Consider the following 72,089-nt stretch of genomic DNA (forward strand, 5'->3'; position numbering starts at 1 on the left):
CACCCCCCACCCCTCCCAGCACTGAGGGGCACCCTCCACCAGGCCCCCACTCATGTCTCCCACCCCCCAGCACTAAGGGGCACCCTCCACCAGGCTCCCACTCATGTCTCCCACCCACCCCACCCCCCAGCACTGAGGGGTACCCTCCATCAGGCCCCCACTCATGTCTCCCACCCACCCCACCCCCAGCACTGTGGGGCACCCTCCACCAGGCCCCCACTCATGTCCCCCTGCACCCCCACCCCCCAGCACTGAGGGGCACCCTCCACCAGGCCCCCACTCATGTCCCCCAGCACCCCCACCCCCCAGCACTGAGGGGCACCCTCCACCAGGCCCCCAGTCATGTCTCCCACCCCCTACCCCCACCCCCGCACTGAGGGGCACCCTCCACCAGGCCCCCACTCATGTCTCCCACCCCCCATCCCCCCCAGCACTGAGGGGCACCCTCCACCAGGCCCCCACTCATGTCTCCCACCCACCCCACCCCCAAGCACTGTGGGGCACCCTCCACCAGGCCCCCACTCATGTCCCCCTGCACCCCCACCCCCCAGCACTGAGGGGCACCCCCCACCAGGCCCCCACTCATGTCCCCCAGCACCCCACCCCCCAGCACTGAGGGGCACCCTCCACCAGGACCCCACTCATGTCTCCCACCCCCCACCCCCCCAGCACTGAGGGGCACCCTCCACCAGGCCCCCACCATGTCCCCCAGCACTGAGGGGCACCCTCCACCAGGCCCCCACTCATGTCCCCCAGCACCCCCACCCCCCAGCACTGAGGGGCACCCTCCACCAGGCCCCCACTCATGTCCCCCAGCACTGAGGGGCACCTTCCACCAGGCCCCCACTCATGTCCCCCAGCACCCCCACCCCCCAGCACTGATTGGCACCCTCCACCAGGCCCCCACTCATGTCTCCCATCCCCCACAACCCCCAGCACTGAGCAGCACCCTCCACCAGGCCCCCACTCATGTCTCCCACCCCCCAGCACTGAGGGGCACCCTCCACCAGGCCCCCACTCATGTCTCCCACTCACCCCACCCCCCAGCACTGAGGGGCACCCCCCACCAGGCCCCCACTCATGTCTCCCACCCACCCCACCCCCCAGCACTGTGGGGCACCCTCCACGAGGCCCCCACTCATGTCCCCCTGCACCCCCACCCCCCAGCACGGAGGGGCACCCTCCACCAGACCCCCACTCATGTCCCCCAGCACCCCCACCCCCCAGCACTGAGGGGCACCCTCCACCAGGCCCCCACTCATGTCTCCCACCCCCCACCCCCCCAGCACTGAGGGGCATCCTCCACCAGGCCCCCACTCATGTCCCCCAGCACCCCCACCCCCCAGCACTGAGGGGCACCATCCACCAGGCCCCCACTCATGTCCCCCAGCACCCCCACCCCCCAGCACTGATTGGCACCCTCCACCAGGCCCCCACTCATGTCCCCCAGCACCCCCACCCCCCAGCACTGATTGGCACCCTCCACCAGGCCCCCACTCATGTCTCCCACCCCCCACACCCCCTAGCACTGAGGGGCACCCTCCACCATGCCCCCACTCAAGGCCCCCAGCACTGAGGGGCACCCTCCACCAGGCCCCCACTCATGTCCCCCAGCACTGAGGGGCACCCTCCACCAGGCCCCCACTCAAGTCCCCCAGCACCCCCACCCCCCAGCACTGAGGGGCACCCTCCACCAGGCCCCCACTAATGTCCCCCAGCACTGAGGGGCACCCTCCACCAGGCCCCCACTCATGTCCCCCTCCACCAGGCCCCCACTCATGTCCCCCAGCACTGAGGGGCACCCTCCACCAGGCCCCCACTCATGTCCCCCAGCACCCCCTCCCCCCAGCACTGAGGGGCACCCTCCACCAGGCCCCCACACATGTCTACCACCCACCCCACCCCCCAGCACTGTGGGGCACCCTCCACCAGGCCCCCACTCATGTCTCCCACCCCCCAGCAATGGGGGGCACCCTCCACCAGTCCCCCACTCATGTCTCCCACCCCCCAGCATTGAGGGGCACCCTCCACCAGGCCCCCACTCATGTCTCCCACCCACCCCACCCCCCAGCACTGAGGGGCACCCTCCACCAGGCCCCCACTCATGTCTACCACCCACCCCACCCCCCAGCACTGTGGGGCACCCTCCACCAGGCCCCCACTCATGTCCTCCTGCACCCCCACACCCCAGCACTGAGGGGCACCCTCCACCAGGCCCCCACTCATGTCCCCCAGCACCCCCACCCCCCAGCACTGAGGGGCACCCTCCACCAGGCCCCCGCTCATGTCTCTCACCCCCCACCCCCCCAGCACTGAGGGGCACCCTCCACCAGGCCCCCACTCATGTCTTCCACCCCCCACCCCCCCAGCACTGAGGGGCACCCTCCACCAGGCCCCCACTCATGTCTCCCACCCCCCAGCACTGAGGGGCACCCTCCACCAGGCCCCCACTCATGTCTCCCACCCACCCCACCCCCCAGCACCGAGGGGCACCCTCCACCAGGCCCCCACTCATGTCTCCCACCCACCCCACCTCCCAGCACTGTGGGGCACCCTCCACCAGGCCCCCACTCATGTCCCCCTGCACCCCCACCCCCCAGCACTGAGGGGTACACCCCACCAGGCCCCCACTCATGTCCCCCAGCACCCCCAACCCCCAGCACTGAGGGGCACCCTCCACCAGGCCCCCATCCCCCCAGAACTGGGCCCCCACTCATGTCCCCCAGCACCGCCACCCCCCAGCACTGAGGGACACCCTCCACCAGGCCCCCACTCATGTCCCCCAGCACTGAGGGGCACCCTCCACCAGGCCCCCACTCAAGTCCCCCAGCACCCCCACCCCCCAGCACTGAGGAGCACCCTCCACCAGGCCCCCACTCATGTTTCCCCCCCAGCCCCCCCCAGCACTGAGGGGCACCCTCCACCAGGCCCCCACTCATGTCCCCCAGCACTTAGGGGCACCCTCCACCAGGCCCCTACTCATGTCCCCCAGCACCCCCACCCCCCAGCACTGAGGGGCACCATCCACCAGGCCCCCACTCATGTCTCCCACCCCCCACCCCCCCCAGCACTGAGGGGCACCCTCCACCAGGCCCCCACTCATGTCCCCCAGCACTGAGGGGCACCCTCCACCAGGCCCCCACGCATGTCCCCCAGCGCCCCCACCCCCCAGCACTGAGGGGCACCCTCCACCAGGCCCCCACTCATGTCTCCCACCCCCCACCCCCCCCCCCCAGCACTGAGGGGCACCCTCCAGCAGGCCCCCACTCATGTCCCCCAGCACCCCCACCCCCAGCACTGAAGGGCACCCTCCACCAGGCCCCCACTCATGTCTCCCACCACCTACCACCCCAGCACTGAGGGGCACCCTCCACCAGGCCCCCACTCATGTCTCCCAGCACCCCCACCCCCCAGCACTGAGGGGCACCCACCACCAGGCCCCCACTCATGTCTCCCACCCCCCACCCCTCCCAGCACTGAGGGGCACCCTCCACCAGGCCCCCACTCATGTCTCCCACCCCCCAGAAATGAGGGGCACCCTCCACCAGGCCCCCACTCATGTCTCCCACCCACCCCACCCCCCGGCACTGAGGGGCACCCTCCACCAGGCCCCCACTCATGTCTCCCACCCACCCCGCCCCCCAGCACTGTTGGGCACCCTCCACCAGGCCCCCACTCATGTCCCCCAGCGCCCCCACCCCCCAGCACTGAGGGGCACCCTCCACCAGGCCCCCACTCATGTCTCCCACCCCCCACCGCCCCAGCACTGAGGGGCACCCTCCACCAGGCCCCCACTCATGTCTCCCAGCACCCCCACCCCCCAGCACTGAGGGGCACCCACCACCAGGCCCCCACTCATGTCTCCCACCCCCCACCCCTCCCAGCACTGAGGGGCACCCTCCACCAGGCCCCCACTCATGTCTCCCAACCCCCAGCACTGAGGGGCACCCTCCACCAGGCCCCCACTCATGTCTCCCACCCACCCCACCCCCAGCACTGAGGGGCACCCTCCACCAGGCCCCCACTCATGTCTCCCACCCACCCCACCCCCAGCACTGTGGGGCACCCTCCACCAGGCCCCCACTCATGTCCCCCTGCACCCCCACCCCCCAGCACTGAGGGGCACCCTCCACCAGGCCCCCACTCATGTCCCCCAGCACCCCCACCCCCCAGCACTGAGGGGCACCCTCCACCAGGCCCCCAGTCATGTCTCCCACCCCCCACCCCCCCCGCACTGAGGGGCACCCTCCACCAGGCCCCCACTCATGTCTCCCACCCCCCATCCCCCCCAGCACTGAGGGGCACCCTCCACCAGGCCCCCACTCATGTCTCCCACCCACCCCACCCCCAAGCTCTGAGGGGCACCCTCCACCAGGCCCCCACTCATGTCTCCCACCCACCCCACCCCCCAGCACTGTGGGGCACCCTCCACCAGGCCCCCACTCATGTCCCCCTGCACCCCCACCCCCCAGCACTGAGGGGCACTGTAAGAGGATTCAATTCAACACTACAGCTAAGTCAACGCCTGGTCTATAATACTGAATGAAAACCCTTATTGATATATCTTTATGTCCAGTTCATGCGTTCTGGATGACTACCCCTATATAACACCCCTCTCTTGGAATCCCCTTGACCCCACTGAGCCAAGAAGTAGTTCTGTTTTGCAAGTTAAAAGGTTTATTTGATAATTCAAACAATAGATATATATCACCCTTTATAGTAAATTAATAATTGAATATCACACTTAATCTGATATGATAAATATTAACAACGGAGAATCTGGCACTAACACGCTTCTCTATAATCAATAAGGAGTTGACATGAAATGGATAAGGTAGCACACTGGTAAATAGGTACAGAAGTATAATGTGGTAGAGAATGCTTTATAAGGTTCAAGGAAATGCAAGGTTGAATGAATGAAATGCAGTATAGAAAACAACTTGATATGATTTCAGCAAAACAATGTAATCACTTTTCTCTGGCAATCCCCTCCCCCCTTTTATGCAATGCAAGGCAATGGAAGGAAAACACACAGTTCTCAGAAATGCAATCAAATGTGATTCAGTTCACCCCAGCAAGCTTAGACAACAGAAGTTTAAAAACACAGGCCCAAATTGCTTTGATATGTGCTGGCAATGAATTGAAAAATATGCTAAAATACTTTCAATTCCCTTTCAGAGGTTCAGGGTGAGTGGTATCTACTCTCTATAAATTCAGGATCACCTTGACAATGCTTTAGTAGTAACTAGCAGGTAAACGAAGTTTTTGGCAAGGAAAAGCAAAACTGCTGTCTTTTTACACGTGAAGAAATTTGCAAATCGCGGCAAAATTCGCGGATGCGCCGAGCGCTATTACAGAGGAACCACAAGGACTATCTCGATCGTTTTGGGGTCCTAGGAAAGCCTAGGATCTCAGCTTCAAAATGAAAGTTACTGCAAGTCTCTAGCACAAACGGTTGCGGAGATATGAACGATTGAATAAAGGTCGTTTTTCAGATTTGAAATTTTAAACGCACACTTTTTCAGCTTTAAAAATGATGGCAGGATAACACAATTGCTAAGCTGCAGTTCTACTTAGGTTAAAATGGATTGAATTATATTATTTTAACTAAGAGATGGGTTCTACACAGTTTTACTATGTACTCACACTATATTCTTGAGTGAAATGGGCCTCGCCATGGATCTGGTCAGGTTTTAAACTCGCCTCTGGTCTCTGCACTTCACAGTGATCTGGGTCAGCTCTCTCTGGTTCTCTGGTCTGGGTCTCTAGTTCTGGATAGATTGAAGTCTCTAGTTTGGCTCTCTGGTGGTTTGATGGAGGTAAAGTATGGATTTTTCCGGCAGAGCGTCCCGCTGCAGATGGAATTGAAAAAGTCCCTATCTGTCCTGTCTGTCTGCTTTTATGTGTTTAGAATGTGGGTGTGTTCTAGCATCACTGACCCTACCTCTCTCTCAGCTTCTAATTGGTCAAACTTCCATTTATCATTTGATTGGGGAATGAACTGTGAGTCAGAGTGATGTCATTTTACAGCCTGCAGAAAGTCCACTCCTCCGTCAGATTGCACACATTCTATATTTGATAATAAAAGACATATTTCACAGTTACACAGTTGCTTGAAATTACATATACATGGTGTGGCTGAATTTAGCCATGCCTCTGTCCAAATCTGCTGTTTCTAAGAGCTTGCATTCAGAAATGGCACATATTTCACTTTTTAACTGATTTTGCAATTTCTGACATTGACCCAACTTTACATACATGTGCGCAGGGAGTACGGACATTAACTGATGAAGTTTCAGATTTTTAACATGCATACATTTAGAGTTATCCCCACTTTTCCGCTGACACCCCCCTGAACATACCACCGGTTCTAAAAACCTCTTAAACTGTGGGCAGAAAAATCACAAGAATTATGGTATCATTTATAAAATTTTCACATGTCCGCTCTATGAGTTATTCATCTTTTTAAAGTTATGTTCTGGCTCCAAAGGGGTGTGGTTTACTCTCAGCACAAGGTAGAAATACTGGTTTGTCCAGTTCTGCCAAGCCAGCTTGCTCTCACAGGCAGTGCCCCTCCCAGCTCCTGCCAAGAGGAAGCTACATTTTACGACTGCGGTAATAAAACCTTTGCCTGAGTGAAGAGGGCTTTGTTCACTCTCCTGCAGAGCACAGGTAATTCAATTATCAGATAGATGGCATATCCTTAGTGTGGGCAGCAAAAGGAAGATTGCCTGGGAACACAGTTGTGACTCAAGTTTCACTCCTGATGGGGGTAGCTGTCAAGCAAAATCAAGTTCCTTAAGCCAGACCTTCAGCTAACTGGCAGGTTTTTTGTTGCTTTTTAACTTAACTTGCAATTTTACACATGCAGCTAGAATGCTGATTCTAAGTGCAAAACTATGACATTTCAACAGTTACAAAGGCATGTGACACCAAACATAGGTCACTCATTTAATCTAAACATTTTCGATTTTAGTGTCTTTAAATCCAGTGCAACTTAAACTGCTGCAATCCACAGCTCAGCCAGTCTAGTTATACATTGTTTTGTGCTCTTCATTTCCCAGATTTTGTAGGCACACAAAACTCCATTCTGCCAAATGTCTGCTGGTGTTCAGTAAATATTTTGCACATATTGCAATGTTTGAAAGTAGGCATTTTGACTTGCCTTCAGGGAAACACAGAGTGGTTTTAAAACGCCGGCTTTTGGATAGTGGTGAGTACTGGTACTGCACCCATTTTTGGGATTTAAGAAATGAATTCCCCACAATTCTAGGTTGCATTTGGCAATCAGCATTTCCATTCCCAATGGTTTCAGACTACTGTGCGGGTAGTCCAATGGTGGTTTTAAAGCGCTTTGAAGCTAACCGGCGCTACTGTTTTTCCTTTGGCAACCCATTTCCCTCATGGCAACCCGGCCTTTCATTCTCGCACTGGTGGGTGGCAAGTGAGGCAACCATTTTGGTGTGCGCACAAACTGCGCAGCTTTCCTGGATTTTGGCGCACATGTGGGTTTTCCGCCATCTTGAATTTTCTAAGCCCACAGCACCAATTGTTGTGGCATGATAGCTTAAACGTGGGTCAGGACACCCAACAAGTCCCCCCCACGTGACTGCCCCTTGACTTTGAGTCGATGGGGAGTCGCGTGCACATGGGTTTTGACCCATGCACCGGTCTGTCCGCATAATCTTCTTCCTCTTCTGTAGATGGCATAGTTCAGCATCTTCTTCTCCATCCGGTACTGATCGATCAGTTCTCCTCGCCGGTCCTGATGGGAATATTGGGCGGTCCACTGGGCCCATTGGATCTTCGTTCCCGGTCTCCGTATCATCCTCCTTGGCCCGTCTTCAGGTTTTCTTTCTCCTAGGACGACAAAGGAAGAGCGGCAATACCTACTCATAGACTTTTTCCACCACTGTTGAGATAGTGGGGCAGCATATGCATTTCATCATCACGAAACATTACATTCTTATTTTGAAAAAATAAAAACATTATAACTAAGAGACAGTTTCATGCAAATCACAATATTTTAGAGACTAGATGTGGTATGTTTTATGGTTGGAACTGAATTAGTCTGAGACAGTACCCGCTAGGATTCCAGAGGATTCCTCCAGTTGTTGCAGAGTGTGCCTGGGATGGCAACATTTCAACTGGTTTATGTGGACCCACTTGTCTTCCCCCTCTGCCGAACCGCCCTTGGGGATGTGGATTTTGTAGGCCACAGGGGAGATCTTGTCGATGATCTCAAAGGGTCCTTTCCATGTAGGCAAAAATTTGCCCTGCTTGGCCTGGTTCCTTTGGAAGTTGTATAGATAGACCCGGTCTCCCACCTGATATTCCTTCCTGGAAGTTTTCAGGTCATAATGGGTCTTCATGCTATCAGCTGATCTTTCTAGATTCCGCTGAGCATAAGCAAAGGCATGTTGGAGGTGTTTCCTTAAATTCTCTACATACTCATGAGTAGTGGAGGCATTTATCAGTGTCTGCTCTTGGGTCCTGTAGAGCAAATGCTGAGGAAGCACCATCTTGCGCCCAGTCATCAACTCAAATGGTGACATTTTGGTTGCAGATGAAGGGGTAGATCTGATGGCCATTAGGACCAGAGGTAATCGGATATCCCAACTTGGCCCAGAATCTGCCACAAACTTCTTTAATATGCTCACAATTGTCCGGTTATATCTCTCTACTGCCCCAGAAGAAGCTGGTCTATAAGCAATATGCAGCTTTCTCTTGACCCCCAATATCTCCCACATCTTTGTCATTACTTCACTGGTGAAGTGGCTACCTCTGTCTGACTCAATCCTTTGAGGTAGACCAAAACGGGAAAAGATGTGGTTAATCATCAAGGCAGCTGCAGTTTCTGCCTTGCAATTTGGGGCTGGGAGACATTCCACCCACTTGGTAAACAAGCATGTCACAGTCAACATGTACTTATTCCCCCTAGCCGAGCGAATCACAGGGCCTACAAAGTCGATTTGTAAATCTGACCATGGCAGTGTCATTCCCCTCTTTTGTAAAGGCGCCCGGTGTGTGAGGGATGTCGGCTGAAATTGTGCACACACAAGACAACCCTTCAAATATTGGTTGAGGTCCTGGCCCATGTGTGGCCAGTATGCAACCTCTCTTAAGATTTCCAATGTTGTGTGAAACCCCCTATGACCGGCGGTGGCCGCATCATGGGCGTGACTTAACATCAGGCTTCGGAATGAGGTAGGAACCACCCACTGATCGTGGCCAGCTTTGGATTTCCTTACCAGCAAACCGTCTTGGATTCGGAACATTTTTGGACATTTCATCAACACTCTTAGGTCCTCTTTCCCAATGTAATCGGTATCCGTCAGGGGAAAGTTCTCAGGGTCCTCAAGGTGCTGGTAAAATTTACCAATAATTGGATCCCCCTTCTGAGCAGTAATCAAATCAGCATCAGGGGTCTCCTTACTCCATTGTACAATTGAAAGGTCGTTGTGAGCATTTGTCTGGGACCTAGTGATGGCAGTGACCTGGATTTCCCCCAACAGGGACTCAATCTCAATTAGATCCCCTTGGATGGCCCCGGTTTTGGCCAGCTGATCAGCTAAGTCATTTCCAGTTTTGTCTGGTCCCTCTACTTTAGAATGACCCTTGATCTTTTTCCAATAGATGGTCATCTCATTCGAGGTGACCAGATCATCAATGTTTTGGATCAACTTCCCATGTTTCAAGGGTTTGTTGTTAGCACATAACATGCCTCTGGTTTTCCAATTAACCAGGTGCTCCACGAACCCGTTCCGTACATAATCCGAATCTGTGATTATGACCAGTTCGTGGAGTTGATGCTGGACAGCAGTGAGGATGGCCTGATGCACAGCCATCAATTCTGCCACCTGACTACTTCGGTGACCAATTTTGTATCCAGCGGAGGGTTTTGGGGACTCATTCACCCATGCATTCCCTACGCCAGCCACCAGTTCTTTCTCCCCGTCGTTGTCAACATGGTAAGAGCATCCATCCACATACACTGTGGGCATTCCCTCACACTTGTCCTCTTCAAAGACTTTGTGGGGGGAATTAAGGTATGCCTCCATGTTGTCCTTTATTTTTAGACTTTCGTCCTCGAGACAGTTTTCTCTGGCACAATCATGCAAGTCAGCCAGACCTTGCGCGAGTGGACTCTTCTTGTTTTGGCCATATCTGACCTCCACAGGAAAGCCTTGCATTGACAGAATCCAGGAAGTAATTCGGGAATTACTCACATTTCCGGCCCGGATTCTGTCACTTTGGAGATATTGCAGAGGCTGGTGTGGAGTCTCCACTATGATGTGTTCCCCCTGGATAAACGGGCGGTAATTCTTCAATGCCCACACCGTTGCCAGGAGTGCCTTCTCACAATCGTTGAATTTTTCCTCCACAGAGGATAAAGTTTTGCTCGCATAGGAGATTACTTTATTGACCTTGTCATGCTTTTGGTATAATACGGCCGTCAAGCACGTATTAGAGAACCCTGTCTCCAGGAAGAACTCCTTGTTTCTGACAGGGTAAGCTAGGCAAGGCGCTTGTGAGAGGCTTCTCTTGAGTTGTCTTACTGCCTCGGATTGTTCTGGACCCCATTCCCACTTGACCCCCCCCTTTAGGAGATGAATCAGGGGTCTGGTGATCTCTGCGTAGCCCTCAATGAACTTTCTGCTGTAATTAGTCAGTCCAAGGAGGCTCCTTAGTTCCCGCAGAGTTGTGGGGTCTTTCAGTTTCTGAAGTGCTTCCACTTTCTTTTCCTGGGGACAGAGACCCTGAGGAGTAATCTCATGCCCCAAGAAATTAACACGGGTTCTACACCACTGTGCTTTCTGAAAGGAAAGTTTTGCTCCGGCGGCCCTCAACTGTGTTAGAACATAACGGATCTCCGCTATGTGTTCCTCAACAGTTGAGCTTTTGATGAGGACATCATCTACATAAGCCAGGTTACCCCTTGCACCCAAGTCGGGCATGGCCTTGTGTAGAAAAATGTTGAATTCATTGCCGGAGTTGAGGTATCCGAAGGGAGTCCAGGTCCATGTGTACTGCTGGCCCCCAAAGGTAAAAGCCAGTTTGTATTGGTCCTCCCTGCTGACAGGCACAGTCCAGTATCCATTGGTCAGGTCTATTGCAGTGAATACCTGTGACCCCTGGATCTGGGCCAGCCCTTGGTCAATGTAGGGAAGAGGCCATCGGGAAGTGTGGACCCGTTTGTTGAGCTCCCTGAGGTCGGCGCAGAGTCTCCACTGGCCGTTTGGCTTCAATATCCCCAGCACCGGATTATTGAAGGTGCTGTGGACTGGACGGATTATTCCCCGGGACTCAAGGTTCTTAATTATTTCAGTAAGGGACTCCATTGATGCGAGAGGCAAGCGATATTGCTTCACAAACACAGGAGTCATGCCAGGGTCCGTGGGGATTGTTGTTGTGTGGATGTCGGTGCGACCACAGTCATATGAGTCTACCGCAAAGAGATCTTGGAAATCCAAGAAAACTTGTTTCAACTTTTGCTTTTGTTCCGGAGTCACACAGGCATCAGCTAGGTTGACTCTCTCTTCCACCATCTGCCTGAAGCCTGGAAAGACTTCTGGTTTGGCTATCTCCGCGGCCTCCTCCAGCTGGGTGGAGAAGTCCCTGGTCAGAGTGCTGATTTGGACTGGAGGCTTCAGGTGGGAAAGGCAGCCCTCATGGACCTGGAAAATCACCTCATCCCTCCTGAAGTCACAAGTCACATCTTCCTTACCATAAGGGCAGGAAGTGTACACCAGGAAGTTCCCCCCATGCCGGGTAAAAATCCTGTCTGGTGTTGTATTGTCATCACTGTCACTGTCAAAGCAGTCCTTGGGGATTGGCCCTAACAGTTCATTTCCTAAATCTATGGAAAAATGTCGGTCATCAACCGCCATTCCAATAATGGTGCCTGCGGCTAGAGTAATACTCTTTAAGTCGCTGTTATCCACCTCTATTGGAATGGTGTCATGTTCTATGTTGACTAATGGTGTTGGGTTTACCCCTAACCCTTGCTGTTGGAGAGAAGCATTTAGATGTATGTAAGCATCAGGGTTTTTCAACTCTTGTCCCCTTTTAACTTTCACTTCCAGGGAGAATTGTCGGGTCCTTTCTGGGATGGTGACTTCCTCTTTAACCTGAATTTCAACTGCATAAGGTAGCAATTGAGCTGACCTAAATGCTTTTTCTGGATCATCAAAGCCCATGGGATTATCCGCTAATCGGGACCAAGCTTTGAAGTTTATTAGGTCCAAACTAATGGCAAAGCGATTGAGAATGTCACTGCCTAAGTAAAAGGCGGCAGGGACGTCTCGCACGACCCAACAATTGTGGACTATGCTCTTTTTGCCAATGGAGATTTTGAGCATACACCTGCTTGGCAGGAGATGTTTGGAATTAGGTGCTTCCAGGTCCATTTCCCATTTGTCTATCAGTTTGAAGGTGGGAATGGCTGGATCTTTTGGGAGTTGGCGAAACATGGCTTCGCTGATGAAGCTCTTACCGTTGTTCACACACACTCGAGCGAGAACAGAGTCCTTCCCATCATTTAACTGAACAGGGATGAACAACTGCTCTCCAATTTGCTGAATATCAGCCAGGCTCTGAGCTGATTTCACATCTTTCTGGACTATAGGAGTGGGAGTTTCTGATTGTGGATTAGGATAGAATCTCAGAGTGTTTCCTTCCAGCGTGGAGTACCACTTTAGACTGGAAGGAAGGTTGATTTTCAGAAATAGAGAGGACCCCCCATCACCAGTCTGTTGTCCTACTGCTATTACTGTCACGTCTGGAATTTGGCTATTCTGGAAGTGAAATTCTACTTGGTCAGATTTTTGTTCAACCATGTGGCAGGTGCCGTTTAAACTAACATGGTTGACACTCTGTTTTAATTTTATTGGTCGGCTAGTCTGGGTCCAGAGGACCTTGTTTACGCAATCTATTAGGGGTGACAACCTTCTCAGGAGGTCATTCCCTAGTAAACAAGGGGTGCCCTCTGGGGTCACAACTCTGACCGGGTGTTTCAACTTATGTCGCCCAATTTTAATGTCCAAGTCTGCAGTCCCCTCAACGGGAATTTCCTTCCCGTCAAAGTTCTGTAGTTGTCCCGGAAGAGAGGTGAGAGGAATTTGGTAATTCTCTCCCCTTCCTGCATTCAGTTCGTCAAAGGCCCTTCTGGACAGAAGGGTAGCTTGAGATCCAGTGTCCACCAGTGCCGAGATTGTACCCTGCCCCTGTACTTGTACCGGGGCATAATATCTTCCCTCCTTCTCCTCAAGGGGGCACAGATAATGTACATTTTTGGACAACTGGTGGGCTAATTTTCTGGTTTTGGACATGGCGAGAGAAGAGATTTGGGCAGAATTCTGTGGAGAGCCTTGGGAATCTGAAAGAAAAAGTTGGCAACTGGAGATCAGAGCCATTGTGGGTTCCCCTGGTTCCGGTTCTGGGCCGCCCCCCCCTTTTTGGAGGCAGTCACCAGGATGGGTTTGAACCAGGGGGTTTTCTTGCTGTTGGTTCTGGGATGAGATGGCGGGCGGCGGTAGCTCAGTCTCCACATCTCCCCAGTCTGTATTTGCATCCCTAGGAACCCATTTTTCTTTGGGAGGAGTTCCCCCCTCTCTGAAGGAGAAGATCCTTTTCCCAGGATCCTCTGAGGATCCCTCTCCCTCAAATTGGAAGATCTGTACCTCCTCCTCAAACTGAGTCTGTTTGGGTCTTTTGTTTCTCCTACCCCCCCTCTGCTCCTTAGGAGGCAGACTTTCAGGGGCAAGAGATTTTGTTTCCGGTTCCTGGGTTTCCAGGGGCTGTTTACAAGTGAGGAAGGAAGCTTCCTCCAAGGCTTTACACCCCCCTTCCCTTTGTGCCTCCTCCCTGGGAACCGGTGAGTTATCGGGGTGCTGCCCCCGTCATTGTTCTGGAGCACCAGGTCCAGAGTTGGGTGCGTTCTGCGCCGGCACGCCCATCTGAGGGTTCTGCTGAGCCCTCAGTATGTGACCCAGGTCCCGCGCCATGTTTTGAACCTGGCGCTCTAACTGGGAAACCCGCTCAGGCTGATACGGGGCCCTGTTTTCTCCCCTGGGCTGATCCCGGGAAGGGTAGCCGTCCCTCCTCTGGTAATACCCCGGGTTGGGAAGATTTGGGTACCCCTCCACCCTTGGCCTCCCCTCTCCCGGATTCAGTGGTCTGGGCTCAGGGAATTGGGGAAAGAAGGATGGATGGTTTTGGGGCTGAAAGTCGGGTGGATATCTGGGGAAAAAGTTCTGCCCAGGGTTTGGTAAATTTCTGCCCTCCTGTGGGAAGCTTGGAGGGAAGTTCCCTGGGTTAGGTGCTTGTCTGGATCCCCCCCCTTGGGCTGGAGGAGTCCACACATAACCCAGGATGGGTCGATTTCCCTTGTAACGGGGCTTTACATAATCAGGAGAGCGAGGGACCCCATTTGTGGGGCTGCCTCCTTGGCTCCCTGTCTGTGACTGACCCGAGGACCTCCTGGGCCTAGCATTATTAGGTGCAGGCAGGTTTTTAGGCCCCCCCATCTCCAAATCCAAAACGGGGGTGACCTTTACCTCTGCCACCTTGGCAGCAGCAGGGGTGCTGTTGGCTTTGGGGTTTTTCTGGGCATTACTTTTGCTATCTATCGGTTTCTGCACCTCATAGATCCGGGTAGCCTGTTCAATGACCCAGTCTAAAGATCTTTTCTCGTGAAAATCCCTCACGAGCTGGGTCATGATATATTTGGGCAAGGCATGGAAAAACGTATTTATAAATTCTCTGCTATCTGTGCGCACCCTTCTGGTGGTCTGCGCAAAAGCACGTTTCAGTTCCTGCACAAATTCTTGTGGGGCCTGATCCTCCCCACATTGCAAATTGTAGGCTGCCTTGCGAGCCTCTTGAGGGTTTCTGTGAGCAGAAAAATGTTTCAGGATGGCCGCCTTATATGTGCACCATCTTAAATGATTTTGGTCCTCCAGCCCCGCAAAGAAACTGGAGCATTCCGGGGAGAATGTCCACTTTACATATTGAATACAGCTTTGGCTGTCCTTCAAATGGAAAGTCTCCATCATTTGTTCAAACAACTCTAAGTGCTCCCAAACAGAAAACTTAGCGTTCTTATGGTAAGGCGTGATGACGCTCCTGATCGCCTTAATCTGCTTTAAGGGGTCCTTAAGCAAGGCCCTTTTTGCCTTATTGGCCTTTTTGGTTCGGGTAACCCTTGTCCATTCTTCCTCGGACTCAGAGGCACTGCTCCCAGAGGTTCCCGTCTGTTCTTCCAGGTTTTCCCGGATTCTGCGAGCCTGGGAATGGCTGGCAGAATGTGGGGACCTGGTCTCCTGTGTCCTGCGCAGTTCAGAGGAGTCTTCAGATTCCTCCTTGCTGCCAGGATTTGATGGGTACCCCCTCCACTGACCTAACTGGGCAGAGGTTTTCAGGATGCCCTTAATGGGCCTACTCTCCTGGGGTTCCCCATTGAACTGTACTGTACTTGGGTGCCCCTACCCGGATGCCCACCCCTCCATTCCTGAGTGGTTCTGGCCTATGAGCCCCATACTCTTAGCTGGATAGTAATCTGCCATCCCTGTGGCCCTGTGCTCATGTGCGCCAGGGAACATGGGGGTGGCAGAGTCCAGGGACTGAGAGGTATGAGGGCCTCTGGTACTAGGGCTCCTGAGGTTATGCTCCGGAGTTTCCCTTTCCCAGCGAACCTCATCTCTATCCGCCCCTGCTCCCTGTTGCAATGCAAGAGCCTGCATTTGTGCCTTCAGTTCTTCAGTTAAGGCCTTACTGGACTCTATCAGTCTCTCCTGCATCGCTACCTGTTGTTGGAGCCTATCATTGTGTTCACAGAGGGCCTCGTTTTCCCTCTGTGCTTCCTGGTTGGTCCCGGAGAACTGGGCCAGTCTTTGCTGCAGGAGGGTTACCTCCTGAGCTGTGTCCCTATTGGCCTGCTCCTTTCTTGCTAGAGCATCCTCCACCCTCCTGGTGTGCTCTAACAAGTTCTGGTGTTCTTTTTGGAGATCACCCAGTCCCTGGTGGGCCAGGTGATTTTCTTCCATTTTTCTTTTTAAATGGCAGACTTCCTGGCCTAAGGCGTCTCTTTCCTGACTAAGAGCCTGCATTTGTGCCGCCAGGTCGTCCCTCTGCCTTTGAAGGGCACCAGCTTTCTGCCGTTCTTCATCAAACTCTGCCTGGGTATCCAGGTCTTTCAAACTCAGCTTGTTGCTCTCTACCTTCACTCTATCTAGATGACTTTGCAGGGTGGCTACCTGCTCCGTGCATGCCCTGTTAAAGTCTAATTGTTGCTCCAGCTTTTTCTGGCTCTGCAGTAAGGAGTCCAAACTGTCTTGGTGCTCCTTCTGCAGGGCCAGAAATCTAGTATCCTGTTCTACCTTTTCCTGTTGCAGCACATCCATATCCTTCTTTATTTTAATGATGTGCTGCCTACTATCATCTTCTGACTCCTGGCTCCTCTGCAGCCTCTGCTCAGAAGAGACCAGGTCAGATTGGGCCTTCTCTAACACCATCTGTTGCCTATTTGCCAGATTTTGGCTTTCAGCACATCTATCCTGCATGTCTCCCATATATAGGTACAGGTATGCTGCTATCCTGGCAATCTTATTGTGTTCCTCTTTGGCTTTAGGAGCCATATATAGCTCACTCAGGGCCACATGTAAGGGACCCTGATCTCTATATATATCTGACCCTGTTTCAGTGACCTGTTGTGTGATGGCCTGCAACCACGCATCCTGGCCCTGTTCGGTCCATTCACCTCTCACAAATAGCTTATGCAAGAGGTGCTCTCTGGCTATTTTCATGTCTACTAAGGTCGTCATTCTAGAGATTGGTCTCTGTCCTAACTTACAGAAGTTAGTATTTTATTTTTGCAGAACAGAACTTTTCTTGGAGTGTCCCTTTTGAGGAATGCTTTACAGCGTAATGCAGCGTGGTGATCCGACTGGATGTATGTATCCCGTCAGTTAGCACACTGTATTAAGCTGCACAAGTGGTATTCTAACCCAAACATCCCGGACGAGCCCCCAATTTGTAAGAGGATTCAATTCAACACTACAGCTAAGTCAACGCCTGGTCTATAATACTGAATGAAAACCCTTATTGATATATCTTTATGTCCAGTTCATGCGTTCTGGATGACTACCCCTATATAACACCCCTCTCTTGGAATCCCCTTGACCCCACTGAGCCAAGAAGTAGTTCTGTTTTGCAAGTTAAAAGGTTTATTTGATAATTCAAACAATAGATATATATCACCCTTTATAGTAAATTAATAATTGAATATCACACTTAATCTGATATGATAAATATTAACAACGGAGAATCTGGCACTAACACGCTTCTCTATAATCAATAAGGAGTTGACATGAAATGGATAAGGTAGCACACTGGTAAATAGGTACAGAAGTATAATGTGGTAGAGAATGCTTTATAAGGTTCAAGGAAATGCAAGGTTGAATGAATGAAATGCAGTATAGAAAACAACTTGATATGATTTCAGCAAAACAATGTAATCACTTTTCTCTGGCAATCCCCTCCCCCCTTTTATGCAATGCAAGGCAATGGAAGGAAAACACACAGTTCTCAGAAATGCAATCAAATGTGATTCAGTTCACCCCAGCAAGCTTAGACAACAGAAGTTTAAAAACACAGGCCCAAATTGCTTTGATATGTGCTGGCAATGAATTGAAAAATATGCTAAAATACTTTCAATTCCCTTTCAGAGGTTCAGGGTGAGTGGTATCTACTCTCTATAAATTCAGGATCACCTTGACAATGCTTTAGTAGTAACTAGCAGGTAAACGAAGTTTTTGGCAAGGAAAAGCAAAACTGCTGTCTTTTTACACGTGAAGAAATTTGCAAATCGCGGCAAAATTCGCGGATGCGCCGAGCGCTATTACAGAGGAACCACAAGGACTATCTCGATCGTTTTGGGGTCCTAGGAAAGCCTAGGATCTCAGCTTCAAAATGAAAGTTACTGCAAGTCTCTAGCACAAACGGTTGCGGAGATATGAACGATTGAATAAAGGTCGTTTTTCAGATTTGAAATTTTAAACGCACACTTTTTCAGCTTTAAAAATGATGGCAGGATAACACAATTGCTAAGCTGCAGTTCTACTTAGGTTAAAATGGATTGAATTATATTATTTTAACTAAGAGATGGGTTCTACACAGTTTTACTATGTACTCACACTATATTCTTGAGTGAAATGGGCCTCGCCATGGATCTGGTCAGGTTTTAAACTCGCCTCTGGTCTCTGCACTTCACAGTGATCTGGGTCAGCTCTCTCTGGTTCTCTGGTCTGGGTCTCTAGTTCTGGATAGATTGAAGTCTCTAGTTTGGCTCTCTGGTGGTTTGATGGAGGTAAAGTATGGATTTTTCCGGCAGAGCGTCCCGCTGCAGATGGAATTGAAAAAGTCCCTATCTGTCCTGTCTGTCTGCTTTTATGTGTTTAGAATGTGGGTGTGTTCTAGCATCACTGACCCTACCTCTCTCTCAGCTTCTAATTGGTCAAACTTCCATTTATCATTTGATTGGGGAATGAACTGTGAGTCAGAGTGATGTCATTTTACAGCCTGCAGAAAGTCCACTCCTCCGTCAGATTGCACACATTCTATATTTGATAATAAAAGACATATTTCACAGTTACACAGTTGCTTGAAATTACATATACATGGTGTGGCTGAATTTAGCCATGTCTCTGTCCAAATCTGCTGTTTCTAAGAGCTTGCATTCAGAAATGGCACATATTTCACTTTTTAACTGATTTTGCAATTTCTGACATTGACCCAACTTTACATACATGTGCGCAGGGAGTACGGACATTAACTGATGAAGTTTCAGATTTTTAACATGCATACATTTAGAGTTATCCCCACTTTTCCGCTGACACCCCCCTGAACATACCACCGGTTCTAAAAACCTCTTAAACTGTGGGCAGAAAAATCACAAGAATTATGGTATCATTTATAAAATTTTCACATGTCCGCTCTATGAGTTATTCATCTTTTTAAAGTTATGTTCTGGCTCCAAAGGGGTGTGGTTTACTCTCAGCACAAGGTAGAAATACTGGTTTGTCCAGTTCTGCCAAGCCAGCTTGCTCTCACAGGCAGTGCCCCTCCCAGCTCCTGCCAAGAGGAAGCTACATTTTACGACTGCGGTAATAAAACCTTTGCCTGAGTGAAGAGGGCTTTGTTCACTCTCCTGCAGAGCACAGGTAATTCAATTATCAGATAGATGGCATATCCTTAGTGTGGGCAGCAAAAGGAAGATTGCCTGGGAACACAGTTGTGACTCAAGTTTCACTCCTGATGGGGGTAGCTGTCAAGCAAAATCAAGTTCCTTAAGCCAGACCTTCAGCTAACTGGCAGGTTTTTTGTTGCTTTTTAACTTAACTTGCAATTTTACACATGCAGCTAGAATGCTGATTCTAAGTGCAAAACTATGACATTTCAACAGTTACAAAGGCATGTGACACCAAACATAGGTCACTCATTTAATCTAAAAATTTTCGATTTTAGTGTCTTTAAATCCAGTGCAACTTAAACTGCTGCAATCCACAGCTCAGCCAGTCTAGTTATACATTGTTTTGTGCTCTTCATTTCCCAGATTTTGTAGGCACACAAAACTCCATTCTGCCAAATGTCTGCTGGTGTTCAGTAAATATTTTGCACATATTGCAATGTTTGAAAGTAGGCATTTTGACTTGCCTTCAGGGAAACACAGAGTGGTTTTAAAACGCCGGCTTTTGGATAGTGGTGAGTACTGGTACTGCACCCATTTTTGGGATTTAAGAAATGAATTCCCCACAATTCTAGGTTGCATTTGGCAATCAGCATTTCCATTCCCAATGGTTTCAGACTACTGTGCGGGTAGTCCAATGGTGGTTTTAAAGCGCTTTGAAGCTAACCGGCGCTACTGTTTTTCCTTTGGCAACTCATTTCCCTCATGGCAACCCGGCCGTTCATTCTCGCACTGGTGGGTGGCAAGTGAGGCAACCATTTTGGTGTGCGCACAAACTGCGCAGCTTTCCTGGATTTTGGCGCACATGTGGGTTTTCCGCCATCTTGAATTTTCTAAGCCCACAGCACCAATTGTTGTGGCATGATAGCTTAAACGTGGGTCAGGACACCCAACAGCACCCCCCACCAGGCCCCCACTCATGTCCCCCAGCACCCCACCCCCCAGCACTGAGGGGCACCCTCCACCAGGACCCCACTCATGTCTCCCACCCCCCACCCCCCCAGCACTGAGGGGCACCCTCCACCAGGCCCCCACCATGTCCCCCAGCACTGAGGGGCACCCTCCACCAGGCCCCCACTCATGTCTCCCACCACCTACCCCCCCAGCACTGAGGGGCACCCTCCACCAGGCCCCCACTCATGTCTCCCAGCACCCCCACCCCCCAGCACTGAGGGGCACCCACCACCAGGCCCCCACTCATGTCTCCCACCCCCCACCCCTCCCAGCACTGAGGGGCACCCTCCACCAGGCCCCCACTCATGTCTCCCACCCCCCAGCACTGAGGGGCACCCTCCACCAGGCCCCCACTCATGTCTCCCACCCACCCCACCCCCCACCACTGAGGGGCACCCTCCATCAGGCCCCCACTCATGTCTCCCACCCACCCCACCCCCAGCACTGTGGGGCACCCTCCACCAGGCCCCCACTCATGTCCCCCTGCACCCCCACCCCCCAGCACTGAGGGGCACCCTCCACCAGGCCCCCACTCATGTCCCCCAGCACCCCCACCCCCCAGCACTGAGGGGCACCCTCCACCAGGCCCCCAGTCATGTCTCCCACCCCCCACCCCCCCCCGCACTGAGGGGCACCCTCCACCAGGCCCCCACTCATGTCTCCCACCCCCCATCCCCCCCCAGCACTGAGGGGCACCCTCCACCAGGCCCCCACTCATGTCTCCCACCCACCCCACCCCCAAGCACTGAGGGGCACCCTCCACCAGGCCCCCACTCATGTCTCCCACCCACCCCACCCCCCAGCACTGTGGGGCACCCTCCACCAGGCCCCCACTCATGTCCCCCTGCACCCCCACCCCCCAGCACTGAGGGGCACCCCCCACCAGGCCCCCACTCATGTCCCCCAGCACCCCACCCCCAGCACTGAGGGGCACCCTCCACCAGGACCCCACTCATGTCTCCCACCCACCCCACCCCCCAGCACTGTGGGGCACCCTCCACCATGCCCCCACTCATGTCCCCCTGCACCCCCACACCCCCAGCACTGAGAGGCACCCTCCACCAGGCCCCCACCATGTCCCCCAGCACTGAGGGGAACCCTCCACCAGGCCCCCACTCATGTCCCCCAGCACCCCCACCCCCCAGCACTGAGGGGCACCCTCCACCAGGCCCCCACTCATGTCCCCCAGCACTGAGGGGCACCTTCCACCAGCCCCCCACTCATGTCCCCCAGCACCCCCACCCCCCAGCACTGATTGGCACCCTCCACCAGGCCCCCACTCATGTCTCCCACCCCCCACAACCCCCAGCACTGAGCAGCACCCTCCACCAGGCCCCACTCATGTCTCCCACCCCCCAGCACTGAGGGGCACCCTCCACCAGGCCCCCACTCATGTCTCCCACTCACCCCACCCCCCAGCACTGAGGGGCACCCACCACCAGGCCCCCACTCATGTCTCCCACCCACCCCACCCCCAGCACTGTGGGGCACCCTCCACGAGGCCCCCACTCATGTCCCCCTGCACCCCCACCCCCCAGCACGGAGGGGCACCCTCCACCAGACCCCCACTCATGTCCCCCAGCACCCCCACCCCCAGCACTGAGGGGAACCCTCCACCAGGCCCCCACTCATGTCTCCCACCCCCCACCCCCCCAGCACTGAGGGGCATCCTCCACCAGGCCCCCACTCATGTCCCCCAGCACCCCCACCCCCCAGCACTGAGGGGCACCATCCACCAGGCCCCCACTCATGTCCCCCAGCACTGAGGGGCACCCTCCACCAGGCCCCCATTCATGTCCCCCACCCCCCAGCACTGAGGGGCACCCTCCACCAGGCCCCCACTCATGTCTCCCACTCACCCCACCCCCCAGCACTGAGGGGCACCATCCACCAGGCCCCCCCACAACCCCCAGCACTGAGCAGCACCCTCCACCAGGCCCCACTCATGTCTCCCACCCCCCAGCACTGAGGGGCACCCTCCACCAGGCCCCCACTCATGTCTCCCACTCACCCCACCCCCCAGCACTGAGGGGCACCCACCACCAGGCCCCCACTCATGCCTCCCACCCACCCCACCCCCCAGCACTGTGGGGCACCCTCCACGAGGCCCCCACTCATGTCCCCCTGCACCCCCACCCCCCAGCACTGTGGGGCACCCTCCACCAGGCCCCCACTCATGTCCCCCTGCACCCCCACCCCCCCAGCACTGAGGGGCACCCCCCACCAGGCCCCCACTCATGTCCCCCAGCACCCCACCCCCAGCACTGAGGGGCACCCTCCACCAGGACCCCACTCATGTCTCCCACCCACCCCACCCCCCAGCACTGTGGGGCACCCTCCACCATGCCCCCACTCATGTCCCCCTGCACCCCCACACCCCCAGCACTGAGAGGCACCCTCCACCAGGCCCCCACCATGTCCCCCAGCACTGAGGGGAACCCTCCACCAGGCCCCCACTCATGTCCCCCAGCACCCCCACCCCCCAGCACTGAGGGGCACCCTCCACCAGGCCCCCACTCATGTCCCCCAGCACTGAGGGGCACCTTCCACCAGGCCCCCACTCATGTCCCCCAGCACCCCCACCCCCCAGCACTGATTGGCACCCTCCACCAGGCCCCCACTCATGTCTCCCACCCCCCACAACCCCCAGCACTAGCAGCACCCTCCACCAGGCCCCACTCATGTCTCCCACCCCCCAGCACTGAGGGGCACCCTCCACCAGGCCCCCACTCATGTCTCCCACTCACCCCACCCCCCAGCACTGAGGGGCACCCACCACCAGGCCCCCACTCATGTCTCCCACCCACCCCACCCCCCAGCACTGTGGGGCACCCTCCACGAGGCCCCCACTCATGTCCCCCTGCACCCCCACCCCCCAGCACGGAGGGGCACCCTCCACCAGACCCCCACTCATGTCCCCCAGCACCCCCACCCCCAGCACTGAGGGGAACCCTCCACCAGGCCCCCACTCATGTCTCCCACCCCCCACCCCCCCAGCACTGAGGGGCATCCTCCACCAGGCCCCCACTCATGTCCCCCAGCACCCCCACCCCCCAGCACTGAGGGGCACCATCCACCAGGCCCCCACTCATGTCCCCCAGCACTGAGGGGCACCCTCCACCAGGCCCCCATTCATGTCCCCCAGCACCCCCACCCCCCAGCACTGATTGGCACCCTCCACCAGGCCCCCACTCATGTCTCCCACCCCCCACACCCCCCCAGCACTGAGGGGCACCCTCCACCATGCCCCCACTCAAGGCCCCCAGCACTGAGGGGCACCCTCCACCAGGCCCCCACTCATGTCCCCCAGCACTGAGGGGCACCCTCCACCTGGCCCCCACTCATGTCCCCCAGCACCCCCATCCCCCAGCACTGAGGGGCACCCTCCACCAGGCCTCCACTCATGTCTCCCACCCCCCACCCCCCCAGCACTGAGGGGCACCCTCCACCAGGCCCCCACTCATGTCTCCCACCCCCCAGCACTAAGGGGCACCCTCCACCAGGCCCCCACTCATGTCTCCCACCCCCCACCCCCCCAGCACTGAGGGGCACCCTCCACCAGGCCCCCACTCATGTCTCCCAGCACCCCCACCCCCCAGCACTGAGGGGCACCCTCCACCAGGCCCCCACTCATGTCTCCCACCCCCCACCCCCCAGCACTGAGGGGCACCCTCCACCAGGCCCCCACTCATGTCCCCCAGCACCCCCACCACCCAGCACTGAGGGGCACCCTCCACCAGGCCCCCAATCATGTCCCCCTGCACCCAGGTCCTCACAATCCCCAATCATGTGCGTTATGGTCAGCCTCCACAGCCAAAAAGCCCTACCAAGTAACCCATTCACCAATATGGAAAAGGAAATTACATGTTACACCCCCAATGTTCATAAAGCAAATGAACCCATGTCCGTCACACACAATGGTTGCAATTGAATAGCAAAACACCTAACATGACATGGATGAAACCAATGAGATGATACCACATAGTGAAGTATGAAAACAAAATTGTATTAAAAAAAATTGAATGCAAATGAAATGAAACAAACTACAATGGCAATAAAAAAAAGATAAGCTGCATGTCCGTCAAAAAAAATTAAAACTACAAATCACAATTCAAAAAAATGTTGTCCAAAGTCACATTAAAAATAAAATCAATCCAAGAGAGAAAAATAAATGCAAAAACCATTGCTCCATGGTGAATAAATAAAAACTAAAAAAATAAAACAATCCAATGAAGAACTATGTACAAAACATCCAAGGGTCCATGAGCCCAACTGAACAAAGGAAACCTACAAAAAACCCTAACTAAAATGCAACTATATACAAAAAGTGGAGCAGTGTCCGTCGACTCCAAATCATAAGAAGAAACAAAGGAAACCTAAAACTGAAGAACTATATACAAAGGCGGCGGGCAAGTCCAGCGGCTCACTCCGTGGTGTTGCGCACCAGGGCATCATCAAACTCCTTTCGATGTCCCGGAGGCGGTCCTGTTCCATGGCCCCGAGGGTCCGCAGGGACAACGCCATCTCCTCCTCCAACCCCCTGCGGATTGCCTCAAGGCACTCGGCCCACCTCAGGGCCCTCCGCATGGAGTTCTCCGCCCTGACCATCGTGAGCCGCGCCTCTTCCGCCCGCCGGTGCTCCGCACCTATCTGCTGGCCCAACCGCAGCCACACGGAAGACACTTCCCGTCCTGGGTCCTCCTGCCCTCTGGCCGATGCCTGCCCCTCCGTTGTTGATGGCCCCGAGCCATGATGCCTCCCACGTTGACTCTGCTGCTGCCTCCGACGCAACCGCCTCTGCCAGCACGACGGCATCCAGGCTGATGGAATCCACCGACGCCGTCGTGCATGTGCCCTGCCTGATGATGCCGGCACATCCTCCATCTGCTGGGGTACAGTTGCTGTGGTGTCCACCCCTGCTGGACCTCCGACTCCCGACTGTGGCAAGGATGGGATCCCCACCGAGCTTACTGCATTGGTCAGGGCAGGTCCACAGGGGGCCCTGGTGGCATCTGGGCCGGAAGACGGCAAGGAGAACGACCAGCGTATAGCCTCCACAGAGGAGGAGAGGGCCGCCAGATTGGCCGACACATGCAGGAAACTCCCCAACATGGAAGATCCCAATTGGGCCACGTCGGCACGGTGCTCTTCGTGATGACGTGCGTGCTCCTCCCGGGAAGTACGCACGTCATCACGAATCGCACCCGCGTGCATCGCGACCCCAATCAGGACCTTCTCCATATGGCCACGGGTCCCCTCATCTGCAGGTGGAGGGGAGTCAGGTGACATGGACATCCCCTCTACCTGCGGACGGGGCATCCCTGCTGGTGCATGGTGGTGCACTCACAGGGTCACGGACAGCGACATGCACAGGCCCCTCCACGGTGACCTGTGCTGCCTCCTGCCCCTGGACTGCACCACTTGCACCAGCAGGGATGCCCCCACCAGGCCCCATGTGCGCCTCAGTGGCGGCCTCCTCCTCCTCTGTGGAAACCACCAACCTGGATGGCTCCTCACCGTCTTCCGCCGTAGCAGGACCCTGTGGGTGCTCACCCACCCCTTCCGCTGCAGCCGTGGGGGCATCCCCGCCGCCTTGCTACACAGCGCCGTCTCCGCCCTCTTCTTCACTAGCCGCTGCGTAGAGGGAGACATAGAACACAAGCATCAGGGTACTGTACAATGGTCCCTTAGACAGGAAGCAATAGCAGATGAGTACCATTGTCAAAGTACACTTCCATCATGTCCCTCCACAACACATGGGTCAGTCCAGGCAAAACACACACAGTAACAGGCATGGTACATGCCATGGACATTTCCATACATGTCCAATGGACTCTTGAAACATACAATGATATGGAACTCACATGCATCATGGGTCATGCCTTTCACATGCACACACTTCACCTCAGTCACATCCAACTGGCCTCATACACCTAAAACACAGCGGATACAAGGATAACTAGGCTGCATCAGTGAATCTGTACATTGTCACAGACATGTGTCATGCATCCATGGCATTCAAAAGTCAAAGACACGCAGGTCAGGCACACAGACATGGCTACCATATATGTACCTGCCATCAGCACCCATCCCTCACCCCCACCCATGTCCAGGAACAGAGACTGGCATGCTCTCATGTGTACAATCTGCATAGGGCTCCCCATGTAGCATTTAAACACATGCAACAAAAATGTGGTTCACACATCACTGGTCGCACATGCATTACCATGATGTCCCTGCACACATACATGCGTACATGGCCTATGTCACACATACAGGGAAGTATCAGACAACCAGCACACCGCAACATGCCCTGTCTCACACAGCAATGCTTGGCCACTTACCGCTCAACTCCAGACGGGTCTCGCTCTCAAGGATCTGGGCGTGGAGCGCTGGGCGTACGAGTTCCAGGACCCTCATCTGGATGGAACTCATGCAGCCCCGGCCCCCCTCCACGAGGTGCCGGGCCTTCACGAGGGACCTGGACCTCAAGTCCTCCCAGCGCTTCTTGATCTTCTGGACGTTGCGGGTTGCCACCCCCTCCGCGTTGATGCCAACCACACAGTCGGCACAGATCCTCTCCCGTCCTTCCTTGCTGGCACGGGACGATCCAAAGAGGGCATCAAACTGCCCCAGGACATGCTCCGCCAGGACACCAACTTCGGTGGCAGTGAAGGTGGTGACCCTCTGCCCCTCTGGCCTGGGGTTGCCACTGGTGCCAGATGTCGAATGCCCGACATGGCAACCCCAGAGGCAGGAGTGGGTGGGCAACTGGGTCCTGGGGCTGGGCTGTGGAGCGATGTTATCCCAGTCGGGAGTCTTCTGTTCCAGCAGGGGTGGACACAGCAACTGGACCCCTGCAGATGGCTGATGTGCAGGCGCCAAATGGCAGGGCACGGTGGCAGCAGGCAGGCAGGCAGGCAGCAGCAGATGGCACGTGGGAGGCTGCTCGGGGCACTGGGGGGCAGTAATTCGGCCTTCTGGGCAGGAGCGTGGTCTTCCGTGTGTTTTCGCGTGGCTAGCTTGATACGGAGTAATTTGGCATGTGAAAATCCTGCACGTCAGCGTGAAATTCGAGGAAAGGCCCTTAGCGCGTAAGCGCCTCAGCACGCATACGCGATTCCATTGGACCAAAGGCCCTGAGCGCGTAAGCGCGTCTGTGACGTGACCCGCACGGGTGTTTCCCTCATAGCACGTGATGACGGAGCACACGTGGAAAGACTGCACGTCAGAGTGTCATCGCGTGTAATTGGACAAAAGTGCGCGTACACGCGATTGGCCTATGTACGTGTATTTCAGGGGTACGCGGGCACTTACACACGTGAGTACATCAGCGCATGTGTATTCCGGGGTGCGCAGGAATTTCCACATGCTATTGGCCTGGGTACGTGGATTTCAGGGGTGCGCGGGAAGTTTCACATGCTCGCCTACAACACGCGCAAAAAATGACATCCTAATCCGGAAACACGTTCGCCAGCAGGAAGCAGGCATACGTCGACCCGCGACGCATAAAATTGCACGCAAAAAACTAACAAGCTCAGACGCCAGGATGAATATACCGTAGCAGCAGTGGCCGTGGGCCACCAAAGGAGGAGGAGGATAGTCAGGGCCAGAATTTTCACACCCAGAACCAGCCTTTTTGGGATGCCTGATGACGAGGTGTATGGGAGGTACAGGTTTCCACCACACATAATACTGGACCTGGTGAGTGAGTGGGAGGATGACCTCACATCACCCACCCTGTGCTCCCAAGCACTCAGCACCCTGGAGAAGGTCCTCAATGTACTGCACTTCTTAGCCACTGGATCATTTCAGCGGACAAGTGCCATAGTGGGTGGGGTGTCACAGGCCACGCAGTCACGCTGCCTACACCAGGTCTTGAACATCATCACTGCACGCCCATCAGTCCGCAGGCACATATACCTGCCCAGAACACCTGCAGAAAGGCAGGCTGCCGCCCTGGATTTTTACGGTGTGGCACGATTCCCCAAAGTGCTAGGTGCCATCGACTGCACCCATGTCACTCTACGTCCCCCCAGGGTATCTGAGCACATCTATAGGAACCGCAAGCACTGGCATTCCATCAACGTGCAGGTAGTATGTAATGGCAAGGGAATCATCACCTCAGTATATGCCAACTATCCCGGGTCCACCCACGACAGCTTCATTTACCGAATGTCCACCCTAAGCCGGGACCTAGAAGCTAGGCGGCATGGCGATACATGGCTGCTTGGTGAGTATGAATGCCACTGCACATGCATGCATGTCAGATACTGAGCAAGGTCACAACTCCACTAATGATCCCCATCACCACCTCCACAGGGGACAGTGCCTACCCTCTCAGCCCCCACATGATGACGCCAATTCGGAACCCCACCACGCCACCCGAGGTAAGATATAACACAGCCCACATTGCAACCCGGGGCATAGTGGAGCGCACATTCGGAGTGCTTAAGTCACGCTTTCGCTCCCTTCACCGTTCTGGCGGGCAGCTGTTATACGCTCCCCCAGTAGTGTGCAGGATCATAGTGGCAGCATGTGTCCTGCACAACGTTGCAACACGCCGGGGCCTGGCCGTGGACATGGTGGTGCCCCCACATCCCCAACCACATGGACGCCCGCTGCGCATGGGAGGGGAAAGGGCACGGGGGGAGGCAGCCCGTACACAGCTAGTGGCTAATTACTTCACATAGAAATCACACCCCTGTGGAGTGCACACTGCCCTGGCACATACCATCTGACAATCAATGACGACTCAACCTGACAATGATCCTGAATGTCTGGAGAATCAACCGTCAAAACCATATCAGCCTGAGATTGTTCACCTGGAAGTGTTACAATGTGTGCATCCCTACCTACACAGACACCACCAATGCAGTTTCGTGAAAAGACACATTCATGCAGCTAAAATGAATACCCACTTGCAAAATGCAACACGAGGACAGTGCCATGTCACCCAACCCATCCCCAGCACCGCCACACGACACACCATGCCATGTCATGCTATGTGAGGGCAAACAAAGTAATCCCCACAACATGACACAAGTGTCACAAAGTACAGTGTCCCTAATAGAAACTCGCGACACCTGAAATGCTCACAGTAATGCAGGACCAACAACACACTTGAGCAGGTATTTAGCAATAACACTTATCAGCTACTGACCCTCAAAACTACCATTAACATGACATTATGAATGTAAGAAATTAGTAGTCTCACCACCTGGAAATGCCTGCACTCCCACCACTTCCAACTGTACAGTGTTGCCGCCATGTAGAGTTGTAGGTGCACTGCTGCCAACATGGACTCCATCTCCAAAGTAGAGGGCCTTGTGTAGACATGAGGAAAGGACCTGCAAATTAGGAGGTAGACATGGATGCTGAGTTACACATCTATGCAACATGCAGTGTACAACACAACAGCAATATGCACTAGGAATGTATACACAGTATTGACTAGACTACCCACACATGTAGTGGGAGTCCAACGTCACCGTGTAAGTCAATATCACTTGGGGACACCCTTTGCAAGCCCATGGAAACGGGAAGCAGGAGGGGTGTGTGTCTCACAAACCCAAGCATCTAACCCAAAATCAGGACAGCCTGCATGTGCCCAGCCACAATACAGCTGATGCCCACAGGAGCCACACAAGGCAACACACTGTAAAAAAAAATATAAAAAAAAAATAAAAAATAAAAAAAAATAAAAAATGGCCATGAATGGGCCGGGGGGGGGGGGTGTGGGAGGCCACCCAGGAGGTCCGAGGTCAGGATGCACACCAGAACCCACCTGTGTGGATTCTGGGAAAAGAAAACACCTCCATGGGCTTGTGGCCGACACGGCTACCCTATTGTGAGAGAATCACTGTGGTCGCTCTATTCAGACTCTGCAGCTGCATCAGGAGGTGGTGGCACTATGGGAGGCAGCCCACGCAAAGCCCTAGTCTGCTCCTCCATGGCAGCAAGCATGCGAGTGTGGAAGGTCTGGTTCTCGAGGATAATCGTGCGGAGGTCCCCATGCAACAACTCACGGGATGACCGGACCTCCGCCCGAGTTGCCTGCATCTCAGCTGAGAGCGACGCTCCAGCTGCTCTTCTGTCCTTCTGTGTGTTGAAGCCTCAAGCTCAACAAGGGTCGTCCTGATCTGACTGAGCTCCACCCTCAGGGCTTCCCTGTGGCCCTGGGACTCTATGGAAAGGGCATCCTGCAGAGTCGCCAGTGCCGCCCGCCTGTCCCTGTTGGACGCCAACATGTCCTCCCTGTGTGACTGGCAGATGGAGTCTGTTGCCTGCTGCAGTCGCTCCATCAGCCTTTCTGGGGGGACAATGGAAGTGGCCACCCTATCCATGGCCTGAGCCATCATCTCTGATGATGCTGACTGTTGGGTAGCCATACCGTATACGGATTGCTCCCATGCGGTATTGCCAGGTGGCGTACGGCCACCACGTCGGCGGGCACCACACCTCTCTGGGGCAAGGCGAACTGCGCCTTGCTGTGCCGGCACTGCCTGAGGCTGCAGGACTGCATTCCCCCTCTGATCTGCTGGCCCAGGAAGAGGATCAGAAGTTGCGGAGTGTGACCCTGCATCCGTAACCACCAAAGGCGGACCTGCCAACACTGACATCCCCATTGAGGGTACTACCCCTGGTGCAGGTGGGTCAGACAGAAGAGAATCCCTCCCAGGGACACTCACCTGCGATGCCACATAGGTCTCATCATCCGAATCGACACCTGAATACAGCTCGGGGGAGGTGCACCCAGAGACACCCCTTGAGAGCACGACCTGCAGCAGTTGTGGGTTTTCACCCACCACCACACCACGTCCCTCACTGGTGGTCGGTCAGGCCTGAGACCCCTCCTGGGTCTGCACCATCTCCACAACCCCAGCTCTATCAAGTGCGTCATCCCCTGCAAAGACATAAAAGAAAATAAATGGAAACAGGCATTAGCACTATGGCACACAATTAGGCCTGAGAAGCAACAGAACCAGTACTTGATTGACACATGTCCCACATGACTAAAACCCTCCCATGCATGCACCCTCACTGCCTATGAAGGGGAGGCAAATGGCACACATTGATGACATCAAGATGGAAGATCAACACATTTGCTGCATGCTGCCTAGCAGTAGCATCACACATTGGCCTGTGATTGCCAGGTGAAATACACATGGCATCACACAGATGGCATGTACCATTGCTATTGAGTGAAGATGGAGAGGAGGGCAGCACTTATTCATTCAGTCCAGTTCCCTCATGTAATAGCTTTTCTAATTCAAACAGGTCTGATTTTTCACCTGGAGCTGCCAGTCCAAAATGGTCCTATTGCACAGGGACATGTCTAAACAAATGATATCCAGGTAACAAAGTCACTCCACTTTACTGTAGTCATGTCAGACATGTGACTAGAGGACTGAGAAATGCCTAGTAAAAGTGGTGGAATGCAAACAATCTGCCTGAATGAACAGAGAAAAATAAGCAACAATGTTGTGGCAAGGTGACACTTCAAGGGCAACTGGTGTGGTGTTGGGCTAGATGTCTACTGTTGGCAGAAGGGATACTGCTATGGCCAAATGCTGCTGCACAGAATGTATTGGATGAAGCACATGGGTGACCCAAACAACTCAGGCACACACACCCTCACCTGGCACACAAACAGAAGCCCTCACACACACACCATGCACATGGATGACACACACATGCATGTGCACTCACCGGACAATGCCTCATAATCTGGCAGATCTCCCACACCTTGGATCTGTTCCTCCATGACGTAGGTCCCAGCGACTGACTCATGTGGAGTGAGTTCCATGTCTTCTACTGGAGACCCACCTCCAGTCACTAGAGTTGCGGCATGACTTGAGGCCAGCTTATTCTTTGCCCTGCGCTTTAGGTCATTCCAGTGCTTATAGCAATCATTGGCTGTGCGCCTCACGATTCCAAGGGCACTTACGATGTCCGCAACGGTCTGCCAGTGTGCCTGGCGTTGTGCAAGTGTGGTCTTGGATCCTGCAACAATGACCATTTCGTTATCATGTGCGGACACATACTCGACAAGTGCATTCAGTTCGGCATCCGTGAAGCTGGGCTTCCTCGACGGGCCGGACTGTGTAGCCGTGTCTGGGACATCAGCCTGTGCCGGACGCGCACTCTTCCTCTTCCGCTTGGAAGGTGGTGTGGATCCTGAGTGTCCTACGCCGCTCTGGACACTAGGGGCAGGAGCCCTGGTGGACTCTGTATCAGGAGTGTGGGATTGCACACTCAGCATGGAAGTTGGTGCAGGCATTGGCTCAAGTGTAATGGTGTCAGGGGGAATGTCAGCAGGATGGACTAGGACCGACACTGTCCTGGCTGAGTGTGTGAGAGCTGGGGTGGATGGAGCCGCAGCTGCCCCTGCAGCCTCTCCACCCTGTCTACTTGGGGCAGCAGATGACCTTGCTGCCCCTGATCCACGTGGCCTGATGACATCAATGTGCACCAGCGCACGTGTCATTGGCCTGCTGACCTGGAAGTCAGCCATGGAGTCAGCCAGGTCTGGTGCCACAATGGGCTGGTCCAACAAGGGTTGAGCACGGATGGTGTCAGCCACATCACCCTCAACCAGGGGGGGGGGATTATGGGTGCCCTTGACTGGTCCTCCACACATGGAGGGACAGGGTCACCCTGCAAGTAACAACCACGTCCCCTACCGGATCCACGACGGACACCACTTGTGGCTCGTCCACCTTTGCCACCCTTACGGATTCCTCGCCTCCCAACCATGGCACTGATGTTAATGTGCGTATGGGAGTGGCTGTAAACTATTGTCCTGGGCAATTGGAGGCCAAAGGGGTTGGGTACCAGATGGTAATCGTACCCTAGTGCTCTAGCAAGGCTGAATGTGACCCCTTGGGAAAGATGACGGTTCACGCAACGCACAGGAAGCCCAAAAAAGGGAGATAACGTGCACGCAACCCCTCCTAGACCACGTGTGTGGAAAAATAAACCTGCACTACGCTGTGGCACCCAGTAACACAAGAATGAACGTATGCGTGTCACACGCAGCCTAGAATGACCTCTGAAGGGGTAGGCTACACACGGGGCAAGCACAGATGTTAGATACGTGCGTGACTCACCGTCTGCCAGGAAAAAGACCGTGAAAAAGAAGCGCATGTGCGCGTTGGCAACACCCCCGCCAAAAGAAGAATTGTACGATGTCTGAGGAGACAGGACAACAGTAGAAGGGAACGCTGTTTGAGGGAACAGGCCCAGGAAAACCAGAAAAAGAGAAAAAAGAGAAAAAGCTGTCAGAGGTAACAGGGAGTACGAACTTGAAACGCCGTGAAGTAAATCGATTGTGAAACGACAAGAAGTACAGATTTCACCCACTCGCTCTCCACGAAAAGCACGTACAAGGAAATGGTGTACGCGCTAAGGCCATTTCCACCAATTACACGCTTTGACACTCGGACGTGTCTTTCATTTTTTTTAACACGCAACATTTCAAACGTGCGCCATATTCAACGTGCACGTGACTTCATAGACGCGCATACGCTGGTGGCCTTTGGGCCAATGAATGTACAGACGTGTGCTGACGCGCTTACGCGCTAAGGGCCTTTCCTCGAATTACACGCAGACGTGCAGGATTTTCACGTGCAAAATCACTCCGTATCAAGCTGGCCACGCGTTCACACATGGAAGACCACGCTCCTGCCCAGAAGGCCGAATTACTGCCCCCCAGAGCCCTGAGCACGCTCCCACCTGCCATCTGCTGCTGCCTGACTGCCTGCTGCCCACGTGCCCTGCCATTTGCTGCCTGCACATCAGCCAGGGGTGCTGTTGCTGTGACCACCCCTGCTGGAACCGAAGACTCCCGACTGCTTTTCCATCGCTCCACAGCCCAGCCCCAGGACCCAGTTGCCCACCCACTCCTGCCTCTGGGGTTGCCATGTCGGGCACTGCAACATCTGGCACCAGTGGCAACCCCCGGCCAAGGAGGCAGAGGGTCACCAGCTTCACTGCCACCGAAGTTGGTGTCCTGGTGGAGCATGTCCTGGGGCAGTATGATGCCCTCTTCGGAAGGTTGCGCGCCGACAAGGAAGGACGGACTCGGATCTGGATGGACATCGTGACTGCCATCAACGCTGAGGAGGTGTCAGTCCGCGACTACGAACATGTCAGGAAGCGCTGGGAGGACTTCAGGTCCAGGACCCTCAACAAGGCCCGGCGCCTCCTGAAGGCAGCGGATGCTAAGGGGCGCCGGGGCCACTTGTCGGAAGATCAGATGAGGGTCCTGGAACACATATCCCCAGCGCTCCACGTCCAGGTCCTTGAGAGGCAGACCCGTCTGGAGTCGAGCGGTAAGTGTACATGCATACTGATTGTAAGCTGTGCGTGTGGTGGTGTGCCAGGAGTGTGCAGGTTGAACATGTATTTTTATGTGGGCAAGTAGGGGGGGTGTACAGGGCCGTGAAGGTGACACATGCGAGGGGTCAGGATGTGGAGGAATGATTGTCAGGTGTGACATGGATGTCGATCTGAACACTGCGACAGTTGGCGGAGGTGTACACATGCATGCAAGTTTGGTGGTGTGTGTGCATGTGTAGTGCACTCCCTGTGTTGCATGTGATGTGTGGATGACCTTTGGCTGCTCATGCTGTTGTATGTGAATGGATGGTGCTGGCTGTTGCAATATGGCTGTGGTATGGCTCATGTGTGCAAGTTGAAATGACATGTGTGTTGGGGATTGTGATGCCATGTCTGAGGTTTACCAATGCCACTCATGTATAACTGTCATGTGTGTATGAGTCCATTGTACAGTGCCCTGATGCCTGTGTTTTCTTTCTCCCTGTCTGCAGCGTCAACTGATGAAGAGGGCGGAGAAGGTGCTGTGGAGGGGCCCGGCTCCCCTCCCAGGTTCTGATCTCGTCGGGGAGTTAGGAGTCTGGTGCCGTGTCCCAGGCCGCAGCTGCCGAGGGGAGGTCCAAGAGGCGGAGGTTGGAGTTGGACTCCTCGGCAGCAGAAGGGGCAGCTGGGACCCCACAGGGCCCAACAGAGGAAGATGGCACGGAGTCATCCAGGTTGGTGGGGGGTTTGGTGGAGGAGGAGGCCGTGCAAGTGACAGAGGTGGGGTCTGGAGGTGGGGATTCCACTGGTGCTAGTGGTGCAGTGCAGGATCAGGGACAGGAGGCAGCACAGGCCGCCGCGGAGGTGCCTGTGTGCAATCCTGTCCCTGCTCCTGTCACTGCATCATCTTGCACCAGCGGGGATGCCTACCTCCAGACCCGTTCTCAGGGAGGGGATTGGCTTACAACACCTGGCCTTCGTCTCCCTGCGGATGTGGCTATCCTGCACCAGGTTGAGCCTGTCCAGGGTGGGGTGGCGTTGCATCAACGGGCCATGCGAGCTGACCTGCGGTCTTTTCATGATGAGTCTGTACGTCTTCTCGCATGGCTCATTGACCGCGTTGACCCACTGGGACAGCTCACCAGGGCTGGATTCCTCCGTTTCCTGGACCTTGTTCCGACCCCCTCCTCCACAGAACCCCCTATGCCCCAGTCGTCCTCCATGCCATCTTCCCACCCATGTGTCACCTGCGTGCCCTGTGGAGCTGCCTCTGACCGTGCGGCCAGGCTGGTGGACAACAGATCCCTGCCACAGTCGGGAGTCGGACGTCCAGCAGGGGTGGCCACATCAACGACTGCACCCCAGCTGGAGGAGGATGTGCAGGCACCATCGGACAGGGCACATGGACAGCAGCAGCTGCAGCAGCAGGAGGCTGTAGATGGGAGCCACGATAGCTCGGGGCCTTCAACATCGGAGGGGCAGGCATCGGCCGGAGGGCAGGAGGACCCTGGACGGGAAGTGTCTTCCGTGTGGTAGCGGTTGGGCCACGCCATAAATGCGGAGTGGCGGCGGGCGGAAGAGGCGCGGCTCACGATGGTCAGGACGGAGAACTCCATGCGGAGGGCCCTGAGGCGGGCCGAGTGCCTCGAGGCAATCCGCAGGGAGTTGGAGGTGAACATGTCGGCGTCCCTGCCGACCCTCAGGGCCATGGAACAGGACCGCCTCCGGGACATAGACGAGGAGTTCGATGATGCCCTGGCCCAGAACACCACTGAGTGAGCCGCTGGACTGGCCCGCCACCATTGTATATAGTTATTTAGTGATAGGTTTCCTTTATTGTTTATTTTTATTTGGAGTCGACGGACACTGCTCCACCTTTTGTATATAGTTCCATTTTGGATAGGTTTTTTTGTAGGTTTCATTTCTTCTGTTGGGATGATGGACCCTGAATACTTTGTACATAGTTGGACTTTGCATTTGGATTGTTTTTTTACTATGAATATTTTTTTCCATGGAGCAATGGTTTTCTATTTCTTTTTTCCCTTCATTTACTTTTTATGGACTGGAACTTTGGAAGACATTTTTTTGGATTATCATTTATTGATTTTAATTTGAAAAGGGACAGCCAGCTTAATTTTCTTTTTTTTTTACTTGTGTTTTTTGTTTAATTTTGATTGCCATTACTGTTGTTTTTAATAAATTATTTTGATTTTTTCATCTTCAATGTGTGGTTTCATCTCATTGTTTTCATGCATGTCATGATATGGGTTTTCAGGTTCACTTGCAACCATTGTGTGTGTGAGACACATGTGTTCATTTACATTGTTTCCATTGGAGTAGTATCATGGGCGCATGTAATACTTGGTTGTGTCTTTGGGCTGTGGTGGCTGGCCATGAGGCCCATGCTTGAGGATTGTCAGGGCCTGTGGGCAGGGGGACATGTGTGGGGGCCTGGTGGAGGGTGCCCATGACTGCTGGGGTGTGGGGCTGCAGGGGAACATGAGTGGGGGCCTGGTGGAGGGTGTCCCTGCACTGCTGGGGGGTGGGGGTGGTGGGAGAAATGTGTGGGGGCCTGCTGGCAGGTGCCCCTGACTGCTGGGGGGTGGGGGTGCAGGGGAACATGAGTGGGGGGCTGGTGGAGGGTGCCCATGACTGCTGGGGGGGTGGGGGTGCAGGGGGACATGTGTGGGAGCCTGGTGGAGGGTGTCCCTGCACTGCTGGGGGTTGGGGGTGCAGGGGGACATGTGTGGGGGCCTGGTGGAGGGTGCCCATGACTGCTGGGGGGTGGGGGTGCAGGGGGACATGTGTGGGGGCCTGGTGGAGGGTGCCCATGACTGCTGGGGGGTGGGGGTGCAGGGGGACATGTGTGGGGGCCTGGTGGAGGGTGCCCATGACTGCTGGGGGGTGGGGGGGTGGGAGACATGAGTGGGGCCTGGTGGAGGGTGCCCATGACTGCTGGGGGGTGGGGGTGCAGGGGAACATGAGTGGGGGCCTGGTGGAGGGTGTCCCTGCACTGCTGGGGGGTGGGGTGGTGGGAGAAATGTGTGGGGGCCTGCTGGCAGGTGCCCCGGACTGCTGGGGGGTGGGGTGCAGGGGAACATGAGTGGGGGCCTGGTGGAGTGTGCCCATGACTGCTGGGGGGTGGGGGTGCAGAGGGACATGTGTGGGGGCCTGGTGGAGGGTGTCCCTGCACTGCTGGGGGGTGGGGATGCAGGGGGACATGTGTGGGGGCCTGGTGGAGGGTGCCCATGACTGCTGGGGGGTGGGGGTGCAGGGGGACATGTGTGGGGGCCTGGTGGAGGGTGTCCCTGCACTGCTGGGGGGTGGGGGTGCAGGGGGACATGTGTGGGGGCCTGGTGGAGGGTGCCCATGACTGCTGGGGGGTGGGGGTGCAGGGGGACATGTGTGGGGGCCTGGTGGAGGGTGCCCATGACTGCTGGGGGGTGGGGGGTGGGAGACATGAGTGGGGGCCTGGTGGAGGGTGTCCCTGCACTGCTGGGGGGTGGGGGTGGTGGGAGAAATGTGTGGGGGCCTGCTGGCAGGTGCCCCACAGTGCTGGGGGGTGGGGGTGCAGGGAGACATGAGTGGGGGCCTGCTGGCAGGTGCCCCACAGTTCTGGGGGGTGGGGTGTGTGGGAGACATGAGTGGGGGCCTGGTGGAGGGTGTCCCTGCACTGCTGGGGGGTGGGGGTGGTGAGAGAAATGTGTGGGGGCCTGCTGGCAGGTGCCCCACAGTCCTGGGGGGTGGGGTGGGTGGGAGACATGAGTGGGGGCCTAGTGGAGGGTGCCCCATGACTGCTGGGGGGTGGGGGTGCAGGGGGACATGAGTGGGGGCCTGGTGGAGGGTGGCCCACAGTGCTGGGGGTGCAAGGGGACATGAGTGGGGGCCTGGTGGAGGGTGGCCCACAGTGCTGGGGGGTGGGGGTGCTGGGGGACATGAGCAGGTGTGCAGGGTAGTCCCCTGTTTTGTGGGCTGCCTGCAGGGGCCGTGGAGGGTGTACAGGGTACACCTGTGAGGACCCACCCAGCCTAATCGCGTGTGTAACTTCCCGCGCACCCCTGTATTACACGTACCCAGCCAAATCGCGTGTGATAATTCCCGCGCACCCCTGTAATACACGTACCCACCCAAATCGCATGTGATAATTCACGCGCACCCCTGTAATACACGTACCCAGCCAAATCGCGTGTGATAATTCCCGCGTACCCCTGTAATACACGTACCCTGGCTAATCGCGTGTAAAACTTCCCGCGTACCCCTGATATAAACGTTACCCGCTTTGCGTTCCTTGTTTAGCAGCCCTGTAAACTGGTCCAGGGTTAGCGCAGCCCTTTGCGATGATTTAGCGATTTTGACGGCTTTTCCTTGCGCGAGGGTGTTCTTGGGGGCGTTACTGGCGCTGCTGCAGGGTCGCTGCGATACTCTGCGCCAGGGCTGGTTTGGGAGCCTAAATCCATGAATACGCTGTGTGCGGAAATCGGTTTTAGCGCACGCGCCTGGCGCAGACAATCGCACGCGGACACTCTGCGCCAGCCGTTTGCGAAACTTTTCTGCGAAATTCTATGAATTACCCTGTGTATGTTTTGTATTTTACCATAGACATACTTTCCAGCTCCTAACTTCTAAGTGGAGCATGCATGCTCACAAGCCAGTCTATCATTGCCTCTGCTTTGATATGCACTATTTCACACACATGTAGCATGTACTTACACCATACATTTTGGATTCCTTTCAGAGTCTGATAATTCCGTGCCTTTCACACTCGGCTTGGCACGGCCATACAATCCTCCACCGGAAAAACAGTCCAGGTTACTGGTTAGGCCCGACCAGGGAGCCTGCCCCATTGAGAGACTCATTACAAGTGCCCTGCGGTGAGTAAGTTATTTTATACCGCCACCACTCCAAATTTAAAGCAGCAACAATTATTTTACCTTGCCTTTTTCATCAGCCCCTCACCAATATGGTCCCATACAGACGCCTCGATAATATTTTATCATTTGAACAATACATTTGTCGTTACTAATTAGCCCAGAAATGTCTAGAGGGAAAACAGTTTCGTACCAAGAAGATTTTATATTTACTTTTCTTTCCTCTTCTCTTTCTCTTGGTCCTCTTGATACAGGGGCCGCTCAATCGCCCTGATGAAGGCAGCTTCCGTATAAAAGCACAAATCCTTCTGATGTATTCTCAAGATGGATGTTATTGCTGCTGAAACGTTTTTTTGCATGCAAGGGGGATGCATGAACCCATTTGTCAGGGGTTTGGTTGGTCTATATTGTTTATATAATTTCAACAGCTTTGTTGGCTAAAACCAAACATTTTACCCCCAGCCACATTGGCACCTGAAAGATAAGATGCTTTTCATATACCAGAAACTTTATAAATCTGTACACTTGTTTTAGGACTTAGATTTTTACAGGTCCCCAAGAGTGTCGAGTTATTAACGCTTTTGATTTGTATATATTTCCCTTACGGGTTATAGTGTTTTTGAAGATTATTATGCATTGAATACTGTATCAATTTTGACTTCACCATTTGTTTTCTGTTTACAATGTTGAATCTTGTTATATGTAAGTTCTCACAAGAGATTTTTGTTTTGTCTTAATACAAACAATGTACATTCACAGCCCCTGATGTGCGTGAGTTTCTTTTTCCCTTCTGGATAATCTCATGGGCTACGAACTTAGGTATTTATTCCATTAGTACAATTGTGAAAGGTTCCCCAGTACAATTTATATGTTTTGTTTCATTTATTGACAAAAATTGGTGTGAACCTCTGCAGTAGCACTTCTACCTTCTCTTTGATCTTGCAAAGATAGATTTGACCAAACCAGCATCGAATGCTGTGAAAGATATAGCAAACTCTGCTGATACAAAAAGTGATATATAAAAAAGCTTGCTCATAGGCACGGTAACAGGTGCTGTGCTTGGTTGGATTTATGATAGAACACTACAATGCTAACCTCTCACCGTTAGAACAGTCAGTGTGGCTATTGAGGAGTTACTAGCAGACTCCAAGAAGAGATGGCCGCCGAGCATAATTATATGTTTTTTTCAGAGGACCTGGTTGAACATCTGGTAGCTTTGCATGAGGAGCCATTATGCACAAGCCCACCTACGCTCCCTGCAAAATAATCACTAATTCCTACTCTTTGTAATCCTTCACAGTATGCTGGCCAGATATGTTGTGAGAATATCCTATTTTGTATATCTCCGAGTGCATCCTGAATGGCCATTGTTTAATGCTGGAAGTGCCATGCAAAATAACCTTTGCTGTCTCTTGGGGTCTGTGTGATTTGGCTGTGGCAGAATTTATTGTGGCGGAATTGACCTAGTCAATTTTGCCACAAAGCAAACTTTGCAGTGGCCAAACTCCACAGATCTATACCCCCACACCTCTCCACACCCCAATACATCTCCACCTCCCCCTACTTACCTTTTGCACGTCCGCATCCTTCTAACCCTACATAGTTAGTTTCGTCCCTCTTACTTGGGTCACATCCGATGCTGCAGGGTCCCCTTTTCTCTTGTTTTCCCCATCCCCAATAAGCGGGGGACACTCCCACTATCCCCCAAGGCCATCACTTCTGTATATGGAGAGCGGGGGACACCCCTCCAACCCCCGCTCCTCATGTTCATTAGTGATTATTCAATTTGATTGATTTTAATCAATCTGATTTTAATCAATCAAATGGTACTGGCCAAATCCAGCCAGATGTACCATTCAATCAATTAAAATTGATCAAACTGGGTAATACCGTCTCTTGGCTTGTAAAAGCAAAAGGAAATATCGAGGCTGAGTACCACAAAAGGAAATACACCAAACAAGGGCTATAAAGATTCAAAGATCTTTTATACTGCGCAGTTACAAAGAAACACAGATCTGAAACAGATAGCTATCTGGCCCTCAGTATATCACAATGAGTACCAGCCCTTCAGAGTGAGGAGTGAGAGGTACTGGACATCTGGACATTCACATTTTTATACAATTCAGTAATAATGTCCAGCCCCTCTTCAGGTTAATAATCTGTGGTCTAGAGTTTGTGCCGAGTTCACTTCTGGCTCATACAACAATATGCACACGTATTACTTTGGTTTACATTTCAGGCAAGTTACAATGGCAAAGTGTATTCCAGGATTTAGTAGTAAGCCTTAGAACATATCCCTTCACAATGCAGTTCAGCCAGTGTCCACGCTCGACATTTGCATTACATTGTCCTCGATGTACGTTCGTGGATGAGGCTTGTTGGTGCAGACAATCTTAGGACCACAAGTCATGTATGGGACAAGGTCTCATTACCCAGTCTAAACATTTGGCCCACGGACAGTTTAACCATTAACTAGGGACAAAGGTAGGGGAGGCTCGGTTACAAGTTGGAAACACAGCCCACCATTTGAGAACACAGATTCACATATGAACAGAAATCAAAATGGCGGATGATCCTAAAATGGCAGCAAAGTCGATCTAAAATAGGAACTTTGCAATGCGGGTTTCTTCGCAGAACGACTAGGCTTAGGCCAATATATATGAGAAAGGAGGCACAGTATGATATCCCATTTAACAGGCTTTACTATATGTTTCTTAACACCAACTTGTTTGTTTGTTTGTTTTATTGGTTTATAGAGCGCACCACACCTGAGGGTATCTGGGCACATTACATGAAAAGTTTGATGAGAACAGTTACAGACATATATATCAAAAAGTAGTTGAGGCAACAGTAAGATGACAAATCTACCAAATACGGAATACAGTTACAAATGTACTACAAATAGTCGTAGCTGTTGAGGGAACATAAGCTGCTGGTAGGAACAAGTGCATTAAGAGGATAGCACAGAGGAGCGTGAGAGCGGTGTGGGAACGCACTGAAGTTAGATAACATTCATAACTAACCACTTTTTTGTGTTTGTTCTGAAGCTTTGGAAGTTCTGATCAGTACGCAGGTGTAGGGGAAGGGCATTCCATGCTCTTGCATCCTGAGCGTGGAAGCTATTGCCACCAGCTTTTTTCAGGTTGAACTTTGGTTCAATGATACAAAAGGAGTTGGCAGATCTAATCGGGCGTTGTGATGTTTTTTTGATAATTGTTTCTCTTAAATACTGTGGGGCAGCGTTGTTGAGGCATTTATGTGTAATGGATACTATTTTGAATTCAGTCCTGTCTTTGATAGAAAGCCATTTGCACTTTCTTCTGGCCTCAGAAATATGATCTCTCCTTGAGATACTCAGTGCTGAGATAAGAGCATTATTTTGCAGAATTTGGAGTTTGTTATTGATTTGTTTTCAGACACCTGCATAGAGGGCATTGCAATAATTGAGTTTGGACAAGGTTAAGGCTCGCGATAAGGTGAGACAGCTCTTAGTCGATAGGTAAGGCTTGCAAGCATGTATAAGCTTGCAGGCGTACGCTGTTGCTGAAGCCATGGTGTTGACTTGTTTGCACAAGTTCAGAGTAGAATCCAGGTAAAAGCCTAGTGTTTTATTCTACTTAGCAACTTCCAGCTCATTGTGGCAACAATCGACACTGAGCAGGTCAAATGACCCTTCTTCTCTGGGCTCATGTGCAGATTTGGAGTGAGCCTTTTTCTTTTTTCCTTGAACTCATTACTGAGTAGTGGGGCCATGACAAGGTTCTCCCTGACAGTGGTGGTGGGGGACACATGTGAACATTCTGGGTGTGGATGAAGCAGTAGAAGGTTTGCTGTTCAATCTCTTTGTCAATTTGCCTTGGTCATTCAGCCATTAGCAGGTTTTCTTTAAATCCGTTTTATCAGTGAGAAAAAGCCTTTCATGGTGGCTCCCAAACTGTTATTGTCTATTTTTGTCCCCCCTTAGGTGGCTATTGATCATCTGCTCAGAACAGTCATGTATTTTAATCATGCACTTGAATGCTACCTTCTACCCTACAGCAGTATTTTCAGACCAGAGTAGTGACTTTTTTGGTATACTTTACTTTTTTCAAAAGTACTTTAATACCAGACAACATTGTATTCTTCTCGGATAGATCACCTTGTGATGACAATGTTGTGAATACTACGTGTTCTATTCTATAAACTTGCTGAAGCTCCAAACTTCACTTCTTCCAACTCAAATGTATTTCCCCAAGCTACATTTCCATAACAGGCGATAATTAGAACATTGAAAATGAATTTTTCTTCTCATCCACTTAAGTCTGCATGTCCTTTTCTAGCTCCATAGCAGATTAGCTGTTCAGTTAGGCAAATCTGTTTGGAATAGATGATTTTATTCAAATTACCTTCCATATTCAGTTAACATTTTATCTGTTCATTACATTCGACTATTGAATGTAGAAGGTTAATAGAGTGTTCCTAAAGAGGACACACTCCACAATTCCTTCCTCCAAAATATGTCCATATGCAGCCATAAAATACATTCTGTGCTGAGTATAATGTTCATTATTTTGCATTGAAGTTGACCTATTTAACTTATATCCCTATCCTAATGATTTCTCCCAGTTATGTATACCAGTTACATAGCCCAATTCCTCAGTCAATCAGCTGTTATACACACTACTCATATCATTAGATTTCTGTCCAAACCATAGAGTAGATATGTGCTACATAGTAGATGTGTTTCTATGCTGTCATTTTCTATTGAAAACTGTTTACCTCCTTTCCAAAGAAACACAAGCTTCACTTGAAATTAATGATATGTGAAATGAAGTGTGGTTCCAGTGGTGAGTATAACAGGCCAGTGAATCAGTGGATGACTAGAGACCAAATATATTAAAACACAATGATTTCTACAGCTCCAAACAGGGGTTGGAGCAAAAAAGGGATGCAGCTATGTATCACAGTGGGAGGATCGGAGGAAACAAATTAGGTGAGAGGAATATTCCACTCCTGAACACCCAATTGAGCAGTGCTCCTACTATACAACAGTTTGTGTTCAGGGGTATATTGCTCTGAAGGGATTATACAAAGTCAATCACAGTTGCTTTAGGTTTCCTCTCCCGAGCTCCGACCTTTCCTGTATACATTACCCTTCCTATTTTTCATTGCTCTCCTCAAACTACATTCTCTCCATCATGGCTTACTCCTCCCCCTCCTTCTTGGCTCTCTTCATATACTTCCTCTCAATCAATCTCATTCCACAATCATGCTCCACCCCCTTTAATATCAAGGCTCATGATGGGTTTGGAGCATTGCAAGTCCCACAGGGGACACTTTGACACTATTGGAGGAGAAATACTGCATTGGGTAATGGTTTTGGGCCTGCCACTTGCCAATGTGTGACTAATCAAGTTTGGATTAATTGTTGTGGTCCATCAACTCCGGTAGCTCAGACAGTAAAAAGGAGAGCCGCACTGTAATGGGGGCTGTCTCATTCCACCATGATTTCCCCAGGAGCAAGTGAGCATTTACCGGTGTTAGGGAGAATTCTCATTCTATGGCTAATTTCCCTTACCTATAGAGTCCCCCAGCAGCTTTGCTGGATTGGAAGGGTTTGTTTCTTTTAACCTGCTAAGAGTGAGACTCTTTTTCCCACTCTTAGGAATTTTTGCTATGCGTGTTCTAGGCTATTTTTGTGTTTAATGCCTAAGGGATTTTCTCAACCCCTTAGGAACCATCTTTATTCACTTGTGTTACACAGCACCCTCCATGCAGTGACACAGGGGAGTCATAGCGACCCCCAAAAATAGACTCCATACCCTGGGACTGACTACTGTCTCCCAGGGCATGTAAAGTCCCCATTGGCTTTACTAGTCAATTCTTATGAACTTAACCAGTACCAACCATCTTACTATGGAAGTACTGGAAAGGGTTAATAGTTTTTCCCTTATGTTCATTTTCGAGGAGGTACCGTAAAAGTCCCTCTCTCTAAAGATTGTGGCTGGTGGCAGTGGTTACTACCATAAATATTTGACCTATGGGATTTTCCCATTGTTCGAGGCTACCACTTTTACTGACAGCCTCTAACATACCACCGGTTCATTTTATTATTAACTTTACTCCGGTAGGTTTTATTTGCCAGAACTTTAATATAACTTCTTTCTCGTGTCTTTCTCGAAACTCCTAACCCAGGTCGGGGATCCTTTGTTCATCCTTTTGGTGGGATTCAGCCAAGAAGCACTACTTTCGGCGCCACTGAGTCTGGGGTGGGTCTGTTGTGTGGGAGGGGGAGTAGGACCCCTGGACAGAGTTGCCGCAGCAACTCAAGTCGCACTCTAACCTGATAGGCTGGAGGGTCTCCCGCCAAAGTGAACACTCCACTGTGTGAGTGAGAGCTAGGCTGTATGAATGGGGGTCTTTCTGCATAAAAGCAGGGTCCTGAGGACTGGAAGAGTAAGACGTTGCCACTGGAACTACAGAACCAAAGGGGAGAGAAGCCACGGACATCTTCAGCACCTGCACCACTGGTGAAGCCCTGCTGCAGCGTCTCACCAATTTTCTTCCACACGAAGAGAGGAGATCTTCTTCGAAAGAGCCTTCTTCCCTTGAGCTGGTGGGACCAACCAGTTCACCAATCGCTTCCTTGGACCTGCCTTGGTCGAATTTCCATTGTCCAGCACTTGGAGGCTGGATAGCCAGGCAGCCATCCACCCAGACCACGATTTAAAGGAGCGCACCTTTTTTTTTGGTTGGCTGCACCGCGGCTGGTTTCATCCCTGGGTAGTGCATCCCTGGGTAGTGCAGTGCAGTGACTCAGACCTTCCTCCACGTGGAGAGCCTCCCTTCCCCTGCTGGATCCCATGAACTGCAGGAACTACCAGGAACAACCACCACTGCATCAGCCACTTCTTCATCTAAAAGTTACTTTGTTCCGCCAGGCCTCCCTTTCTGTGTGGTAGCCCTAAAGGTGTTTTAAATCCTTTACCTACCTGTCGGGATGGTCGCCCTTTCGTCTAACATTGTCTTTAGCCTTGCATCTACCTTTTCAAACTTTGTTAACCAAAGACTTGACTGCAGCTACAAGACATTTTTTTGCTCCTAAGCTCTTGGTCCTGTACCACTGACTCTGGCTGATTTGTTAGATCTGCTCTCACTAGATTGATTCTCAACTAGAAATGTGTTGATGCACCTGACTCTTCTAAACACCTCTTCTTTGATACTGTTTTAACTTGTGAAGTGCCATTTTGCTCAGTTTTCATTTACTTATCTTTCTGCTAAAGTACTACTGTGCATTACTTGTTCACAAAACTTCAGGGAAGTGTTGATAGGGTGCCTATGAAGATATTCCGGGTTAACTTGTGCTGTCCCTCCCATTCACAAAATTGCTAGAGTGCCATTTGAAGTTGGTTTTCACTGTGCCGTTTTGCTCAGTTTTCACTCTACAGCAAACTTGTCTACAATTAACTAGGGAGTTGTGTATACCTTTTCCCTGACTAAACTTAACTTGCTTTATTAACTGTGACTTATGTATTGAACTAGATGTGTATAAAATAAATCTATATATTCTTTTTAATACAAAGCTTTGGTCAGTGTTTCCTTGTGCCATAGTACTGTGATACCTATTGTGTAAACCCTGAATACTGCTCATCTCCCTCTTGAGATAAGTCTGACTGCTTAGCCACAGCTACCAACAAAATCTTTGTGGTACGGACTGATACCAAAGGGGATTTTTCTTGCTCACACCTGTAGTCTTAATCTTCTGTTGTGCTCCCTAAGGGAACTGCACAGGATTCTGCATAACAACCGACTTCCCTTACAAGCTGCATCTGGCTTTCCTGCCTACCAGCGGCTCTCCTCCTGGGCTATGCTGTGAGGAATACCCGGTGATATTTCGATTGTGGTCTTACTCACAGTAAGTAATTGCTTGTAATCTTTCCCCACTGTCCTATGCTGAGCTTGTGGTCAAGGCTTGTCACTTATTATTTTTAGAGTCTGGCATCCTTTGCTTGTTGTGAAAGAAAGCAGTGATGTCATTGATGTTGCCATTTTCAATGTCATCTGAGATTTCATGTGTATGGGTTTATGCAATGCATGATGGAGACACAAGTTACGTTTGTATAGTTTAGGAAAATCGTAGAATTCCTTTAGATTTTACATATTGATCTGTAACCACGACGTCCATTTAACTCATTTCAATTCACTGAATGTGCACGTTTTTTTAAAGGGTAAACTGAACCATAATGCCTTAACATCCTGTTTTCCTGAGTGTCTAAGGTTTTAATAACTTAAGTTGTTTTATAATGTGACTGCACTGAGTGTCACTTATTAAAAAGCCCTCTTATTCCAGATGTAACAGATTCTACAGGAACACAGCCAAAATAATTGAAGCCAATACCGGCATGCGAGATCGTATCTCATTGGCGCTGAATACATTGCCCTTGTTCCCTTTCTAATATGCCGTCTCCTTTAAAGCACTCACATTTGGTCCATAAAAAGCTATATCGGTCAGCCCCACTGTATCTTTGCAATCAGAAGACAACAGGGACGTCATTTAGGGGTCGCCAGAGGTCGCAAGTGCGACATCTGAGGTCTCCCTTGCGACCTCTGCTAAAAAAAAAAATTTATTTTTAAACATTTTTTGTAATGCAGCCTCCTGGGCTGTGGCCAGCACCGTGTGGCTCTTTACTTCTGGAGTGGCTGCCTTTCTTTTTCAGGGCCCTTAAAAAAGAAAATAAGAACAGGAGTGCCACAAGTCTAACACTTTCAGCACTGGCACTAAATAAGAAAGAATAGGTATACAAAATAATGTGTCTTTCTGGAATTCTATACAATAATTGCTAGACTCATTAAAGGTTTATTTCAGGCACACTTCAGGCAGTGAGTCACCGATTTAGTCTGTTCTAAAAAGCCTCAACTCAGCCTTTCATCCTTCTGTGGTTGATAAATGAGTACCAACACAGGTTGGGTGATATTGGGTATATATTTCTCTATGTAAAGCGCTTAAGCGTAAGTGCTATATAATAACACATCATTATCATTTGGTCATGGACGTTTGCTTGCATTAACAGTAATTTGGTAATATGGGCCTATACACACTGATCTTAACAACACATATGGCGATCCATTCCTGTATGAAATGTACATCACATTATAGTGATATCGTAACCATATTTTACGTAGTGTACAATGCTATGTGATGCCACTCCCTGTTTTGTCAACGGGTGAAAGGTCGTATTCCATAGCTTCCCGCGATATCACTTTGGGGTGGGTCAAATGACATCACTTCCTGTGATGTAATAAGGGGGTCAAGGGTCGTGGGATGTCACTTCCGCTACCCCTGGCATTTTGGTCAAATGACGTCCCTGGAACACAAGGCTCCAGAGCATTTGAATATCTCTGAATAAATGAATAGTTACCACGCCACATGCCAAACGTGTCTGTCCCTTGTATCTCAGCACTTAGTCTGTATTTCTGCTAAAGCTTCACATATAAATACAAATGACATTTTAAAAACATTACAAAATGTGGCTGATTGACCCAGAAAAACATCCACCTGGGTCCCAGTCCAGGGACAAGATTTATTGTTACAATTGGTTCCTTTGAGATTACTCACAGAAATACCTATGTAATCCTGGGAATAAAGCCCAATATCAGATTCTGAAATCTCTTATTGTTTGTAAACATGAATGTATATTTCTATATATATTGTTATTTTGTGCATAAGTAATACATGAAATCAAATTAAATCAAGTAATATACAAAAGCATATGTTTTTCTTGGAAACGCGACAGTGTGTGCATACATTCACAAACAAATTACCTACAAAGGGTCGATTTTAAATGATAATAATCATTGTGCATACATTAATATATATACAGATCATTAGCGAACAACAAAACAACTGCATGTACACATTTTGCAGACATTTCCACTTTGTTTCCAATAAGTAGGTGTTGTGGGAAACAGACTGCTGATACACTCTGCATTTCAGGATTGTAGTTTCTCCTTTGTTTGTTTGTTTGTTTATTACATTTGTAGAGCGCACCGGACCCAAGAGTAACAGGGCGCATCAAGGATATGCGAAGCTTGTATGAGTTACAGATATACAGGCAGAGTACGACATTAATATACAAATTTACAAATACAAATATAGTACAGTATAAAGACTTAGGTTACATTTAGAATCAGGAAAAATATACAATTAGGTGTTTAGATCTTTGCATAATTACAATCTCGCATATGTCGTGCTAGTATAACATAGTTTCAGGGTAAGTTAATTTCAGTCAGGTTGAGGTGAGTAATGAGGTTCTTTCTGACGACAGAGTAGGGGGAGGTCTGCTCTCAACTGGTGTGGCAAAGAGTTCCAAAGCTTGGCGGCCTTCACGGGGAAGCTGGTGCCTCCAATTTTAGACAATTTGAATCTGGGTACTACCAGACAGTTCGTATGGATGGTTCTGGTCGGTCTACTAGACGTTCTTCTGGAAATTCTATGCATGAGGTAACTCGGTGCCATGCTGTGTAGCGCTTTATGTGTCAGGGAGGCAATTCTTTCAATATCAGTGAGGTCTAGCAGTTTGGAGTTAAGTAGATTGCTGAGCAAAGGGTTGAGGTTTTCAGGGGTGAATTTACGTGTGTTTCTGACTTGGACAGGTGCTTGGTTAGGAGTTTTAGTTATTAGGCCTGAATTTAGGTTTATGCTGAAGTGAATTAGGTTGTGGTCAGTCCATAGCATCCAGTGGATGTCTACTATGGGTAATGTGGTGTTAAGGGTGAGTATCCAGTAGAGAATTCTGCCTTTAGAGTGGGTGGGTGCGTTCACTATTTGAGTGAATTGCATCTTGCAGAAGGCCTTGTGGCATGCTGTTGCTTTGTTGTCTCGAGGTTGAGGTCACCTAGGAGTATATAGTTGGTTTTAAGTTTGAGCGTAGGTGTAATTAATAGAGGTAAGTCTATATCTGGGTTGGTAGGGTTACTTGGAGATCTGTAAACTATTAGGAAGTTAATTGTTGACTTTGGGCTAGTGGCTAGTTTGAGAGCGAGGATTTTGTATCCCGCTAGTGATTCCATTTTGCACTCACTGAACTGTAATGAGGTTTTGTGGATTATGGCCACTCCTCCACCTATAGCATCTAGGCGATCAGCTCAAAGGAGGGTGTAATCCTCTGGGACAGCTAATGTGATTTGTGTGCCTGAGGCAGTGTGCATCCATGTTTCCGTGAGGACAAGGAAGTCGAGTTTGAGTTCTAATATACAATCGTGTATATCAATTGCGTGTGCTCCTAGGGATCTTACATTTAGGAGGGCTCCTGATAGTGCTTCACTGTGTTTAGGTGGACTTGGAGGCGGGATCAGGTGCGTCTGGGGTTGTGTCACTGTGATGTTGGGTAGGACTTGGGAAGTCTCATTATCAATGGTAGGTTGCTGGGTATTAATTGTAGGGTTCTTTTTGTCTGTGGGTGTCATGGGTGTAATGTACGGTTGAGTCACAAAGGGGGTCTGCTGGGTTTTGAGGGGGAGGTGATGGTGGTGGGTGCATGTTGAGAGTCTGTCATTTCTTGTGGGTACTGAGTGGGGTCTGGATGTGGCTGGACTAAAATGGTTCTGGAGGATAGGCGTGTGATGCGTATTCTACCTAATATTGGTAGAACTTGGCACTGAGAAGTCAGTGTAATAGGGAAAGCGGTGGTGTTAGGGAGGAATGGCGTGGGGCAAGTCAAGGGGTTGTGTCTGTGACAATGGAGTCGGGCAATGCCTGTATTGTGGAAGATATAGGAACCTTCTGAGCAGGTTATGTTGTTCAGTTTTGAGGCTGCTGTGTTGCCGAAGGTGGTAGAGATGTGGTTGGTGTTGTGTGTATAGATGGGCATGGTTTGGTGTGTGGTGGCACTGTGTAGTATGACAAGGTAGTTGAGGATGAGGAGGAGTGCATGGGGGAGGAAATCTCTAGGTGCTCTCCCAAACTTGTTGTTGCAATGCTCAATATTCTGGGGCATGTGAGTGTCAATGACTTGATGTTTGTGTTGCTGCATTGGGGCAGGTGATCTGGTATGTTGCGAGGGAGGCTGGTAGTGGGTGGGGGAGTAGGTACTGCAGTGGGTAGCTCGTGTGGTCTGATATAGATAGGTCTGGATATGGCCTGTGGATCGCGGGGTGATATGACAATGGGCTGGTGCATAGAATATGCGCACTGGGTAGGGTATCGTAGTAAGGCACAGTGGCACAGCTAGCAACGGCACAGTGGTCTATGGTGGTGGTTCTACTGGGGTAGGTTAGACACTGTTCAAGTTTAGCTACTAATCGTATTTGGGCACAGATTGATGGTGCAGCAGGGAGCACAGTCATTAGGGATCGCGGCACGGGTTGCAGGTATCAGGCTACCGTGTTATTATAGCAATAATACATTTCAAATATAGTATCGCTTCACAGTCAGGGGTACATAAGGCATAGGCATACAATAATGGTGACAGTGTTAGATGTATATTGCAGTAGTTTTCTTCTATGCATTTAGTATATACAACATTTTTGAGAAGCGCTAGACATCGATTGAAACGGAGTTGGGCAAGATGAGGTTACCGCCTGCTTCATAGACACAGTATGCAGAAGTAGGGATCACTCACAGGGCATTGTGGTAATCAGGGTGGCGATACTAAGTAAACTATAGTGGATGGGTTAACATTAAAGGCTTGGGTTGTGAGATTGTGAGAGTCTTACCAGTTCACTGGCTGGTCGATTGGCAATATGGGATTGTGAGCTTTCCACGCTAGTTCAAGTGGGGCATAGTGGCTGGCCCTGGGCTCTGCTAGGCTCGTGACAGTCTCAGGACAGGAGCCTGTCTTGACGTGCTAAATTATGTGAAGGGAGTCTGCAAACAACGATCCACACCAACCTAACAGATAGAAACAGTGTCTTATTGTTCTCCATTTTCCATCCATGGAGGACGATTGAAAGCATTCCTACAGTCAGATTTTACGATATAAGAGAATTGTTTGAGAAGAACATCAATATTCAGGAAAAACCTCAGAGTTACAAGAGAAATTCCTGAAGAGAGGAATTTCACGTGATAACGTGAAACAAGCAGCACATAAAACAGTCACAAGACAGTTGGCCCTGTCTCCCAAAATAAAAGACATAAAATCCAACATTTTATATGGGACCACAAACTCACACAAGAGCCACAAGATTGAACACATCCTAAAGTAACATTGGAAATTGTTAAAGTTGGATCCCACCTTTAATCAGCTTTTCCAAGATGTACATGCATTTGCTTATTGTAAAAGCAAGTCCATCAGACATAGCATAATTAGAGATGACATGAATTCCCCATAAAACACTACATTAAGGAACACTCACATGCAACAGTTGACAATAATGCCATAACATAATTAAAGGTAACTTCACTAATCACTATAAAGTATAAGGTGCCCATGTGGCATCATGTACATAGGAATGACCACACGGCAAGCAAAAACCCGCAGGACAGAGCACACGTCTAACACCTGCACCAAATCATGAAAATACCCAGTTGCACAACATTTCATACTAGAACGACAGACAGTGGCAGAGATGAAATTCATTATTTTGGAACAGATTAAAACACTCAGGTGGGGGAGACACAGTTAAGAACTTCACCCAGAAAGACATCTAATCGATAGACCGACTAGACAGCTTAGCCTGTAGAGGCATCAACACAGAGTGGGACCTAAATTGTTATGTGTGAGACTATGAGAGACACATAAATACTAGGTTCCGGAAACGGATCATGCTCAACTAGTTAAGTAGGCACATTGGTACACTTTAACAGTACAATATGAGAACACATTGTTATAACACGACACTGCAGTACAGGCACGCCTTATGAACTTGTACCAGACATAATAGGTAGGAATAGGATGGGATTAATCAGTACTAAATACGTAGCTAGCATTTTCCTATAAGGAAAAGGAATTACCATCAAAAGAGTGACCCAAATGCCTTAGTTGCCGCCCTTGAATTATGGTTATGTTGAAAACAATTAGATTTGGCGTAACGTCTGTGGAAATCTGAATTTAATACTTTACCATTGCCACAATGAATGGGATGTCATAACTGGAAAACACATATTATGTACTGTACTTGATATTTGTTTTAATGTATTTCAATAGAATTATTCAATCTGCATAGTACACTTTACATGCCTTATTCAGAGTGGTGCAGGATTAGGACATATTGGCATCAAAACAAATGTTGAAAAGAATATCTTGACCACAGCTAAATATGTCATTTTTTCATGGAAACTAAAAAGAGTAAAGTGAAATTTTACTGCACATTAGGTATTAGTAGACAGACACTGTCAAAAACCGTTTTTATGGCATCTCTATTGAGCATTTTTTGCAATTATGAAAATGTATATGTGTTTACATTCAGTAATGTGGTGTTCTACTGAATGCAATTACAAATAGGTCACAAATTGCCTTCCGATTATAACAAGTACTGCGTCGGCCATGGAATTAGTGCAAAGTGATATACCCAATAATTGAAGTTGACCATTCATTGCTCAATTGATTGGTAAAACATAACCCAATCGGGTGAACACAATAATAAAATAGACAGGCCAAGATGGTGCATTAATAAGCCACTGAACATCTGATGCACCAACTCAGATTTCAGTGACAGTTCTAAGCCTGTCTTTAGAATCTAAATGTAGGTCCGGACAAGTCATAGTCCTAATTTTGTGTTAATAATAGTGCACACGCAACGTCATGGCGCCGATGGGCATCCGACGTGCACCGTGCTAGTGAATTTAGTATTAAACCAGACGCGGGACAGAACGGGAGGTCGCTTTTGGGCTGCCTTGTATCCTGCGCCTGGCTTTCTACTAAAACCAAAATAGACAGGTGAGACAAGCACACATAGACATTCTAGATGTCTAATTAGACGGAAACTAATATGCAGATGTAAATCTAACGTTGAATCTTCCGATCTTTTTTCAGAGGCAATTTGAATCTCGAGTACACTCCTATTTAAGGGCTTTACCCTATGATCACCAACAGATCCCAAGATACTACAATTATGGCTATCTCAACACTTTTAATCAATCAAGTCTATTTTTAAGACACCTTAGACTATATTTGGATCTCTCTTATTTTTAAGTTCAGCATGTTGAATGTTGACTATATTTGAGCATAGTTGGGAAATCATCTATATGACCTCCCAATGAGACATATAAGAGTAATGTCTCCAACAAAGGTCAGCGTGACTCCATGTGAAGTAATTATTTTCAATGAACGCTATTCATTAGCAAGCCAAATTAGAATATTAAAACACATGTTATTCCTTTAGGGAGAAAGGATGAATCATATATGATGAAGGGGAAAACTGCAATCCCGAAAACGCATAGTGTGTCAGCAGTCTATTTCCCACAACACCTACCTATTGGAAACAAAGTGGACATACCTGAAAAAACTGTACATCCAGTTGATTTATTGTTCGATAATACGAATTTCCATTGGGTAATAATAGTAGTGTATGTAAATATGTACTATGTAAAATGCTTTAGATTAAAGCGCTATTGAAAAAACGAATTACGATTATACACATTATTATCTGTATATGTATTAATGTATGTACAATAATTATTGTCATTTAAAAATGACAATCTGTGTGGGTAATTAGTTTGTGAATGTATGAACACATTGTTACTTTTCCAAGAAAAACATATGATTTTGTATATTAATTGATTTCATTCAGTTGAATGTATTATGCACAAAACAATAATATATATATATATCCACTTGTATTTGTGTCTTCTTAGCCAAGGGCACACACCTGGAGCACCAGAAATACAGAGTGACTAATACTAGCTCATTGCAAAACAAATACATGCTATTGAAACTGTAGTTTGACCCCACCAACTCTACAAGATGTAATGTTGCAATCAAACCTGAGGCTTCATGAAGTTGGTTTGGCTTTACCACCCTTCAATGGCCAGTATCGTGCGCATTAAACTGCACTGCACAGGGCAGATATTCATATAATGCGGTGGATTTTAAGAGTGGAGTACCTGAATGAGGAAGAAACAGAACGAAAACCTAAGTGGGTGAAAAGATAACCAGGACATGGAGCTACAGAGCACCTGTACCATTGAACTTTATGGCACATGAGTTCTCGCGTTAAGCATACTCCTATCTTTCATGCACTGTATTATTTCATTGCATTCCACAATGAACAGTGAACAGCGAGCTAAGTGATGAAGGGAAATTCTTTTTGATACGTATGTATGAATTGCATTCAAGACATGCTGTTGGATAGCTGTCACCTATATTCATGCTCCATGCAAGCTGCATTTTCACTAAACAAATTCCCAGAAAAACAGAGAATGCTTTGACTATTGAATATGATGACGTAGCTGGAGATATTAAACTTGAACTCAGTGTGGTGACCACTGTGTGGTCACAGAGCTCTTGAAATAAGTGTGTGCCACACACAGTAAACAGTTTGAGAGATGTGCGCGAAAGTGGGCTAACACAATCACCCACCTATGTATGATTCCACCTTCATTGCAAGCACAACAAATTGTTTACCGGCCTGGTTTTGCGGGTGCCTGCACCAATGCATTCACAACACAAGTAGTTATAACTCCACAAATGGCATTTTCAATTGACCAGATTCCCCTGTGCCTGACATCCCTTCACCCACGCCCCTGTAGGAATGTAGGCTCCGCATTTCAACTGTCGCATTTTACCAAAGGATTGAATTCTAACTAGGGCCAAGGGTGTGAGACTCATAGAGGACTCAAGAGTACGCGACCCAGGCTGAATCTAAATAGATGCCAATGCACACAACACATCGTAGAAAATGATCACTTTGCTCCATGATGCTATTTTAATAGGCTGAGTTGCACTGAAAAGAAAGTACTAACATGAAACTTATATACTAAATTACCCCTACCCATTCAATATATAATTCCCATAATAATGTCTAGTGCAAATCAATATATTATACTAACTGGATGCATTTTGACAAATAATGCATGGTGGTCCGGAAAGAAAAATAAACTTTAAACTTGCAGGCTGAATCTGTATTGTGTTGTAAGATGAGGAATGTGAAGATCCGTTCTTCTAAAGACATTACATTGTTCCGGGGCATGAAGCGCAGGAGAAATGTAACAAGTTCTATTAAGCAATGCAGTTTGTTTTTCAGGTAAAGGCACAGAGGAAATCAAATGCTGTTTTAGTGGGATATTTTGTCAAGGGGATGTGTTTATTTTGAGTGAGTAGGGTTTTGTGAAAAAGGTTTGAAGAGAGAGGGCTGGGCAATCTTCTTCCACTCACTGATGAAGGATGCTGAAGTCTTGGTTCCTGGGCAGACTGAGTCTCCAGAGCTTGCAAGCTGACTGTCTGGGGGGCTGTGGCTCTCTCTCTCCTGGGTTGGCAGTCATTAGAAAAGCAGCAGTCTCGAGCAAGTTTATCTGTGAATGACCCGGGGTACTGCCAAACTGAGTCAGGGAATATCGCCAGCTTAACCTAGGTAATTATATTGTTATTTGAGGGGCATGTGAAGTGAATTTTTGATACTATGTAGCATAGATTAAATAATTCAGTTCATTTTTAGGCGCTGCATTAGTCATTAAGAAGTTAAACATGCATGTGAAACTTTTATATTCATCCAAGATTTGTTGTTATTCCAAGTGTATTTATTCTGCCAGTTTTGTTGCAAATTTAAAGGTTTATAACAGGGAGGGCTCTGCACATTTTTTGCAGATAGAACATTGAAGTCCACTTCAGGAAGCACCTTGCTTTATGAATTACATGGGCGCACATGTCATTCTGTGTAACTTGCATAATTCTAGTTTATATTAAAAACTATTCATTTGAAAAGGTAATTTAGCCTCATTGTATTTTTCTGCATTCAGTCTCATTGGTTTGGCGTGCATAGGTAGATAGAACGTATGGTAAGAAATCTCAAAGCAAAGTTAGTCACAGTAAATTGCAGAAGGAGGAGGAATGTTTTGTATTCCATTTGGATGCTTTACATATTTTAATACACAGCCAAAAGGGCATAAGTGTGATATCGCAGTTAAATATCACAAGAGAACATGACCCAATTACGTGTATTGAGTCATTATTGTTTACCGTTAGTGACTCAGGTGAAATATTTATTAGGCAGTATTCTGAAATGAGTCTCACCACTATGAAAATACCTTAATAAGCTTACCACAAAATACCACCATAGCAAAATGCCACAAAATACTAAATATAACCCCAAAAGATCTCCTACAAATCTGGTGCACTGGCTGGTAAACTTTAAAATAATTACTGTGCTTGGCCTTGCATCCTATAGCATAACCAGAGTGTGCACTCATTCATTGAATTAGTGCTGTGAGGTAGTGCAATACTCTGTGCTCACTTGACTCTTGTTATAGTTTCACTGGCAATAGTGACTCCATGTTCCAGATTCAGGCTGATTTTTCTGATTTGTCAGATTACCTCGAGGCAAAGCATTATGCCCATGCAGTTTGGTCTTCACAAAAAGTGACAATATGGAAAAACAGAATTACCACAGAGGTAGAAAAGGATGCATTTGAAAAAATGTTGATGAAGGAAGCATTGTGCAGTTGTGTCTCCTTAGGTTGTTGCGATTGACAGAACACACAAACGAGAAAAACTGCATCATCAGACTGCGCAACACTTTGGTTTCTGCTACACAGATTCATAAAGATGCAAGAGAAAGACAGTGAAGTCATTAGCAAATAAAAGCACATCTTGGACAATGAATGAGATCAGGTGCAGAAGTGAAAAGCAGAATTAAAGCAGAGGGATCTAGACATGGAGCTGCAAGCCAAATGCAGTGATCGTGCTACTCAATTGGCTCAGAGAGACACAACCTGATGAGAGTGAGCAAGAGTTAACCCATTTAAAAGCAATATTGGATGATATAAGACACAATAAAGATGTTGCAGTTTCTGAAATGCAAGCTCATAGAGAAGATGGCAGGGAGAAAGATAAAGAACTTCATACTATGGAACAGGAGATATTTAAATTACTGGAAGAAATGACAAAAAGGCCAACGCACATAATCATTCTCAGACTCAAATCAATGAATTGCAATCAATAATCAATAAGGTCATGGATGAGAATTATGATCTCGGTCATGAAGCGGAACAACTTCATGGGCAGTGCAAGAACCTGGAACAGCAAATATTTAATCTCAAATCTCTCAGGAAAAGTGACAGGGTACTACACTCCCTGGACTGAACTCAATCACAGCCCTAGCCAAGGAAACAATATACCAACAGCTGTTCCCTTCATCAGACCTTTTTATAACCTAATGATAGGATCAAAATAATCTGCAAATATTCACACAATTATTGCACACAAGAAAAGAGGAATGAATCACAAAATGACACATACCAGAATGCACCATGCAGTCCTATACAAATTATGAAATCTATGAAGACTTTAATTAAACCATTCAAAAAAGGGAGGTGAGTGTTGCATGGAAGACCATTTAGAGACCATTCATGATATATTCAAAGCCCTTCAGATCCCTAGGGAACAATATAGTCTGTACTTTCACACATAGATGCAGCATTTGCAAGTATCATTCATGGTCTCAATGAACAGGAAAACCTGTCATGGGGGCAGAATTTGAGAAGGAGGTTAGACACCAATTCTCACCTTACCAGATGATACAGGACGCAAAGAAATCTGCTTATACTTTGACATCAAAGCAAGATATGTCACCTTGCAAGTTTTCGTGCTTTCATGTGACTTTAACCCTAACTCTGTAGAATTTAAAACGGCATACTTTTATGGGCTCCAAAAAGAAATGATCTCCCAGTTAATGTGTGAATTTGACAGGGAAAAGCCCGTAGAATGGATAATAGAACAGGGGACCAAACTGTATGAAGTGATATTTGGTCAGAGAGAGGAGGGGTCTAAGAATAAAGTGACAAGACCAAAGTCTAAGGAATCCACACCATCTATTTTGGAAGTACAATGTGTAAAGATGCTGCTATAATCAGCCAAAACTCAGGCAAAGAATGACATGACACCTAGTCAAAGGGGTGCAACTCCACAGAGGACATCACCCCAAACTCCTATGTTCCAATCCATTGATCCAAGCGATAGAAGTTCTTACATTAGTCCTAGATATTTTTATAGTTCTCCCAGAGTGGGATTTTGCCACGATATGCAAGTCCTAAATAACAATCAAAATCAAATGTACAATGTCCCTTAACAGACACTAGGTGCCAGAGTAGATTTGACCCTGATACAATGGTAAGAGACCAAATATGTGGATAAATTAATTGAAAATGGAAACCAGCACAGGGAACAATTGTCACCAAATGAAAGACAAAACATGAATTATGTCCCTCGCCAATATAATCATTCACCACCACTGGTCAACCATGGTCAAAGTATGGTCACTCCACGTTCTACACCTCCTGTGTCACATTAACTCAGAGGTAACACAAATAGAAATAAATCTCCAGAGAAATACCAGAACAGGTCTAATCAGCGTGAGTTTAATCATTACCGGTCCTTATGACAAAGAGAGGAATTGAGAGACATGGACAGGTATCAATGTTTAGAGGCACATGTCAAAATGTTGTCTGAACAGATACGACAATGATGTGTAGTCCAGAACCAACATCCAAGTGAAGGTGCAGAAGGCCATAGGAATGGTCTTGTGTGTAGCAACAACAAGTGACTAGCTAATGACATCTGCCCTGATACAAACGCAGATGCCCATAAATCGCCCTTGAATAATGGTACTGAATTGATTGCTGATTTAAAAATGAGAAAACAAATGAATGAATGTGAGACAGGGAATTTCAACATATACTATACAAAAAGGGAGTGTGGTTCTATTTAGAGTTGAATCAGACCATTCAGGTGTGTGAAGATGAAGTACAGGAAACGAAAAATGAACAAGAAAAACCCAAAGACCAGAGAAGCAGATTTAAAAAGAATGTCCAATGTGAAAATGAAACACAAAGAGGAAACAATTGCCCAAAAGGCAGGTGCAGGTCAATCACCTGAGGAATATTTTGAACCATGGATATTCCAAGGGACAGAAAGGTCAGGCTCTGTACAAAATGCAGATAACTTTCATATGCCAGAAACTGACATGCTGTGAGGTGACACTTGCGAAAATACCCAGCCTATAGGTTGCAGTGTGGAAGTAAGTAGAGGGGACCCAGACAATGGGAAAGGTACAAGGAGAAATTGGGGTGTGAGCTCTAGTGGTCCCTAATCAGAGGTGCAGTCAGTGGCTACACTCCAAATGGGTTCTGAGCCCAGGACAATAGACAAAGAAATTTAAAATGAAGTGGGCAAAAATGAGGTTAAAATGTCATTTCACGTGGCCATTTGCCTAGCAAAGAGTAAAAAAGATCTAAGAAAAGTAAGTCCTGAAATTAGCAAAAATTCACATTAATGTATGTGTACTAGAAGAGGTTGAGGATAGTTACTATGCTCCCATGTAATACATTCACAATGGTTGACACAGGTGCTCAAGCAACCATAATGTCAAAAGAACTGGTGAAAAGAATCAATGAAGGGATATACCCACACAATCATGTAAATGTGAGGCAAAATGAAGGCCCTGTGCACACTTTCAATGGGGAAGAAATACCTATCGAAGGTATCCATGAGGTTGGCATAAAGATAGGGGAACATCAGATGAGACAGGAAGTGTTGGTCACACCCATTAATGAAATACCCTTGATCATAGGGACAAATTGCCTGAAGAGTTTGTCACCCCTCATTGATGGGGTAAATGGAGTATAGCTAAAAAAAAACATTGAGACCTAAGGAAATAATGACCCAAAGAAACATTGTAAAAGAATGCCAAACCATTGCTAAACCAAAAAGTGCAGTGGAAGTACATCTTCAGAATGGCTGTGTGACTATTGTCACTGTCATGTGTCAGGATGAAATGTGAGGAGAAAAGGAGAAGCAGCCTTTGGAGATGTGCGTGTACCCCATGAAAAAATGGCAAACAGAAATAGATGAAAACACATACCATTTTTATTCAAATGAAGAAAAACGCAAATCAAATATCACTCCAGAGGTAAATCAGGAAAAACACATTTCAACAATCTCCAAAATACGCATGGGAGAAAGGCAGCCATAGATCCCTATCCATGTGAATGGGCATCCTGAAATGATTGAAGCCACTTGAGCATTGAGCATTTAAGGAGTTTCATTAATGAAAAGGAACTCCGGCAAACACTTGACAGGGAGGAGATCCCAAAGTTCAAAATAATGAATCATCACATCTTTGACCTAGATGACCCAGAGTTGGGACAAAGAATTGTAGGAAGATGCATGTTAAAGATTACAATTGTCTCTAACAGTATTCATCACAATGTGTAGCGGGTGTATGCAGTTGAGCTTCAGGTGCAAAAGGATGTTATCATTCCAGCATTTACCAGACAATTTACATTAGCATTAAAATACAGGGAGGGACAATAGATAAAAGTTTCTGATGCATGTGTATGCCTGAGTGAATCCATAAAGCAGCACGGGTTAGAATGCAGATATACACCAGTGATAGAGATTGGGGATGGACCAATTCAAATACTGGTGGACAATAAAGGGTGTCAAGACATTAATTTGGCAGATAATTCAGCATTAGAAATGGCAATACAGAAATCTTACTACACTGCAGATTTCAGTAACCCAGTGATCGGGAACATTCCCGAAAGTGATCTGACTGCACAGGGTGAGTTACCAGAATCATTGGAGTCTAAGCCGAAAGGAATTTTTAAAGTTCAGTCTTTGTACCCTTATGAGCCAAGTGAAATAATATGCTTTCATCAGGATGATTGTATCCTATTCAAATTAGGTGAATCCAAAAGAGAAAAACAGCATATTGAAATGGATGTCAAAATATTTGAGTGTAGCGACTCTCCAAAGAGACACTGCCACACAGTTAGAGGAAACTACAGAGCTTGCTCCTTTGGAGGATTTCCCACAGTTTTCTAAAATGGTAGATGAGCAGATTGAAGCTGCAGATGCTTGCACAACTGAAGAAGAAAAAGACCAATTGAGAAAAATATTCATGGAGTTCAAACAGGATTTTGCCAAAGATACATATGACTGCGGGCTGACCAATTTACATGTGGCCACACTACCAGAAGGACATGGTAGGGAGCCAATATTCATGCAACAATATACATTACCCATGGCATGTTTAGAATCACTAGCTGAAATAATCACAAATTTAGAATCTAGAGGAATCATTAGGTCCATTCATAGTATATCAAATAGTCTTATATTAGGTGTGCTAAACCCCAATGGCCAATGAGGTTTGTGTGCAGATCTATGAGAATTGAATAGAAAGGTAGCTGTTTCAAGGTGGCCACTTCCATTTATTGATCAGGGTCTTGCACAAGTTCACGGGCCAAAAGTATTTACCACCTTAGGCTTTAAGCTTGGTGCAGGTGTGTGGAACTGGTTGAAGATATTCAAAATGTATTTGCATTTTCATTTGACAAATCACAATATGCATGATCTAGAACCCCTTTTGGGTATGTCAATAGTGGGAGTGATTTTGGGATATTCCTGAGCAAGGCGCTTCCGGATGCAGCTGAAAGTGGGACATTAGTCTATGTGGATGATATGCTAAACAAAAATGAAGATCTGAAACCCCATTTCAATGATATTTGACGTGTGCTAAGTCAGCTACAGAAGGCTGGAGCAAAGGTACTGTTACAAAAAGCACAGTGGTGCAGAAAAAGGGTACATTTCCTAGGTCTGGAAGTGACAGAGCATGGGTTAAACCCACAAAAGAAAGAAGTGAAAGTGATTCATAAACTAAAGGATCCCACTAATTTGAAAAGCAGTTTAAACAGTTTGTTAGGAATGACAAATTACAATAGAAATTGTTTTGAAAAGTAGGATGTACCCTGGAAATGGGAAAAGGAACAAAGTGAGGCAGTGGCCATGCTAAAAGAGTGTCTAATGAAATCACTGTTTTTGGTATATCCAATGAAAAAAACAGGATTTCTTTGTTGAAGTAGGATTCACAGATCAATGCATGTCGAGAGTGTTACATCAAAAACATGATACAAATACCAAAACCATTGCATATGCTAGCAAAGCATTGTCACAGATGGGGACCAAATATAGTGAATGTGAAAAAGCACTTATAACATGTCCGTCCCATAATTCAAGGGGAGCGGGTAATTGTAGAAACAAATCACGAGCCTCTGCAATTTTTGCAAAGTAAGAGAATCAGATCAGGGAGTTTGGCCCAGTCAAGAATATCTTCATGGAAATTAGCACTTCAGGGATTTCCTGTAGAAGTCAAATATCGACAAAATAACTAGCAGAGTTGCCTGATTGTGCAGCTGTCTGTAAGCCTGATGACACAGAGCTAGAGACAAGTTTGAATGAATCTGAGCAATGCCCACACAAGGCTTTCAATGAAAAAAACATGTAAGGAGTTACCAACTGTGTATATAGATGGATATGCATACCATGTAGAAAACAATATGGAAAAAGAGCTTGTAGCAGGAATAGGAATAGAAAACACATGGTTTAAAAGTGACAACAATCCGTGAGTAAGCATGAAGATAGGCCCCCAAAGCAGTCAAGTGACAGAACTGGCAGCTATTTATAAGGCAATATATACATCAGTAGAAAACAGACTCAAAAAAATAGTTCTAGTCACTGATTCTGATTATGTGTAAAATAGTTTTGTGGACTATTTACCTGGCTGGAAGCTGAAAGGCATGCTCATCTATAACAAGAAGCCATTTACACATGGCAAGATGAATCAAACGTGTGTCAGAAAATGACCGGATAATCCATTGTAGGGAAATGCATGGTCATTTGAAAACAACAGGTGAGGATAAGGAAGGAAATGATAAGGCAGATCAATTAGCCAAAATTGGAGCTGTAATGGGGAGTTATTTCATATTTTACACCTGCTTGGTGAAATACAGGTAGATGAGATAACACATTCGAAAACTGCAAAAACAGTTTAACAAATCTTAATTAAGGCACACAAGTAACATCTTATTATAGGCCTATTATACAATCATTTGCTAGATACCAAACAAAATCCTCTGACTGAAACGGACTGCAAAGGGAAAGAGGAATTGAGAGTGATATTAAAAAACAAAAAGAGAATTATGTTACAAGATGGATGGATGATTAGAGAATCCGTGACAGGCCAAATCACCTGGTAAGTGCCCTTGTCATTTCAGGGATTGATGTTACATCATGCCCATGATGCCATAACTGCAGGACACAGAGGTTCACAGAAAACTTTGCACATTTTAAAAGATTATGCCTATTGGCCACACATGAAATGAAATGTTATTTTATTTAGATCGTGCTCATACACAGGTGTTTCAGAGCACAAACAGGCAAAATGGGAGGGGAACGGGGAGAACAAAAAAGAACCAACAATCTTACTAGGCCCAGTGACATTAAGAGCGCACAAGTGCATGGGAAATGGAAAAAGGGGAAAGTGCATGGAAGGGGTGAGAAGTGTAAAGTGGGAAACAGAGGAGAGAACAGAATACATCTTAATAAGTAAAATAAATAAAGGTGATAAACAGTGGTAGTGCAGCCAGCAAGTGGCAAGTGCTAGGTTAACCAGATAGCGTATATCTGATAAGTGCAGAATAAAAGTGGTTGGGGGACTGTGTGAATACAGATACAGAACCCAGTGCAAAGTGGTGGCCCTGAGGCAGTGCAGGAGGGTGGCAGTGTGAACAGGTACCAGGGCCCAAAGGTCAGATGGTAGCCAGGTGCACGGTGCCAAGAGAGAAAACAGATCAGCAGGGAAGAAGAGGGGAAAAGGCAGAGCCGAAGAGGAAGGTCTTGAGGTGCTGCCGAAACCGGAGATGGTTCTCCTCACGTTTCAAGGTGGCAGGGAGGCTCTTTCAAAGGAATCCCCAGTCGAAGAAAGAGATCTACCCCCGGAACTCTTCTTTGAAAAACGACTGACCCTGAGGGAGTTAGAAGTAGAGGAGTGAAGGGCTTGAGAGGGGAGATATTAAAGGAGGGATAGTTGAAGGTATTTTGGATCCAGGCCCCAGAAAGCCTTGTGGACAATACAGAGGGTTTGAAATGTAATCCTTGCATCCACTGGTAGCCAATGGAGGTATTTCAGAGCTGGAGAGATACGATACCAGGGCTTGAGGCCAAGGACAATCTCGCAGTCCTGTTCTGGATTAGTAGTAAAGGGCGGAGAGTGGAGGCAGGTAGATTTAGAAATAGGCTGTTCCAGTAGTCCGATCTGGAGAGAATCAGAGATTGGGAGACAGTGAGCTTCTGAGGGAAGGAGAGGAAAGGCAGAGTACCTCTGAGGAGGTGCAGTAAGAAGTTTGATTTTTTAGAAGGAAAGTGTAGAATCAAAGATGACCCTGAGGTTCTTAGCCTCGCAGGTGGGGGTAGGAGGAGGGCCATGGGAGCCCAGCCAGAGAGTGAGGGGAAAGGATGATGAAGGTGTACCAATGAGGAGGATCTCAGTCTTGTTGGCATTAAGACAAAGCTCATTGGCGGCACACCAATTTTGAATGGCGATCAGGCAATCAGAGATGAGGGAAGGAGAGGAAGTGGCTGAGGGAATCCTGAAAATGAGTTGGGTGCCAACAGTATAGCACTGGAAATTTGAGCATTTCTTGAGGAGAGGATGCACAAGGGAGTGCTTCAGAGGGGAGGGGAAAGATCCACAGGCAAACAAGAGGTTGCAGAAATCGGCAAGGGCAAGGACCCGAGCAAGGGTATCGATGTGCTCCTTAATGGATTTAGAGGAACAGGAATGGACCTGTTTTGATGAGGCTTTCATAGATTGGACTTGTCTAGCGACCTCATCAGGGGAGAAAAGAGGTAAGAAGGAGAAAGAGGAGGGGCGTAGCTGAAGGAGGGTCAGTAAGCAGAGAAGGGGGGGGGGAGGAGAAAAGAGGAAAGGAGGAGAATGTGGGAGGGGGGTCATGTCCCAAGATGTTGAGCTCTGCACCAGAGGGTGTTTAGTGTGTGCACAGTTTCAGCCTGCGTCACTAGCTCATAGAGCACCATTAATGAAAAGGGGTTTGACATTTGCATGGTCTAATTTAGAAGTTGATCATGTAGGGCCTTTGAGGAGATCAGCAAGGGGAAACAGGTACACACTGAGAGTAATTTGTCTACTGTCTAAATGGGTGGAGTATATATATTCCAGCTCCAGACTGCAGTGCACAAATGGCAGCCACTTTACTTGTAAATCATATTTTTTCAACATGTGGTTCGCCTCAAAGAATTGAACCAGACCGTGAAAGTCATTTCACTGAGCATCGATGACAAAAAATGTGGAAAATCTTGGCTGTGAAGAAGAAGCTACACATTGCTTACTGGCCCTCCTCTCCAGAGGGAGTGTAACGGTGTAACAGATCGATAGTTGATATGTTGAAAAGGTTTGTAGCAGAAGCAGGATCTAGTTGGGATTTGCATCTTCCATTGGTACTAATGGTTCTCAGGTTGACGCCCTCTAAATCAACAAGTCTCAGCCCCCATTACATCTAGACAGGAAGAAAAATGGTTTTGCCACAACACTTACTTTACAGAACAAATTAACAGGTTCTTGTAAATGCATCCACAATTCATGAATATGTGGCAGAACTGAGAAAGCACTTGCAAATAATTTGGAAAAGGACTCTGAAAGTGCAAGGACATATGATGATAGAAGACATCTGTGAGGGAATATGATGTGATAGGAGACCAGTTTTATAAGTTTAACTTCGGAAAAAATAAGCATGAACCCTCTACATTTCTTGCAGCAAGTGCCATATAGAATTGTACTTAAGGTTTCACCTGTGGTCTACAGAATTGCTAAAAAGGAGGGAGAATTAACAGTGGAACAGTTTGTCCATGTTAATCAAATTAAGCCCTTTCACCAGAAAAATGAAGTGAAAAGGCTAGAGCGAGTTGAGACTAGCAGGGAGTGAACAAATAAAGCATGTATCTATTAAAAATAATTAGCATAGCAGGTGGATAGGTGTAAATTGTGTGAAGATATCAAAACAAGATTTTAAAAGATAAAAAGGGAAATATATGTCAAATTAGTGAACATAAATGTAAATAAGTAACTCAAAAACAGAGTATTGTGGTTGAGACGGTTGCCTGAAAAATACCATACGGTATTAGTGTGCTTCATTTATATTATGTTCAGATGGTCCTAAAAGAGATATCTTGGCTGTGTGATATGTTATTTGGTATAATCTGCATTTGTGCGCATAACTCAACTTGATATCAGATATCGAGTTAAGAAGGGAAAAGTAAAGGGTTTGATGTACTTGATTCTTAAATTGTCTTTTCTTTTTACTCTAGAAAAATATGTATTTCCCAGAATGGAGGTTGACTTTACCAAGAATGGTTTCCTGATTGATTTTTAAATTGACTGCAGATTATTCCTATTATTTTTACAAACTGATTTTTACTGATTCTTACATCAGACTGGGGCCCATGGCACAGTTTTATGGACTTATATTTTCTGAAAGTGACAATGTTTTTCTTTAATTTTTTTTAAAGAAAGATACAAAGAAATCCCTAAAAAAACAACAACAACAAATAAATAGATCACCAATTAAAATAAAATAAAAGATAAAGGTGATCAAGAGATAATATTTTAAAAAAAATTCAAAAAATATGTTTTCTTTCTTTTGCTGAAGACTGGAAATATATACAAAGCATTTCTCATGTATGACTATTACCATTTGCATGTTATTTGTTTCTTGACTATTAAGATGTGGTTTATTGGGATTATGTCAGGTTTTGTTTTTCCTGCTGTGACTTCAGTGGTGTCCCAGCAGAAAAATAAAATGGAGGCTCCACACCGCATTTCATCATTCACATTTTAGCGAAGGTTTGAATTGTAACTAGGGCCAAGGGTGTGAGACTCATAGATGGAATCAAGAGTATTAGGGGCCGATTCATGGAACAAATGTGCACCGAAAATCGTGGCGCAAGCGTGGAAAAGCAAGCGCACGCATGCGATTCATGGAAAGGTTTGCGCATGTTTTTTCTGGGATGTGCGGCAAATCCGTGCGTGGCGCACACGGGCGCACACGTCATTGAAACAGCACAAGGTTAGCACACACACCAAAAACGGGGTGGAAAAGGGGGCGGAACACGCGGAATGGGGAACAATGCATGAAAAAGAAGGCGTAACTGGGGAAGTACTGCAGGGAAATACACGGAACGCCCACACGCACGCGAACAACACGTATAAATGGAATCGAATAGGGGAAACCCATGGATGGCCAAAGACACGCACATGCCTAAACCCGTCCGCCACACAAAGGCTGGCGGTAGCGTCCCTGCCCATTACAAAAGTGTGCGCAAACAACAAACACATATATTCAGCTACAATGAATGTCCCATTCTGTGGCCCCCTAAGAGAAATGACGTGTCACACAACGCACAGGTATCCCATGAAAGCAAGAAAAAGAGATAAGCAACCCCTGTAGCCCACATGCGAGTAAAAAAACACATGCAGTACCCTGTGGCAGCCAGGAACCCAAAAAATAGGTACGTGATCAACACGCTGGCTAGTATGGGTGGAAAAAAAGGGGTACGTGACAAACAGAGACACCCGCAGTGGGAAAAATAGCATTTACGACTCACCGTCTGCCTTGCGTGTAGAAGAAGAACGTATAGCCAACACCCACCCGCTGTGAAGTAATCGCGTGTGAACCCCAACGCCTGAAAAAGATACGCACCGCTTTCCACGAAAAGCACGTATAGAGCAATGGAAACCCACGTGGGACCTTCAACCCGTGCCAGGGAAACACCCGCACGTGTTACGTCACAGATAGGCAGACACGCTAAGGGTCTTTCCTCGAATTACACGCTGACGTGATATTTTTTCACGTGCCAATTCACTCCGTATCAAGCTGGCTACGCAACAACACACGGAAGAGCATGTTCCTGTCCAGAAGGCCATTTTCCTGACCCCCAGAGCCCCGAGCCCGCTCCCACCTGCCATCTGCTGCTGCCTGCCTGCCTGATGGCCAGGTGCCCTGCTATTTGGTGCCTGCACATCAGCCATCTGAAGGGGTCCAGTTGCTGTGACCACCCCTGCTGGAACAGAAGACTCCAGACTGGAGTTCCATCGCTCCACAGCCCAGCACCAGGACCCAGTTGCCCACCCACACCTGCCTTGGGGGTTGCCATGTTGGGGGAAACACCATCAAACACCACTGGAGACCCCCAGCCAGAGAGGCAGAGGGCTACCAGCTTCAGTGCCGCAGAAGTTGGTATCATGGTGGAACAAGTCCTGATGAATTATGATGCTCTCTTCAGAAGACCACGCGCCGACAATGAAGGACGGAGGAGGATCTGGACGGACATCGTGGCTGCCATCAACGTGGAGGGAGTGGCAGCCCGCAACATAGCACATGTCCGGAAGCGCTGGGAGAACTTCAGGTCCAGGACCCTCAGCAAGGCCCGGCGCCTCTTGAAGGTAGTGCATGCAGAGGGGTGCCGGGTCCACCTTACCAACATCCAAATGAGGGTCCTGGAATGCATACACCCAGCGCTCCACCACCAGGTCCTTCAGATGCTGACCCGTCTGGAATCGAGCGGTAAGTGTCCATGCATACTGATTGGATGCAGTGAATGTTGAGGTGTGCCAGGAGTGTGCAGGTTGGACATATGTCTTGAAAGGCTCATGTATGGATGTGTATGTACAGGGACATAAGCCTGCCGCATGTGAGTCCAGTCATGTGTGAGGCACATCAATAGTATATGTGTTCAAATGCATGATGCCCAAATGCATGTGTGGGTGCACACATGTTTACATTTCTGTTTATGTGCTATGGCATGGTTGGGTTGTGACACATGGATGCTGTTTCCACTTTCATGTACGTGCACGGTGTACATGTGCGTGTGTGTTTATTTGACATGTGTGCCACTGTGATACACCATGGATGCATGTGACACCCACATGTAGTAGGCTGATTGGCAGATGTGACATGCATGCCAATGATTTCACTGCGACAGGTGGTGGAGATGTACAGATGCATCTATGTCTGGTGGGGTGTGTGCATGTATTTGGCCCTCCCCGTGTTGCATGTGATGTCAGGCTAACCTTTGGATGCTCATGCTGTTGTATGTGTATGGATGGTGCTGCCTGCTGCAACATTCCTGTTAATTTGCGCATGTGTGTGTGTTCAAATGATATGTGTGTTGGGGATTGTGATGCCATGTGTGAAGTTTGACACTGCCACTCATGTGCAACTGTCATGTGTGTATCAGACCATTGTACAGTGCCCCGATGCCTGTGTTTTGTCTCTCCCTGTCTGCAGCGTCAACTGATGAAGAGGGTGGAGACGGTTCTGTGGAGCACATCGGCAGGGATCCCACCACCAGCCGGAGACGCAAGGCCCAGCTCCCCTCCCATGTTGTCATCTCGTCGGGGGGTGAGGAGTCTGGTGCCGCGTCCACGTCTGCAGCTGCCGAGGGTAGGTCCAAGTGGCGGAGGTGGACTCCTCGGCAGCAGAAGGGGCAGCTGAGACCCCACAGGGGCCTATGGAGGAAGATGGCACGGAGTCATCCAGGTTGGTGGAGGGTTTAGTTGAGGAGGAGGCTGTCGAAAGCCCACGCACGGAGCCTGTAGGGGGGGATTCCACTGGTGCTAGTGGTGCAGTCCAGGGGCAGGGACAGGAGGCAGCACAGGCGGCCGCGGAGGTGCCTGTGTGTTATCCTGTCCCCGATCCTGTGACTTCATCATCCTGCATCTGCAGGGATGCCTTCGTCCAGAGCCATTTTCAGGGAGGGGATGCACGCACAACAACTGGCCTTCCTCTCCCTGCGGAAGTGGCAATCCGGGACCGTGTTGAGCCTGTCCTGGCTGGGGTGGCGGTGCGTCAATGTGACATTTAGGGTGACGTGCAGGGTTTCCGTGAGGACAATTCAGGTTATTTCAGATGCCTCGTTGACCGCTTCGACCTACTAGGATGGGTCACCATGCAGGGTTCCTCCGTATGCTGAACCTACTTCCGACCCCCTCCTCAACTGAACCCCCTATGTGCCAGTCGTACTCCGTGCCATCTTCCTGCCCACATATCACCTGAACCCCGACGCTGCCCCTGAGCCAGCGGCCAGGCTGGTGGAGGACACATCCCTTTCCCAGTCTGGAGTCGGAGGTCCAACAGGGGTGGCCACCCCAACAACTGGACCCCCATGAGTCAGGGCCTGCTGGCAGGTGCCCATCACTGGGGGTGGGGTGGGGGACATGAGTCAGAGCTCCCCAGTGCAGGGTGCCATTTGGCCTGCCTGAGGGGCATGCCCAGGGGTAATGGGCTGCCTGCGGGGCATGTCCAAGGGTGTAGGGTGGGCCCCTGTGGTGTGGGCTGCCTGCAGGGCATGGGCAGGGGGGAGAGGCACACCTCGGAGGGCCCACACTGCAAAATCGTGTGTAATAATCCCTGCGCACCCCCGAAATACACGTACCCCACTCGCACAAGGCCTATCACATGTCAAACTTCACACGCACCCCTCATAATACACGTATCCTGCTCTCACAAGGCCTATCGTGTGTAAAACTTCACACGCACCCCTCAGAATACACGTACCCCGCTCGCACAAGGCCTATCGCATGTAATACTCAATGCGCACCCCCGGTATACACGCAGGCAGCCCATCCACCCTCACCAGGCCCCGCAGGGAGCCCTTCATCCCTGGCCATGCCCTGCAGGCAGCCCAACCACCCTTACCATGCCCCGCAGGCAGCCC

This window comes from Ambystoma mexicanum, chromosome 2q (genome assembly GCF_040938575.1).
Source record: "Ambystoma mexicanum isolate Mex_15411 chromosome 2q, UKY_AmexF1_1, whole genome shotgun sequence".
In the NCBI taxonomy this organism is placed as follows: domain Eukaryota; kingdom Metazoa; phylum Chordata; class Amphibia; order Caudata; family Ambystomatidae; genus Ambystoma; species Ambystoma mexicanum.